This window comes from Brassica napus, chromosome C6 (genome assembly GCF_020379485.1).
Source record: "Brassica napus cultivar Da-Ae chromosome C6, Da-Ae, whole genome shotgun sequence".
NCBI lineage: Eukaryota > Viridiplantae > Streptophyta > Magnoliopsida > Brassicales > Brassicaceae > Brassica > Brassica napus.
Window position 1 is genome coordinate 25,983,089 of NC_063449.1, and position 72,089 is coordinate 26,055,177.

The following is a 72,089-nucleotide window of genomic DNA, read 5'->3' on the forward strand; positions in this document are numbered from 1 at the left end:
GGCTGAACCGCCGAGAGGCATGCTGATTCGTTAACACTGCTTTGTTCCTCCGCCCCACGGTGGACGCCAACTGTTTGAACCGAGTTTGGTCGAAACTAGTAAGAGAGAGACGAACTCGTCGGTGGGTTAGTTCAAAGGCGTTTTATTGATCGGAGGACAAGACGTGTTACAAAAGACGAAAGTTTAATCGGAAATTAGCCGGATCGAGGGGAGCGAGGGCCGGAAAATTACAAGATGGCAAGGATAAGAAGCGTGAAAACCCTAGATCTAACCGTCACGTAAGTATGTGGAAAAATGTTCGGATCCCCCCTTCGTTCCTCTCCGCTCCTCTTTTATAAGCTGGTCTCGGTCCCTCTCCAATTTGACCTAATGGGCATGTTTCCACCAGGCCGGTAGTCGGACCGAAATATCTCGCACAGTAGAGCTGAGTACATGGTTAATCTTTTTGACTAGGTTGGGGTGGTCCCAAGGACGGGCGGATCTTCGTCGGGGTTAGCTGGCAGAGCTGAGCTCCTGGGCCGGCTTACTGGGCCGATTCTCCATTTCCTCGGGCCTTATGAATGGGCATGATTTGGCCCATACACCGCTTACTTTCCGCGAGCTGATTTAACATTTTTTCCCGGCTTTCTATTCACAAGCACAATTTATGAAGTTAATGTGGTAAACTTCATAAATTGTTGATTGCGTTCCAAGGATCAACAAATTATCCTGACATTGCTTTAGATTGACCCTATCTCACTACAAGAAAACATATTTTTTACTATGGCAGTATTCGTTGTAAATTCGTCGTAAACCGGGTGTTACGACGAATTAACGTCGAAAGACGTTTCGTTGTTAAACGTCCGTCGTAACGGAGGTTTCGTCGTAAACGACTCGTTACGTTTACGACGAAATATATTCCTCGTAAAGCGCAGGGAAAGGATTCGTCGTAAAAGCCACGTAAATATTCGTCGTAAAGCCCACGTAATTATTTCGATGTAAAGCACACGTAAATACTTTCGTTGTAAATCACTCGTAAACATTTCGATGTAAAACCCTCGTAAATATTTTGATGTTAATCCCTCGTAAACATTCGATGTAAACTCCATGTAATGTTTACGAGGAGTTTACATCGTTTCTTATTATATTATTATTAATTAGTATATAATAGATTTTAATTTATATTTAATATTCAGAATTTAAAATAATTTAAATTTTAAAACGAAATATGAAATTGGAAAATATTTTAAAAAGTCATACAATAATATTTAAATTCATAATACAAACAGAAAAATAAAAAAAACTACATATTCTCGAAGTAGTTGGTGGGGTTGCTCGGCTGTTGACGGGTTGGATCGGACTCTTGGGGATCTCGTGGTGGCATTCCAAGAGCGGCTCGTCTCTCACTCAACATTCTCTGCATAACCGGGTTTCCCACGGCCATCACGTCTAGCAAATCCTCAAGAGAGTCTAAACGAACCTGCTGGCTATCCATTCGAGCCTTCATCTGAGCAGTCTCTTCATCCCGTCTCGAAGTGTATGACGAAGTTGCCCTTGCAACTTCGTTAACAGAGCCTATACCGACTATCCGTCCCTTCTTTTTAGGAGCCACCTATAAAATCAAAACATATATTAATATAGTTAATTATGTTAAAATATTTAAAATAATGTAAACAAAAATTTTAAGTTACCTCTTCGAAGATTCTGTCGACCTCTTCGGTGGACAATGTGACTGGTAATCCATCGGGAGACTCCTGGGTTAGTTGCGTCTCCCGTTCTTCAATCCGACCAGCCACTGTTCGGAAGAGTTTCTCAGATGCAGGATCCACAAAAACTCCGTCGGATGTGGCGTGAGTCATCTTGAATAGGTCAGACAGAGAAGGTAAGACTCCCGTCTTCTCGAACTACAAAAAAAAATTAAATTAAATATTATAAATTATATTAATTGAATATTTTAAAATATATATTTAAAACAAAACTTACAGCTTCTAGACGGACTCCTGCATGAGGTTTTTGTCCGGTTCTGTGAAGCATGGGCAAATGACCATCTTTATCCTTCGTCCTTCGAGAAGCCGAGCACGAATTGGCCTTTTTGATCGAAGAGGGGTGCTCCCAATAGGCGATGAGGCCATCCCACACATCCGTCGTGAGCTCAGTGGGCTTTCCCTCATACCCGTAGATCTCCCACTTGTCCTTCCAATCAGAGACTGTGTTGCAGAGGCGTATCTTTGCCTTTGCAACGAATTCCGCCTTCACCCTCTCGGTGATTCCCAAAGACCAATGCCACTTTTGCTGAAACATAAAAATTTTGAAAAAATTACAATTAATAATAAATATTAAAAATATATATATATATATATATATATATATTTAAAAGTGAAAATTTAATTAAATTTAAAAATCTTACCGCAAAACATTTAAACCACGTGATCTTAACGTGATTTGGTGTCTTGCTCCAGTTCGGGTATGCCCCGTCGTAGTAACCCTTAATCGTCGCCGAAACGCTCCGGCTAACACGGTTGTTAGCCCCAAACCTGAAAAAAAAACAATTTAACCGTTAGAAAATAAAAATTAATTAAATTTTAAAGTAATAAAAATTAATAACTTACCAATAAGTTCCTCGGGGTCTATCGGGGTCTAGAACATCCAAACCCTCCCGTCCAGGCTGGGCAAGCAAATCCTCCACCGTATATCTCGCGAAGGGAGCATATGAAGGCACACGCAAATCCGGATGAACTGCACCTTCTGGGACAGGCTCAGGTGCAGCCGCTGGAGGAGGAGGTGGAGGCATCTGCGGTGGAAGAGGAGGACTCGAAAAAACTCTCTGAGAAGTCTGAGAGTCTGGAACTGCATCGGAAGACGATGGACCGGAAGAAGATGTACCGGAACCATCGCCAAACAACTGGGCATAAGTAGGTGCTGCTGGTTTCCTTCTAGGAGCCATCTAAAAAAAATTTAAATAAATTTAATCAATTATGACGACATAATTAAAAAATTATTCCGTTACCTAACTAATCACCTAAACTATAGTATTCCGTCATCTAACTAATCACCTAAACTAATTATCTAAATAATCACCTAAACTAATTACCTAACTAATTAATAACCTAAACTAACTTAAAAAAAAAAAAAAGGAGGAAAGAGAATGTACCTTAGAGGGAGAGGAGAGGAGTTTGGGAGGAATGGACGAGGCAGCCTCGTCTCGGCGTCCCAATATATAGAAAAGGTTTCGTCGTAAACGCGACGTAATATTACGACGAAGTTACCAGGCCCGCGTTTTTTCATTTACGACGAAGTTACCAGGCCCGCGTTTTTCGATTTACGACGAAATTACGTCGAAACATCGGTTTACGACGAATTTACCAGGCCCACGTTTACGACGAAGTTACCAGGCCCGCGTTTTTCCATTTACGACGAAATTACGTGGAATAGATAACCATTTACGACGATTTTACAACGCTTAACCCTAAACACCGAGAATGAAATCCCTAAACCCCAAAGTCACATATCATCTAACATCATATCTCTCCTCTACTACTTTGTGCTCTTTCTCCAACTTAAACTCTAAAACCTAAAACTCCAAATAATTTTTTTAAAATTAACACAAATACATATTATATAAAACAACATTTGTTACACATACATTAGGATGGTAAAAAAACAATATTTCTTTAAACATACGTTACAATAGAGAAATACAACATCAGAGACATATATTACATCACTCTAAATCGTTTTCGTTCTCATCAATATTACATCACTCTAAATCGTTTTCGTTCTCATCACTATCATTACAATCATCATCGTCGCTTCTCTCGAACTCGTCTTCACGTGCTTCATCTGTCGCATCTTCGGGAATATCTTCATATTGAAAGTTTTGCGGGTCGATCAAAAGGATTTCATCAGTTGGTTGTTCTGGTACCTCAACTTCATTGATAGCGTCTTCTTCTTGCAAGGGCGGTTTTCTCCAGCGACAATGCGTCCACGAGGTGTAATTTTGATAGCAGCTAACCAGTTTATCCCGGAAGTTCGAAGCCGAGGATAAGGAAGGAAGCTAACTTGCTCGGCTTGTGAAGCTAAAATGAAAGGCTCAAATTTGTTGTATCTTCTCCCAAAATTGACATCCACAACACCAAATTTGTTATACCGAATCCCTCGGTTCACAACAGGATCGAACCATTCACATTTGAAGAGGACGCATTTTAGCTTCAATAACCCCGGAAATTCCACTTCAATAATCTCCTGCAAGATCCCGTAAAAGTCCGTTTCACCTTTCACACATATTCCGTAGTTACTCGTTGCCCGATGTCTCCCATACTCGTATGTGTGAAAGGTAAATCCTCGTGTGAAATACATAGGTGATGTGGTGACCTTTGCAACTGGACCTTGAACCAATTCGTGAAACCATACGGGATAATAAGGATCGTCATAATCAACCTGCAAAAAGCAGTTATTCTTAATTAATATTGAAGTATCAAAACACTTACTTAATTAATCAATGTATGAGATATATTACGTACCTGTGATTTTAACCACTTGACAAAGTGCTTATCTTTACGTGTGTCCACATCAGTTGCAGATATTCCTGGTATTGCTTCTTCAACTTGAGATACAAACATGCTGCAAATTAAACAAATAATCAAGTCATACATAATTAACTGCAATTCATATAATTAACATTCACAAAAATATTTACCTTTCAAAGTAACGGGTCACTGCATCCTCGCAGTTGAGCAGAATATAAGTGTGGGCACTATGTTTATCCTCTTCACATGACCACCATACTTCTTTCGTTTTACCACCAAACCGTGCAATTTCGCAGAAAATGTCAGGAACACCATCAATTGGATATGATGTCGGTACTCCACCATCATCATATCTTCTAGGAACTCTTTTCCTCGTACGAACAGTTGGAGAAAAGTAGTATGATGTGAAGTTAGATGTTTCGGCTGTCAAACTTCCCGCAACTATTGAACCTTCCACCTTTGCAAGATTTCTTGCTTTCCCCTTCAAATGTTTCATCTGTCGCTCATACGGATACATCCATCCGTTGTGAACAGGTCCACGAAGCAATGCTTCATACGGTAGGTGGACAACTAGATGCTCCATGACGTCAAAAAATGAAGGAGGAAATATCTTCTCCAGGTTGCACAATATGATCGGAATGTTATGATGAAGTTGTTCGATGACTTCTTCCTTGAACGTACGTGTGCTGAGATCTCTGAAAAAAGCGCCGATGGCTGTATATTGCAAAAGTAATCAAATTAATAACATTTCATAACATATGTATATATATTAACGTTTTATAATTACCTGCAAGTGCTTCATGGACATTTGCTGGAAGGAGCTCGGCAAAAGCAAATGGAAGTAGTCGTTGCATAAACACATGACAATCATGACTCTTCATTCCGGAGAACTTTTGACCTCGTTCAACACATCTTGACAGATTTGAAACATAACCATCAGGAAACTTAACTTCTGATGCAACCCAGTCAAACAAGGTTGTTTTGGCTTCTGATGACAACCGGAAGATGGGAACAGGAACGTTTCCATTGCTCTTGATATGTAACTCACTTCTTGAGCAAATATCAGGTAAGTCCATCCTTGACTTTTTGTTATCTTTTGTCTTCCCAGGGACGTTAAGTAATGTATTCATGATGTTCTCAAAAAAGTTCTTCTCAATTGTGAGACACACCATACCCATCAGGCATATTTCCAGGAACATGCCAATTTCCTCCAACTTTAACTGTTTCCTGAGCTCCGTAATAATCAATGTCTGCTTCGATCTGCTGGCCGGTGAGATATGGAGGAGGACCGTCTCTGACAATTTTTTTGTGCCGAAACAATGTCTTATTTCTTCTGTACGGATGGGCAAGTGGAAGAAAGCGACGATGACAGTCAAACCAACAACTCTTCCTACCATTCTTCAGTTGAAAAGCATCCGTCGATCCAAGACAATATGGACAAGATAATCTTCCATGTGTTGTCCAGCCAGACAACATCCCATAAGCAGGGAAATCACTTATCGTCCACAGCAGAACTGCTCGCATCGTAAAATTGTTTTTCAAGGAACAATCGTACGTCCTCACCCCTTCTGACCACAATTGCTTTAGCTCTTCTATCAACGGTTGAAGAAAAACATCAAGAGACCGTTTTGGATGCTTCGGCCCAGGGATTAATATGGTCAAAAATAGAAATTTTTGTTCCATGCACATATCCGGCGGTAAATTGTACGGCGTAAGAATGACTGGCCACAAATAATATTGTCTACCAGACATTCCAAATGGACTAAATCCATCGGTGCATAACCCAAGATAGACATTCCGAATATTTGTAGCAAAATCTGCGTGTACCTTGTTGAAATGTTTCCACGCTCTTGCGTCTGATGGATGTGCAACCTCACCATCTCTCTGGACATGTTCCGCATGCCACCTCATCAACGCAGCAGTCCTCTCAGATTGATATAATCTTTTCAATCTGTCTGTAATTGGTAGGTATCACATCCTTTGGTACGGTACCCTATTCCTCCCACGGCCTTGCGGTTTGAATCGAGGTTTTTTGCAGAATCGACACTCTTCTAACTTGTCATCTTCTTTCCAGTAGATCATGCAGTTGTCGATGCAAACATCAATCATCTCCGAAGGCAACCCAAGACTATAAACCAATTTCTGAATCTCATAATAAGATTCAGCAGACACGTTGTCTTCTGGCAAATACTCTTTAAACAACTCCGCCCATGCATCCATGCAATTCTCAGGTAAATTATGATTCTTTTTAATATTCATCATCCTAGCTGCTAGAAACAATTTAGAGAGACCTTCTCTACAACCAGTGTAGATTGGTTGATTTGCAGCATCTAGCATTTCATAAACCTTTTTGCATCCAAATTAGGTTCTTCTACATTTCCAGTTCCATCAGCAATTGTTGTAGTTGTTTCTAAAAATGCATCACTAATCATATCTTGAACCCTATCATGATCTACCATCTGCTCATGATCTTGATGATAATTATATTCATTATGCAAATGATTCGGTTCTTCACTATGATGACCATCCTCAAAATTATTATTACTACTACTAGCTTCATTTCCCCCATAACCCTCTCCATGTTGATACCAAATGTAGTATTGTGGTGTAAATCCTCTGTTTACTAAATGCTTCCATACAGTTTCACTACGTGCAAATTTTGAATTCTTGCATTTCCGACAGGGGCAGAACATCTTACCGCTTTCCTGTGTGATCGGTGTACAGCCCGCCTGGTGCATGAATGTCTCTAGCCCGCTCAGAAATGCGTTCGTCACCCTCCCGTCGGAATCTTTGTGCAAATACATCCAACTCCGTAACTCGTATATACTACCGCCACCAGCCATTTTTTTCTTAGATTTTTTTTTGAAATCTTTTTTTTTCTGATTTTTTTTCGGATTTTTTTTTTCTCCCGTTTGTGTGTTGTGAGGAAGAGAGTTGTGGGAAATGACATATATATAGAGAAATTTTCGAGTTGGGTAGTTGAAATATAACAACGATTTTACAAGGAATATTTTACATGGATTTTACATGGTTTTAACATATTATTTACAACGACTTTACGACGAAATTAGGTAAGTTAAAGCACATTGAATACACGTTTTCACCTAAATATAACGGTAACATGTTTCGTTGTAATGTCGATGTAATGATTACGACGTATTTCTCTTTCCACGTACATTCGTCGTAAACTTACATGGAGTTTACGACGAAATCTATTCGTCGTAAATTTACATTGCGTTTACGACGAAAGTTGGATTCCTCGTAATTGCGTTGTAAACATCATGTAAATTTACGACGAAATATTTTCGTCGTAAATGTTCGTTGTTATGGACACGTTTTCTTGTAGTGTCTACACAAGACTGGAATACCAAAAAAAAAGTATATAACCATTTCATGAAACACCAAAGGGTTAACACATTAGCACATGATTTTTTTTGTATAGCACATGAAATGCCTTTTATAACACATGAAATTCTAAAATATTCAATTCCAAACCCCAAAAGTTTGAAATATTAGTCTGCACGCGGTTGCACATGTAGCAGTCCTAGCATCAGCAATTTGTTGACTACTACATACCGGTTGTTTTGCTTAAGCAGAGTGTACTGAGATAATCGATCTTATAATAGAGAGAGAAGAAAACCATTGTCTTTCAAAAAGAAACCTATCATCAATCTTTGTCTTTTTACTTATATAATATCTTTTACCAGAATCAAATACAATAAATTAAACAGATACCTTAAAAATTTATGAACTGATTTTATATAGGAAATTAATAACTTAACAGTGTGAGAAAAATAACTTTACAGTAATTCTAAATTTCTTTTTTTTTGTAATTCTTTTATAGATATTTTTGAGTATGTATATCAAATTACACTACCTAAAATAAAATTTTAGGAATTCTCATCATTTATTTGGATAATAAATATCTTAAGTGAATACTTATGATTATAAAAGTTATAATACACAATTTAAATCAATAAATATAATATCTAAAAGAAGAAAAAAAATTAACAATAACACTTATATCATTAACATAAAATATTTAACCTAAAAATGTATGAAAGTGTATTAATAACCGTTGAGAGACATGTTATTATATATTATTAGATAAAACTTTGATACATGACATTTATTTTGGTTAAGATGTTTTTGATTTTATTTGATACATGGCAATAAAGAATGTTAATAGACAAATAATTAGAGATGAAATTTTTAGATAAGGACATAGTAAATTGAATCCTTTAACTTAAACACCAAGACTTTATAATTATGAAATATTTATCTGTAGAAAGTATTATTTTCAATGTATGTCCTGATTGGCCCACTTAGTTGTAGAAACTAGAAAGTATTATTATTTTTCAGAGTAAGTTAAGTCGTCTATAATTTTTACCAACCCGGCGAAACATTTTAAAATTGTGTAAAAATATAACATAACACATTAGTAAGCAGATTCTTACTGTTAGTTTAATTATTTTCACCTTAAACCCAGATAGCCCAGTACGTACTTCAGAAAGTCCAAATTGTTTGTTTTGCATTGTTTTGTATATCATAAATTTTATAATAAGTTTCATAATAGGCAGTGTTTATATATTGAGTCAATATGTCTTTTTATTTTTTTAATACATACGAATTGAAAATTATAATTTATTTTAATTTATTCACTCTGTGCAAGGCGCGGATCATAAAAATTAATAACTGGAGACACTTAGATTTAACAAAAATTATATATATAAATATAGTTCAATTTATAAACTGTCTAAAACCATAATGATTATTTGTGGAGTTGCATTTGTGACCACAAATGTATTTCTATTCTTAAAACCATAATGGAAATTGAAATTTTCATCTTTTTAAAAATATTGACATAATTTACCCGCATGAGCATGTTGCTTGGTTTGTCGTCTGTCATCGACATATTGATAATGACTTATATGGTTTGTTTTATGATTATAATTTTACGTTTTACATTTTCATTAAAAACGAAAATTCACAAAATAAAATAATACATAATAATTAAATATTTACTACATAATTATATTAAATTTCTTCAACCAATATATGAATATTCAAAAAATCTGAATTCTTATATTTTGGTTAAAATATTTTGTGCATTTTCATACATCACATTATATAGTGATACGAATTAGTAAAAAGTAAAAGTAAGAATTTAATTATTTTAAAAATATTTTATATCCATGTGTGAAATTTCAAAATATTTTGGTTAATTTCATTTATATATTTATGAGTCGATCATCACTTTAGTTTTTCTTAAAACTTTCCGAGACAAAAATAAAACAATTAACGAATTATATATATACACCTCTAGAATGATGAACTAAAATAAATATATTGAGCACAACTATCTGAATTTTAGCCTCATTAATTCAAAAAGAAATTGGATTTGGATTAAATTTTTAGCCTAATATATCCACAAAACCATAAAAGAAGTAACATGACCAATATAAATTAATATACCTAAAATCATAGGTCAAATTGAAATGAAAATATATTATTATCTGTAACAATATTTTATATATATATATATATATTGCAGAATGATTCAGAACTTATAAACTATTATCTGTAATAATATTATATTCATTTCTTATAAATATAAATTAGAGAACGAGTCAAACTTATAAGTAAATTAAAATTAAATATTAACCAGTTATTACATGAGTTAGTTCCTTTGAAAATTATAAATGTGCATGATATTCCAAAAGATTATCAGTAACATTCGTTTATGGTACTAGAGTAGATCACAATTTTAGTTGAAATATTCAATTTTTTTCCAAAATAATATATGCTAAACTATATATAGTTTGGAAAATATATTTACAAATCTAAGACACCAAACTATATGGAACAAACAAAATTAATCAAAATTTTACCTAATTTAGAATTAAAAATTTAGGATTTATTTCAAAAATAAATATAATTTAATATACCCAAATAATAACCAAACTGGCTATATATGTTATACCTAAAATTGAATATCTAATTAGAATGACAACATAATATTATTCAAAATAACTTTAATTTATACATAAATTATAACTTGATTTAAAAAAAATTTAAATAAATGAAAAATATAAATAAATTATTATAATTTCTTTACTTTGTATCCGTGCATATGCACGAGAAAATCACCTAGTAAATAAATTTATCAAAGTCTTTTTTTTTTAATTTGGTAAAAAAATGATTTCATCTATTTGTCGGGAATCCAAGCATCGTAAATTATTATTTTTAACGCGGATTGAATCTGAGCGGTAGATCAAATCCGAGCGGCGGATCAAATCCGAGAAAGGCTATTAACACTCCCTTTTATCACTGTGGCAATTCAACGTCAATCATTTACTTTTGCATAAGGTGTAACTTAGATTTATTAGTCTTCCAGCTTCTTGACGCGAGACTTCATTTGTTTCAACATCAATTTTGACCACGCAGTTATTTAAACATTGAAATTCATTTGTTTCAACATCAATTTTGATCGCGCAATTATTTAAACATTGAAATCCGAATCTTTGCCTAGACTTTTATGAACGCGTTTTTAACGTTAAAAGTTTTAAAACGATAGAGTATTTCAACGCAGATAAAAAAGCAGACCGTGACTTTGTTAGTGCGACTGCTCTTCTTTTTCCGCGTTAATAAAAAAAAGATATACTCTCACTGCCTGCACCATCAGTAAACAACTTCTTATCTTATCATACAATCTTATCATACAATCTTATCACATCGATCAACTATATAGAAATCAATTAGAGACGTGTCCAGTTTAGTCTAATCTATATGTTCGCCAATTTGTCAACACACACAAAAACTGAGACTAACTTAAATTTTGTGATTGGAGATTGTATTACTTACTTCGCATTCAAAAATATTTCACAATCTTTGATTTTTCAACAAAAATACATCGGAATCAACATATAATATAAGTTTTGCTTACGTACCCTCACAACCTTTGATTTTTCAACAAAAATATATAGGAATCAACATATAATATAAATTTTGTTTACGTACCCTCTCTAATAATATGTTTATGTCTCTAATGTCTATATATGTAGATGTCTACACAAAAGGATCAGAGACCACAAGCTGAAGCCAAAACCTAATTTAGGTGAACAAAAAAAGTATTACAAATATATATGTCAATAAATATAAAAGAGGCCAAACTACAAAGTTTTATAGTCATACGATGGAGGAGATATTGTCAAAAATCTTCAACGGAATCAATCTGGTTGAGGAGCTCAAATTCAACTTATCAGCACAAGAGTCGCCAGAATCTCTCTCGAGTTCTCTCGGTTCGATCTCCACTCTATTTAGAGACGCCAACGAGCGGCTGGGAATCCTACTTGAGAGGAAGAACGCTTTCGTACCAAATCAGCCTGAACCAAAACCAGTTCAAGTGTCTGGCTTGGACCAGATGATGATGCAGATTGAACCGGGTCTGAAGCAGGACCACAGAGTAAGGGAGAGAGTGATCAGATTAAGGCTTGGACCAGATGATTCCGGTCCTGGTTGCGCTTTCTCGACGCCAAGGCCTCGAAGAAGGTACGTAAAAGATTAAGGCTCCGAGTTCTTATGTCTTGTAGTGGAAGAAACATATAAAGACTTTGAATTATTACCCGGTATGCAGAGTTAATCTTGGACACAGCAAGTAGAATATTTGCCTTAGGCCCTTCAAAATTTTCGAGCTAGTATATATGAACATAGGTTTCTAAATTGTTTAAAAAAATATATTACTAAAATATTTTCTAAACTGTTTAAGACCTTCAAAATCTGAAAAGCGGCTTTGCCGGTACGCAGCAGAGCAGAAAATAACATATATACTTTTTCAAAAAAAACTTTGGTATGGTTGGAATACGATTAATAACATGTAGAATAAGTCTAGTTATATATATATATATATATATATATATATATATATATGCATATATAGTTGTGGACCAGTCGGGTTTCGGCTGTGGTTCAGTCAAGGTTCGGGGTTTATGGATTTCAGTCTCATTCGGATATTATACAGTTTTGCTTGGATTTGGTTTAGGATTTGTAACATTGCTAAAAACAGGTAGAACCCAATATAGTTTCGGGTTCAGATCTTAGTCGGGTTTTTGGTTCCAAACTATTGTTTTGCACTTAGTTAAACCCGAGAACAAAATAAAAATCTAATGAAACAAATATCATAAATAATAAATGAAAAATGAAAAATGTTCTCATCATGATTCTTTTTGGTTTTAGTGTTTTTGACAAGTGAAGTTATAGAGTAAAGACACTGAAATTAGAGAACATAACTCAGAACTATGTGAAATCACATCATATCCGATAATTCCAAAGCGAAAACATAAACTCGACTATAGAGAAGAAGGAGAACTAAATACCAAAATATATTAAACTAAGTATTTGAGTTAATTATTCATATAATAGATGCTTATTTTAGGTACACAATAAAATCTTTGAGTATTTTAGATATTTATTTAGGATTGAATTCGAGTTTGGTACGAGTATTTTGGAATTTTGAAAGTTTTAGATTTTCAGATATATATTGGGTTTGAGTCCAGTTAGGATAAAACCCATAACCCAAAATACCGTAAAATAAATCTCTTTCGATATTTATGTTAGATTCGGTTCAATTCAGATTCATTTTTATCAGGTTGATCGGGTCGGTTCAGATTTTTGGATTCAGTTTATTTGCCTACTCCCTAGTTGTGGACATGTAAATCCCACCCCTAGCTGTGGACATGTAAATATTGAGGTATGTATCATATACATATGTACAGGAAGAAGGATGGAGCCGTGGAAACGGTGTTGGTAGCGGCGGCGAGGATGGTGAACATGGGCACTCCGCCAGACGATAATTATGTTTGGCGTAAATATGGCCAAAAGGAAATTCTCGGTTCTAGATATCCTCGGTAATTATATTCATCAATTTTAAAAATGATTCCTTGTTTGCGTAATAGTATATTAGTTTATTTTATCATTTGGAAGTGGTTTTGTTAAGTCTTGAATCCATATTTACCCATTTAATCACGGTCCAAGATGGAGGGAAACAAGGATATGAGACTATTTTGATAGATAACTGATGGAGTGGAAGCAACAATAACCGGTTCGACCAAGGGGTTATGAAACCATGTTTGGGACCAGCCAGCTCAACCAAGGGATTCTAGGGAATTCTCGTTTGATACATATTTCTTGATTGATGAATCTAATCAAATCAATACAAGGGATAGTGAATATTATTCTCGCAAAAGCCAAAGATTTTTATTAATCAAATCAAAAACCGAATACAACTTTAGGCTTAGATACCTATTTATAATAAATTTTTTAATCAATGAAAATCATAATCTTAATTAAAATAGGAAAACTACTAAAATATATAAAATACAATAAGAAATAATTATCTATGTAAACTTTGCTCGAGAATGGAATTATCTATGCCAGCAGTGATCTTGGTTTATTACATGAGACTAAGAGTTATCTCTTTGAGAACTTTGAAATGAAAGATATGGGTGAGGCATCCTATGAGATAGGAATTGAGATATTCCGTGACAGATCACTAGGAATTTTGGGATTGTCTCAGAAAGCATATATTGATAAAGTTCTTGAGAGATTCGGCATGATGACATGTTCTTCTAGCATTGTTCCTATGCATAAAGGTGACACGCTTAATCTTAAGCAATGTCCGCAGAATGAAATGGAACATAATGAAATGCAAAAATACCCTTATGCATCTCTTGTGGGAAGTTTGATGTATGCACAGGTTTGTACCAGACCTGATATTAGCCACGCAGTTGGCATGCTGGGTAGATTTCAGAGTAACCCAGGACTCGCTCATTGGCAAGCTGCAAAGAAAGTTTTGAGATACTTAAAGGGAACAAGAAACTACATGTTGACATATCGAAAATCAACACATCCACAGATGGTTGGATTTTCGGACTCAGATTATGGTGGATGCAAAGACTCTAGACACTGTACTCTCGGCTATGTGTATCTCCTTGGTGGAGGTGCCATCTCATGGAAAAGCCAGAAGTCAGAGTTGATATACACATCCACTATGGAAGCTGGGTATGTTGCATGTTATGAAGCTTCTATTCAAGGAACATGGTTGCGGAATTGTGTGTCAGTGTTTAGGGCTTTGAGTTTTGTTGACAAGCCTCTCACTCTTTACTGTGACAATCAAGCTGCAATCTTCTTCGCTTAGCATGATAGGATATCTAAGGGAGCCAAGCATATGGGCCTCAAATATTTATCACTGAAGCAAGATGTCAAAAGAGAAAAGTTTGTCATTGAACATATAGGCACTGAACTTATGGTTGCAGACATATTTACAAAAGCTTTACCTCCAAAGACTTTCATGAAGCATGCTGAAAGTATGGGTCTTGAGGATAGCGCCTAATGTTGTGTGTTTACGATTAGCCTATGTATGACAATTATTTGAGCTCTTTTATGACTTTTACATCTTTTATATATTCTGTTTCCAATGTGCACACACATTATTGTTGGTTGGATTTATGATAACAGAATGAGTCTCTCGTTAAAGACATTAAAGGGACCATTACGATACTCCTACTTATGTTTATGGTCTAACTATGAAGGTGGTCAATGCGGTAGTACATGGAAGGGATCATGTTGCAGAATGATGTGCGACTGCCATGACTCTCATTGATTACTAGATTAGTCAAGACACTTATGATGACCAAATGAAAAAATAAAGTTATAGCATATTATGCCGGCCTTATGACTCCATAAAGAAAACATTAGTGGATCTCACTAACGACCAAGTGGGAGACTGTAAGAAATATTTCCTTTCCCTATTATATGGTCTTATAGTTATCCGTTTTCTATTGGAATATTGCAATTCCTTAATATTTATGGTGACCAATGAAATTGGATATAAAAGAATAATTCCTAATTTATCTCTAGCTTGATGGACGGTTGAGATTAATCTAAAGGAAACCCTAAAGAGGAATTAGGTCCTCTCTCCACCTATAAATAAATATCTTTAGACCATCATAAAGATATCCTAAAAGCAACAACTAACGTTATAGGCGAGGCGAGAGAAACCTAAGAGTTCCTAAGAAGAGATTGAGCTGTTCATCTTCCATTCAGGATTCAATCCATCCAGGAAGATCTCTCAGGCAAAATGAATCCAGGTACCTCTATAAACATTCATATGATTATATTATGTGATTAACCTAGATGTTTAAAGATCTTAGGGTTCATGTAAATTTAACTTACATGTGGTATCAGAGCATGGTTATAAACATCTGTTTAATCCATTAAGAATAATAGATCTATGAGCTAGATAAGTGAAACTGATAGATCTGATCATTGTGATTTCTAGATCTTATTAAGGGTTTAATTTTCGTATGTGTGCAAAGTTAGTGCGATCTGAGAAATATATTAAGTCTGTTTGATAAAATCGTGCGAACTCTGTGCATCTGAAATAATTATTTTCCTGTTTAAGAGAATCGTGCATAGTTTGTGCATCTAGGGATTATAATTATCTTTTTAAAAGAATCATGCATAGTTTGTGCATACCCGAATTATAATTTTCGCAATACAAAATCCGTGCAAAAACGGTGTTCTGCGAATTAGGGTTTTTTTTTTTTTTTTTTTTTTTGCAAACCTTTTTCCGTGCAAATTTCTGGATTATGTAAATTAGGGTTTCCAAAGACCTATCCTGTAAATAATGATTCGTGAAGTTTTTTGTGCAAAATTGATAATAATAATTGGTCTGTGTATAATTAGTACAACGTGTTTTGTATATACTGCAGAATCATTTTGCACAGAATTCGTACAAAACCGATTTTGCACATAAAGTTATAAACTTTTCTATTCATAATCCGTATAGAAATAATTTATAAACTAAAACACAATTAGTACAAAACATTATTTCACATAAAGTGTTTATTAGGGTTTAGATATCACCACAGTGACTTTACCTTAATAGTTGCAACTAAAAATCATTATTTAAGCCAAGTTTTTGATCTTCTTATGAATTATTTAGTTACCCACATGTAGACTATAATCATGAGAATTGATTAATTACTTAAGAGCGTATATATTGTGTAAACTAAAGACATCCACAGATGATTTGGTTTGAGTAATTCAATACATCACTCAATAATGGAATGATTGTTATCGTGAAAGCTAAGGATATCCACAGATAGTTTGAATAATTCGGTACATCATTCAATAAAGTTCCATGAATTTGTGACCTTATATGAGATTATGTGATTCCCACAGGAACATTATAATTTCTTGTCATATACATTCAATTTTTTCGTGTTGATTAAGTTATGAAGCCTAATTAATGCTTGTTCTATCTCTAAAATGCAGCAACTTCTTCCGCTAGTTTGTCATCTATGGTCTCTTTTGTCCCCATCCTCATTGGAACCAACTTCTCCGAATGGAAAGAGAAAGTTGAGTTCACATTAGGTGTACTAGATTTGGACTTGGCACTTCGTGAAGAAGAGCCTAGCCAACTCACTAATGATAGTACTAAGGAAGAAAAGGCTTTCCATAAAGCGTGGGAGAAAGCTAACAGATTGAGCATCATGTTCTTAAGGATGACAATAGCTAGCAACATCAAAACTTCCCTTCCAGTTGCAGAGAAAGTTAAGGCTTATCTAGCGGCTATAGAAGAACGGTTTAAGACTGCAGACAAATCCCTTGCTGGAAACTTATGGCAGATCTTACAACCATGAAACATGATGGCACAAGGTCTATGCATGAACATTGCATTGAAATGACCAATCTTGCGGCTAAGCTAAAGGGTTTAGGAATGAGTGTGGATGATTCATTTCTTGTCCAGTTTATCCTAAACTCTTTACCTCCTCAGTATGGACCATTCCAAATCAATTACAACGCCATTGTTGAAAAGTGGACGTCGATTGAATTGGCTAACAAACTGGTCCAAGAGGAATCAAGGCTTGGTCGTGAAGGTATTAAGGTTGCCCACTATGTCCAAGGAGCTGGACCTAAAGCTGGGAAAAGACATCAACCAAGTCATAAAAGAGCACCACCCAGGATGAATGATTCTAATCAAGTCAATGAGAAGAAGGCAAGAAAAGATGACCGATGCAACTTTTGCAAAAAGTCTGGACACTTTCAGAAAGATTCCCCTAAAAGGAAAGAATGGTTTGAAAAGAAAGGTAATCCTATGGGTTCAGTAAGCTTTTTTAAATCTAACTTTGCTCATGTTTCTTCTGATACTTGGTGGATTGATAGTGGTGCTAATGTACATGTAACTAATTCCTTGCAGGGATTCTTTACAACCCAGACCATAAATCCAAGTGAAAACTATATACTTATGGGGAATCGAGACAAAGCGCCAATTGAAGTTATTGGCACTTATCGTCTCATTTTAGATAGTGGATTTTGTTTGGATTTATTTCAGACTCTTTATGTTCCTTCTATTTCCCGTAATTTAGTTTCAGTAAGCAAACTTGATTTGGCTGGTTTTAAGTCTTCTCAAGGAGATGGTCGTTTCAATTTATTTCTGAATAAAATTGGTTCTGAAATATTAGTTAATGGTCTTTACAAATTAAATTTGTCTGATCAAAATTTTGAAACACATCTCACCCTGCAAGATAAACGTAAAACTAAAGCATGTGCGAATGATTCATATTTCTTGTGGCATAAAAGACTAGGACACATTTCTAGTGAAAGAATCAAAAGATTGGTAAAAGATGGAGTCGTACCGAATCTTGATTTTACCAACGGTAAAGAGTGTGTAGATTGCATTAAGGGTAAGCAAACTAAACACACTAAAAGAGGAGCCACAAGAAGTACACAGCTTCTTGAAATCATACATACAGATATTTGTGGACCTTTTGACGTTCCAACTTTTGGAGGTGAAAAGTACTTCATTACTTTTATCGATGATTATTCACATTATTGTTATCTCTATCTATTGCATGCAAAGTCTCAATCTGTGGATGTTGTGCAAGTATTCATTACTGAAGTTGAGAGACAATCAGATAGAAAGGTGAAAATCATTAGGTCAGATAGAGGTGGTGAATTTTATGGCAGATATGATGAAACATGACAACATCCTGGACCATTTGCCAAACTCCTCCAGAAATTAGGAATCGTTGCTCAATACACAACGCCTGGTTCTCCATGGCAGAATGGTGTAGCTGAAAGGCGTAATCGTACTTATATGGAAATGGTTAGATCCATGATGAGTCATGCTAATTTACCTATATCCTTGTGGATGGATGCATTACGAACTGCAGTCTATATCTTGAACCGAGTTCCTAGCAAGGCAGTTCCAAAGACTCCTTTTGAACTGTAGAAAGGCTGGAAACCTAGTCTGTCACACCTCCAAGTTTGGGGATGTCCAGCTGAAGCAAGAATATATAATCCACATGAAAAGAAATTAGATTTCAGAACAGTCAGTGGTTTCTTTATTGGTTACCCTGAGAAGTCTAAAGGATATAGATTTTACTGTCCAACCCATACTACGAGAATAGTAGAAACCGGTAATGCCAGATTTTATGAGAATGGTGAGATTAGTGGGAGTGATAAATTCAAGATGTGATCATTCAAGAAATTAGGGTAAATATCCCTTTACCCTTAGTTCCAAATGTTGGGAATCCTCCTGTTGTAGAACCGTTGCACAACGAGGAAAACCAGTTGAATGATCCACCAGGCCTTAATGAAAATATCGCCAATAATGAACATGAAGCACACGAGGAACCAACATTAAGAAGATCAACTCGTGAGAGAAGATCAGCTATTTCTGATGACTATGTGCTTTATCCAATAGAATCTGGAGAATGGGATTTAAAAGATCCGGTTTCTTATTCACAAGCCATGAAAGATGTTAATTATGATCAATGGATCGAGGCCAGTAAAGACGAAATAGACTCAATGGTTAAGAATGAAGTTTGGGATGTTGTTCCATTGCCTGAAGGACACAAAGCAATTGGGTGCAAATGGATCTATAAATCCAAGCTCGATTGTCATGGCAATGTTAAACGACGTAGATCCAGACTTGTAGCCAAAGGGTATAATCAGAAAGAAGGCACTGATTATGGTGAGAATTTTCACCCGTGTCTAGAAAAGACTCTCTTAGAATTATAATGGTATATGTAGCTGAATATGATCTTGAGTTACATCAAATGGATGTGAAAACCGTCTTTCTTAATGGAGACTTAGAAGAAGAAGTCTATATGCGTCAACCCGAAGGTTTCATAATCGAAGGTCATGAAGATATGGTCTGCAAATTGAAGAAATCAATATATGGACTTAAACAATCTTCGAGGCAATGGTACTTAAATTTTGATGAAACCATTACAAAATTTGGTTTAAAAAAAACATTGTGGATCCATGTATATACCTCAAGATCAGTGGGAGTAAGTTCATATTTTTGGTTCTGTATGTTGATGACATATTATTAGCCAGCAGTGATGTTGATTTATTACATGAGACTAAGAGTTATCTCTCTGAGAACTTTGAAATGAAAGATATGGGTGAGGCATCCTATGTGATAGGAATTGAGATATTCCGTGACAGATCACTAGGAATTTTGGGATTGTCTCAGAAAGCATATATTGATAAAGTTCTTGAGAGATTTGGCATGATGACATGTTCTTCTAGCATTGTTCCTATGCATAAAGGTGACACGCTTAATCTTAAGCAATGTCCGCATAATGAAATAGAACGTAATGAAATGCAAAAATACCCTTATGCATCTCTTGTGGGAAGTTTGATGTATGCACAGGTTTGTACCAGACTTGATATTAGCCACGCAGTTGGCATGCTGGGTAGATTTCAGAGTAACCCAGGACTCGCTCATTGGCAAGCTGAAAAGAAAGTTTTGAGATACTTAAAGGGAACAAGAAACTACATGTTGACATATCAAAAATCAACACATCCACAGATGGTTGGATTTTCAGACTCAGATTTTTGTGGATGCAAAGACTCTAGACACTGTACTCTCGGCTATGTGTATCTCCTTGGTGGAGGTGCCATCTCATGGAAAAGCCAAAAGTCGGAGTTGATAAACACATCCACTATGGAAGCTGAGTATGTTGCATGTTATGAAGCTTCTATTCAAGGAACATGGTTGCGGAATTTTGTGTCAGAGTTTGGGGCTTTGAGTTTTGTTGACAAGCCTCTCACTCTTTACTGTGACAATCAAGCTGCAATCTTCTTCGCTAAGCATGATAGGATATTTAAGGGAGCCAAGCATATGGACCTCAAATATCTATCACTGAAGCAAGATGTCAAAAGAGAAAAGTTTGTCATTGAACATATAGGCACTGAACTTATGGTTGCAGACATATTTACAAAAGATTTACCTCCAAAGACTTTCATGAGGCATGATGAAAGTATGGGTCTTGAGGATAGCGCCTAATGTTGTTTGTTTATGATTAGCCTATGTATGACAATTATTTGAGCTCTTTTATGACTTTTACATCTTTTATATATTCTGTTTCCAATGTGCACACACATTATTGTTGGTTGGATTTATGATAACAGAATGAGTCTCTCGTTAAAGACATTAAAGGGACCATTACTATACTCCTACATATGTTTATGGTCTAACTATGAAGGTGGTCAATGCGGTAGTACATGGAAGGGATCATGTTGCAGAATGATGTGTGACCGTCATGACTCTCATTGATTACTAGATTAGTCAAGATACTTATGATGACCAAATGAAAAAATAAAGTTATAGCATATTATGCCGGCCTTATGATTCCATAAAGAAAACATTAGTGGATCTCACTAACGACCAAGTGGGAGACTGTAAGGAATATTTTTTTTTCCTATTATATGGTCTTATAGTTATCCGTTTTCTATTGGAATATTGCTATTCCTTAATATTTTTGGTGACCAATGAAATTGGATATAAAGGAGTAATTCCTAATTTATCTCTAGCTTGATGGACGGTTGGGATTAATCTAAAGGAAACCCTAAAGAGGAATTAGGTCCTCTCTCCACCGATAAATACATATCTTTAGACCATCATAAAGATATCCTAAAAGCAACAACTAACGTTATAGGCGAGGCGAGAGAAACCTAAGAGTTCCTAAGAAGAGATTGAGCTGTTCATATTAGGTATTAAGGATCTTATTGATTTTAATACAGTCATGCTTGGAAAGCAACTATGGAGGCTGATTGAGAAGCCAAATACTCTTTTTTCAAGAGTCTTCAAAGGACGATATTACAGGAATACTTCACCCCTGGAACCGATTCGCTCTTATTCCCCGTCATATGGCTGGAGGAGTATTATTTCTGCTAGATCTCTGGTTTGTAAAGGACTAATTAAAAGGGTGGGAACAGGTTCGTCTATCTCTGTATGGAATGATCCTTGGATTCCAGCCACTCGCCCGAGACCAGCAAACAAAAATCTTCACAACATTTATCCGGACCTCACAATGGATTCCCTCATTAATTCGGAATCTCGTTCATGGAATTTACAGGCAATCAGGACTCTAGTGGATCGTAAGGATGCAAAAATTATTGAAAGTATTCCATTAAGTAGGAATCATATTGAGGATAGGAATGGATGGCATTTTACTAACAATGGGAAATATTCGGTCCAATCAGGTTATCAGGTGCAACGAGTCTATCCTGATAGGAAAAAACCACCAGATTTTTATGGCCCCACAGTGGATTTACTAAAAGCTTTCTGTTGGAAAGTGCGGTGTCCCCCGAAGATAAAACATTTCTTATGGCAACTTCTTTCAGGATGTATATCGGTAATGAAAAATCTAAAGGCAAGAGGGATACAAGGAGATATATGTTGTGCTCGATGCGGAGATCCGGAAGAATCAATAAACCATGTATTTTTTTTAATGTCCCCCAGCACGTCAAGTGTGGGCATTATCCAAGATTCTGTCACCTCCTAATATCTTTCCCATCAGCTCATTATTTGCTAATATGGATCATCTTTTTTGGAGAGTTCAGCCAAAGATGATCAATTTGCATGGATTTTATGGTATATTTGGAAAGCTCGGAATAACAAAGTTTTTAGCAATATGGATATTGGTCCGAGGGAAACACTTAAATTAGCTGAATTGGAATCATCACTTTTGACAGAAGCACAAGTGGGAAATGACCCAACGAGAGGGCTTTCGGTACAAACCAGTCCTCCCCTAGCGACACCAGGTCGATGGTACTTCCTAGATGGCTCATGGAAAGATAAGGACTTATTTTCAGGGAAAGGCTGATATAGTACTTTACCGGGGTTTGATGGTCTATTAGGGGCAAGAAATATAAGGACATGTCTTTCACCCCTTCATTCGGAGGTAGAAGCATTGATTTGGACAATGGAATGTATGAAGAATTTAAGACAATTTCAGGTAACATTTGCAACAGATTATTCTCAATTGGTGAAAATGGTTTCGGAACCAGAAGAATGATCAGCATATGAAAGCTATCTGGAAGATATCAAGCTTTTAAAAGAAAGTTTCCTCAACGCAGACATCGTTCATGTAACTCGGACGGCGAACCTTCGGGCGGATAGCTTAGCACGTAGTGCTAGGAAACAACCGTCCTTTGTCGTTCACATGGATGCAGAATTACCGATCTGGTTTACAGAATCAACATGAATGAATCTGTAAATACTTTGCTGTTAAAAAAAAGAAGTGAATAATAAATATATTTGGATAATTTTCAAATATCTTGCTGCATCATTAACTAACAGAATAGTACAATTTGTAGTTAGTGAACGGACATTTCAATTGTTTTTGATTTTATATGCTGAACCAAAATTTAACCAAAATTCCAGGTCGTACTATAGGTGCAACCACCAGAAAGTATACAAGTGTCCGGCTAAGAAACAAGTGCAACGACTCGACGAAGATCCTTACATGCTCCGTGTCACTTACCGTAGTTCACACACGTGTCAATTCTCTACTACATCCTCATTCTCATCAACAGCCACCACCCCAGTTAATTACGGTCCGAACGTGCATAACATGGCAGACCTTATGTTCGAAAACACGGACTCTGTTATTCCTTTCTGCGAACCCAACTTTAACAACGACAGTTTAGTCCCTGGAGCAGCCAGCTATGAGGATTCGTGGAAATCAACATGGCAGAGCTACGACATGTCCTGACTATGTAGTTTCTCAGCCAGCCAGAAGTTCAAAGTTAATTTATAATTTGAGATGGTTTAAAGTTTATTTCTTAATTTCAATTATGTTTTGCGAGTAATTAGGCTTATGCATTTTATAAATTAGCTACCGAGTAATCATCTTATGCATGTTCAATTGATTGAATAATAAAATAAGATAAAAGAAAAACGAACCATATGTATAGAAAAATCTTTAACTTGTTCTAACATAGTGCTTTTAACTTGTCGTCCAGTTTTCTGTCGAGATAGCTATGGTTATCTTCAGATCATCATGTCCTCACCATATCAATCATAGATGGCAGGACCAATAATTTCTTTGTAAATAATTACTTCACTTTCCACGAACAAATTCTCCATCCAGAATCGAGTTTTGATTAAGAAACCAAAACACTTAGCTCTGATACCAACTGGTGCAGATGCGGAAACCGTAACCAGATAGGGTGTGATATCGATTGTTTAGTCTAAGAATACCCAAAAGAAAACACACTCTTAAGATCGTTGAGAACTCGCAAGTTCTACCGAAAAGAAGAAGAAGGAAATCAATCTCTTTAATAATAATTCAATAATAATCTACGTACAAAGATCCCATGACTCTTCTTATATAGAGTTTAAGAAGATAAAACCAAATCCTAATTGATAAAGACTAATAATCTCAATATATAGTTATCTAATAAATAAATAAAAGAACTAAAGACCTATAATCTACGCTGCATCAGTTTGCTTGTGTTCCGGAGCCGTTGCATGTCGCCTCCGTAGAAGCCGAGTGGAGCCACTTTCGAGTGAGGTTTCGTGTGAGCACCCTAAGCTATTCCCTTGAGGTCTTTGTTTATCAAGGATTCAAGTAGCGATTTAAGTGGGACAAAATGTTGTCTTTTGTTCTGTGTTTCTATTAGCTCCAAGTTCACCAGTCATGGCATATTTTGAGTTAATTTCTAATGTTTTCTAGGGACTTCTAAAAACATTTTTGCAGTATCTAGAAGCAAAATGGCTTTCTAAGCAGAAACTGATTCAGTTCATATTGTAACCATACCTTCATTTCATGGAATGATATTTACAATTTAGCAGAAAATATAATGCTTTTAGTGTCTCGTGTTTCACATGATATGAACATGTATCAAATGTTCTACAAAACACATGTATCATTAATTAACTCGTCCGACCAAATTTGATGGCATCCTAGCGTGGGAAATATCGCCTTAACTCATTAATATAAGCAAGTGATAATTAAGAAATTAAGATATTAAACATTTTCATGTTTTGCAAAGAAGAATACATTTTGATGTCCTTAACAAGTTCTTACAGTTGAAAAGACGCTATTAAGAAAAGAGCAAACGATCGATTACGAAGAAACTACCTTTTTTTTGTTTTTGCAATTGAACTATACTTTGTTTTTTTCCCTTAGTATTAACCTCATGTTATAGCTACTTTCATTTCCTACTAATCTTTAGCTCCTCAACTTATTTCCTCTTTGTTCTACAGTCACATCTTCATTTACAATAGGTAAACTATAGATAAAAGTAAACATGCATTTCTCCAGTTTACTGGGTTTTTAACAATCAAACATCATAATTGAAGCAGTAAATCTCATAAATTTACATAAGTATACACGTGTGTATATATATATATTTATCATAACAAGCAAATATATTAATTGATGCACTAATTAGAGGGTAATATTGGTAGACTGATATCGAGAGCCAAAAACAGATTATCCAACAACAAAGCATGTTAGCCCTCACCAAACTGCTACACACTGCAAACAATTGTTTTATTTTATAGCTTCATTCATAAAATAATGTCGTAAGATACTTAGACATTTTCATGTTAAAAACAAAAAAAAAATTCAATATACTTTTCAACATTTTTTTTTCATTTGAGAAGACACTATCTATTAATAATAGCAATCTCAATTAATTTCAAAGCTTGTAAATTCCTATTTAGTTGAAAGGTTGTGTTTTCATCCTTAAAGTTGCATTTTTTTTAACAACAATCAACAATCTATCTATATATAATAGCAAACCCACAATTTGTGTCCGGTGACATCAGCATTTTTTTATAGGAAAAAAAAATTATAATCTAGCGGTGGAGTTTACCCTAAAAATATAATCCAATGGATATAATTTTGTATCAGATGAAGGGTATGACATCATCGAGTCATTTTAGCAAACAACGTCTTCTTCATATCTCTTCAGAGGCGTCCCCTAAATTGCAAAAATTATCTTCACTTAACAGTTGTATCTTTTCACTCTCAGGGTTTCACTGGAACGTCATCATCTTCCTTTAGGAGTTATTTGTTTTTTTTAATTTTATATATTGAAGAGATTGTATAGTTTTTCAAACTTGTTTCAAGTTTTCGATGGTTCTCTCTTCTGCTTCTTATCTCCATCCGTCTCCTTTTACATTCAAACCCGTTAGTTTAATTTTACGGCAGCAGATCTTTATGTCTATAGCCCTCTCTGTTTTAGAGATATTTTCAGATTCAGATTAAGGTATTGCTATTTCTCTGTAGTTTGCTTATTATTAAATTTATTGTTCGAGTTTCTTCAATTACCAATATTTTTGCTTTGATACCCTCTGGTTCATTGTTTGATTAGTTTCTGAAGATGTCTTTGGTATCTTCTCAGAATCTTAATTTTTGCACCTATATATAATAGATGGATGGAGTGTATATTCTGGTGTTTTAAAATCTTTCTGATACGTGAGGAGGTATTTCTTCAAGAGAACCAGAGGACATACAAGTGAAAATTACTAATCAAACAAGGAATCAGAGGAGGTATGTCTTCAAGAGAACATTTTTTTGGTATTTTATGATTGTTAGTATCTCCACTCAAACATTGTTCCTTAATTTTAAATATTGATCGTGTGAAAATACAAACAATCAGAAAATATATCAGCCGCATCTCCAGAGTGCGCTACCGCCGACTACGGCTCCTCTCTCTGATAGGCTGTGTCTCCTGTTCACTCCTCTTTGCTGCTGCTTCTTAGATGTCCACACGATCAGTATTTTTGCTTAGATGTCCTATGGTTCATTGTTTGTTTATCATTTCCCTTAATCATTGTTCTCCCATCCAATTTTATTGTCCTACATCTTTTTGCGTCACTTACTGTGGTTTTTTTTTTGTTATGGAAACAAGTGACTCTCTCTCCAAATTTTTTCCTGTCTGTTTTCACCACTACCAACTGTCACACTCTCTGAACTTTTCCCTTGTCTTCACCACACCGTAGTCTTGATTTTTCTCTCGCCATCTCTTCTTTTATACGGTCTCCCAACCCACTAATATCCTAATTTACCATGTGGAGTTATTTAATATGAGAAAACATTTTTTCTTAAGAACTTATTGATCTTCTTTAGTACCGTTTCGCCAAATCAAAAAGGTAATTTTCTTGACCGAATCATCGTTGAAACACAAACAAAAGTAATATTTACAACTCCTAAACTTGTTTCATTTAACAAGAGATTCAAAGAGAAGGGTTAAGATTTTCTGTCCATATGAAGCTGATTGTACTAAGTTTGTTTTGGTCGTCGTCCACGTTAAATGGAACAGATGTGATTTAACTGGTTGCATAGAGTGTAGATATGTTTAGTCTAACGAGAGTATAAGATGTTTTCTTCTCACCGAACAATTAGGGTTTATTTCGCGCTTTGGGACCAGATTCAGTCAGGTAAGTGCCTCCTTCCTTTCGTATCATCTGTACATGCGAGAATATTGGTCTTAGTGATAATAATTAGGTAGGAGAATTTACTTCTGGTGTATCGAGAGCCTCTTAAATTTTCGGCAAAAGCTGTCTTTAGTCCAAATCATTTTCTTTTGTTATTTTGTTGGTAATCTTAAGCTCAGGGGGAAGTATGGGTTGACTTTTGAAGTTTCGAAGAAACATGTTCACAATTTATGTTTGAATGCCAAGTCTACAGAGATGTGTGTTGAAAAACACAAATTATCAATAATTAATACGAGTGTCTTTCCTTTAATATTTCTTTCTTGATGTAAAACATCTACGTTTATTTCAATCTGTATAACATCTATGTTTATTGCAATCTGTATAACATCTCATTCAAAGTTCATATTTTGAATCTACTCAAATTGATTTTTTTTATAAAATTTTATATCAAGCAAACAAAATATGCCAAGAAAAAAAATCAATATATTATTTTTGATGAAATTTCAAATTTATTGATCTATAAAAAAAAATGTTATTTACAAACGCACAATGCTTTTAAATAAAAGAATAGCCTTAGTGTGGTATGGACACTAAAGTGTGACTTGGAACCATCCTCTTATTAACCCCTCCAGTTTGTGGCCCGGTTTGTATCTGAGTGAACATATCCGATTTCTGACTGCTTTATCTATGCGTCGTTGCAATTGATCAATAGAGGTCCAATTCTGTTGATGACGCCTTGCATTTCTCTCCCGCCATATGTGATACACTATAGTTTGGAACAGCATCTTTGCAAAAATGTAGTCGAGACTCTTCCCTCCCATTTGCTGCAATCGTGTTTGAGTATGGACATGCGAAGAAGAGATGGTCTCTTGTTTCATCTCTCTCCTCATAAAGCTCACAACCCTGCATTATACCCCAATCTCTCATACGATCTTCTGTTGACAGCCTGTTCCGGACAGCTAACCAGGTGATAAAGAAGTATCGAGGGACCCCTTGTGCGAACCAGACCATTCTGCTCCACTCCACTTTAGTTCGCTTAACTCTGAGTTGATCCCAAGTCCTAACAGCTGAGAAAGTAGGTCTGTAGTCATCATCCCCATGTTTCCACATTATAATATTTCTTCCTTTATTAGGTGAAGGGGGTGCAATTGCCAAGATACTATCGTAAAGATCATGGAATCTCCGGCTTCTCCTTCCTCTAATGTTCCACTCATTACCTGTCACTGCATCACAAACCTTGGCATGTTTCAGTACACCCAGATAAGTGGTGCCAGCTGCTCCTGTGACATCAATAAGTCTCCCCTTAACCAGCCAATCATCAAACCAGAAATGACTTGTCTTGCCATCTTTAATGTCAATTCTAAGAAACTCACAAGCCACATCTCTTAACTTCAAAAATCAATATATTTAAAAGAAATGAAAAATTGTAATTCAAAATTGCAGAAAATATTTTTTTTGGAAGCTTAAGTGAAAAAGCGAAACCATTTAAATGAATAATTGTAATATATATATACGAAAATTTGCGAAAGTTCAAGTCAACCATTGCATTCGTTATTAACTAATGTAACAGTTGTTGATCAATTTTTCACCATTTGATAACAGCCATTGCAGCATGATTAAACATTTGCGCTCTTGTGTTATTTGTAATTTCAAACCGGTTTGTAAATATTGCTGAACCACACGTATTGTAAAAATATTTCCCAGTTTAATTATCTATTATCTCCCAGCTTGAAGGTATAGGAAAATAATAGGTTGTTATCTAACAAATACAGTTCATATTATCTCCCAGCTTTTTTTTTTGATAAACTCTATCGGTTGATCCGGTCGGCCTCGGGAGGAACGCACTTAGTGCTACAGAGTGGACTGACTACCACACTGCCTGATCCGAGTTTGGAATACCTTCCGACTAATGCCAGAGGATGAACCGATCATCTGTTACGATTTACCATGTAAACCACTTGGGCCAAAGCCCAAGCCTAGACTAACCATGTTAATTTCAATTTACTTAAGGTTTTAATTGGTAACAATCGGAGCCTATCTATGGGAAAAAAAGAAAGGATACTGTTTGAGCAGCTTTGACTTGAGTTAAAATCAGTGAGTCTTCCACTTAGATCTTACCAAATTTTAATAAGACTAATGCAATAAAAGATGATATGTCTTCTCAGCATGCTTCTTATACAGCACAAATCTTTGTTCAATCCCGCATTTTTACACTGGACGATCAACGTTGATGAGCAGAAAATCATATCGCTAACACCATATCACATCATGAACAAATCACGTGTGGTTATATTTTCAATAGATAGGAGATTGTTTTGGTGGGGAAATTGTGTTTTTCAAATACGCAAACAAAAAATAAAAGAAAAAGAAATATAAATGTGATTAAAAACCATCTTCGACAGTTTATTATAGAAATATTTAAAAGTTAATTGATAATATCTCATAATTTATTGAACTTCACCATAAATATAATGTGAGTATGCCGTATAAAATGATTTTAAAATGGTGTAGTAATTTTTTTAATTTATCTTCCTTATACAGTTTATTTTACTTTTGTTTGAATTTCTAAGATAGTTTATCAAACAATTGTAAAATTTGAAACTTAATAAGGTAAATATTTTTAAAATTTTATATTACAATATAATTTAGTAACTAAATGTTGTGAAGTTAATGAAACATAAGATTTTAAAATATAAAATTTTAGCTATTGTATAAAAATGAAACCTATCTCTAAACTGAAAAAATACATTTAGAATTCATATTAGAAATAGACGAGATTGGTTCTTAGGAAAATTTAATTTAATTTTCTAGGTTGATACTCCCTCCGTTTTGTTTTACATCACGTTTTGGAATAATTTTTTTGTTTCTATATATTTGACGTTCTCAGAAAATAATGTAAATTATAGTGACAAAAGACTGTTTTGCCCTGTATTTATCATATCTCATGTGTTTACGATACAAGGTATTCAATTAATATATTCAATTAATAAATGATATAAAAGATAATGGACTGAGTGTCTTAATCGGTGTGCAAATCTATATAACGTCAAATAAAGAAAAACAGAGGGAGTATTACATATGTGAATTGTTTATGTAGGGTTCATATCAAAAATAAAAGCATATGTTCATTGAAATAATTTAATCTCTTACAATGATTATTCTTTTTTTTTTAATTATGCTGTTCTTTTTTCTGGTCATCTATAAAAATAAAATAAAAATAATAATAATAATTTAAAATATCTTATCTTTGGAGAACTCTATGCAACATATATTTAGTATTATAATATTTTATACTCCTATCATTTTTTGCCTAATCATAATTTTATTCATTTTCGTATTTTTGGATTAGAATACGAGGGAATCTCACTTTTAATGTCTCATCATTCTCTATAAATTTATTTAGTTAAGTGTTTTAGATTATTTTATTTTAAATATGAATTACTTACGATTTACGAAAGAATTGAGATTAAAAAATTAAGGCTTCTATTCATCTAAGCACATCTCTTAAAATAGCCTCTTCATTCCCTTAATTACTTTTAACACAACTTGTTCTTCTAAAGTTGTCATTTGTCAATTATATATTGGTAAAACTATCAAATTGTATAAAACTCTATACTATTTGTAAGACACTTTGTTTTTTTTTTTTTTTGAACGACTGGCACTCTTCCGTTTCTTTAACATAATATACTAACATTAGTCGTCTGCTATTTGATCTTCAGCAACTCTTATATTTTTATAGATGTAAAAGATATACATTGTAATAATATTCCGGTGGAAACAAGGTCAATACTGATTTTTTATAGTTGTAAATAGATTTGTTTACAAATTGTTATTTTGGTTTTTGTTATTTTGCATTTCTTATTTTGAGTATTTAATTTTGTCAATATTTGTTCATAAATTTTTAGTTGATCTGTATTTTAAAATAAAAATGTAATGTAAAATTAAAATAAGTAAAAATTTAAATAATTCATATTAATTTCGTATATGTATATTATATTTCAGATAAAAATATATAGTTAATAAATGTGGGAAATAAATGAAAAAATAATATTTTTTAGAAAGTAAAAATAAATAATTCTCTCAAATAACTTTTTAAGTTCTTGTCACAAAAATATCCCTCAAAAAATAAAATGACCAAAATAGTCTTTTTTATTTTGAAAATTTAAATATTTATTTTTTATTTTTAAAAATTTGAATTCATCTCCTAAACTCCACTCCTTAACTTTAAACCCTAAGTCTTAGATTAATTAACTCTAAGGATATAAATGCATATTTAGCATTTAATAAAACCTATTTTGGTTATTTTCCTTCTTAAAGAGTTATTTTTGTGAAAATAAACTAAAAATGTTATCTAAAAGAATTTTTCTTATATATATTTTATCAAAATAAATAATTTAAATTTTTAATAAAAATATTAATAGCCCGCGCGGATGCGCGGGTTTGTTTCCTAGTACTATTAAAAGGGAAGAAGTCCTAAAAAATCTAATTAAACAAAGTTTGTTGGACCTATTCAATAGAAACTTAATATGTCTTATTTTATACTTACATTAATTAATCAAAACTATCAGTATTATTAATAGGGAACAACCCAAACTGCCTATCATCATTATATCACCGATATATTTGCATCTAACATAGTCTTTTACACATTAATATTTTGAATGCATTATTATTCACTTCATTAGCGAGGAAAAAGTCAAAAAATAAATAAAATAATAAGCAATGCACATATTTTCGACCTTATATAAATAATCATACATAAAAAAATCAAAATGCTACTGGTCGTGATTAAATTAGTGGGTATGTGTTGACAAAAAAAATAAAAATTAGTGGGTATGTTATCCATGTATTTTTTTTAAAATCTATGTATGAACTTACAAAATATGTTCAACGTATTATGTATATTTTCAATACAAACCAAATCCCTATAAAATGAACCATATAATATATACTTATTTGACTCTCACCATTTTCATGTATTTTCTTGAATCTATGTATTTGTTCAAATACATATTTTCTAGAGATCTATACCCTAAACTATATTTCCATAAACTTCTAAACCATATATCCTAAACTTTATTTCATATATTTCTAAACTATGATCTCATTTCATATACATTTACTTTATATGACAAATCAAATAGTTTATTTAGTTTTATGTATTATTATAAAACATGAGAAGTTAATCAACTTTTTAAAAAGTGTTATCAGGTTTTTCCGGGTTTTTATAAGGACAAATCAAATAGTTTATTTAGTTTTATCCATTACAAAAGAATACGCGAAGTTTAATATTTTTTTAAAAAAAGTGTTATCAGGTTTTTATGGGTTTTACCGGAGGGTAATGGGTGTCGGTTCATATGTTAATTAACATTTTTTTTTATTTATCCGATTTTTAATTAACATGTTTTCATTAAATCTGAATTTCGTGGAAACATATCAGTTGGTAGAACCTTTGATAGAATGCTACATGAAAAACATAAGTCAGTCCAGATTATATACGTCAAGGGTTTATCGGTTCAACTGTGGGTCTAGATCAGATATAAAACACTCGATATATTTCAATTTGTCTGTACATCACATGTGTACCCCCAATAAAAGGAGTTAAATAATTTGTAAAAACATAATGCTTTTTTCGTACCATTTAAATATAGATGCACTATCAGTCCCCACCATTCGGTTTCGGTTTGGGTATTTTGGTTCTAGAAATTTAGGAGCCATTCATGTATTTACAAAATTTGGTTTGGTTTAATTCAGTTGGGTTATTGAGGTTTTGGTTCGGTTTGCTAGTAAACTTAGGAAAAGACTAATATCCCAAAAAAATGTGGATCTAATTCAGTTCTGCTTCGATTTTGTTTTTTCAGGTAATTTGAGATTTATAGATAAAATATTGGATCATTTGGGATTTTCAGTTTAAATATCAGATAATTCATTTTTTCGAATAATTCAATTTTTCGTGTAATTTGGTTTATAAATAGTTGTTTTAGGATATTTGGTTATTTAGACACTACATAACATTATTAGTTTTAGGTATATAATTTGTATTTAAAAATTCATGTACCTATTTGGTTTTCGCTTCAGTTTTAGATTTTTGTCTCCATAGATATAGGATATGATCACTTATATATGAAATGCATTTCAATTTTGATCCGTGTATTTGAGTTTGATATGGTTTGGTTCACGGTTTTATATAAATGTCCCTAGATCTATACACTACTTTATATAGAAATTAATTTAAAATATTTTTTTAATTTTGAAAATAAACCCGTCAAAGTCTAGTGTATTATTACTTTAATTAGTTTACGGTCAATACAAATATCTCACCAACCAAACCGGTGGCAAAGAGTTAAAAATTACAATAGATTGATCTTCCATTGAATGCTTAGACAGAGAATCAGCCGCCATGTTCCTTTCTCTGTTCACACATCCCAAAGAACATTCAGGTAGCAAATAAATCCAGGAACATATATTATGTAAGATATTGCCCAATTGTAAGTGATCAACCACGATATTATTAAGAGAAAATTACTAGAAAAGTTGGTTTATTATTAGAGTGTTATACATTTTTTAAAAATTACTAAAATATTTGGATACCCCAAGTAAATAACAATAAGGGCCTTTGGTTAGTTTTTTTTTTAATTGAAATTATTTTTAATCATTAAATCTACATCACTAATTAAGTATCCACATCAGCAATAGAGAACAATCAACCATTTCTTTAATTACATAACGTTGAAAAAAAAAACACAACAACACAGCACAACTTCGTCGAAGAACTAAAGGAACCTTAACCGCCTATTCCCAGAACTCATCATCGACATCGTGTTTACTCCCTCTTCCCCGAACTAACTCTATGTCTTGTCTTCTCCGATATCGTATTCCCCGAAATCGTCGTCTCCAATAGTTTCTACGAAATATTTTATGCTGCAATCGCCCGAAATCATCTTCTCTGCTGCGTTTTTCGAGTTTGTGGCTGAGTTTTAATTTATGTTGTGGCTTAGTTACTTTTCTTTTACGGCTGGTTTATATATGCATTGGTGGCTGAGTTACTTCCCACCAATCTCCGAAAACCTAACTATAAGAAGTGTGCATTCCGAGGAGAAAAGACAAATACACTCCTAAAAACACCCAGATCGGCAATTGTGGGATGTATTTAATTAAGTTTGTTTGTGATTTCATACCAATATTTGGATAATCTAATATTTTTTTTTTCAGATCTGAGTGAAAAAGAAAATTGAACAAAAAAAAATGAAGGATACGAAAAAAAGTGACGGATTCAGCAGAGACGACACATAGGAGTTCATTGAATCTTGGATACATGGACGAGTTATCACCGGAATGGTGCAAAAAACCTCTATTTTTGGTTTTCTATGTAAGAAACATAACTCACCCATGTATTTTGTGTTTGATTTATGCTATGTTTACACTACTCAGCCGTGTCGTTTATATATCTCAGCCGTGCCGTTTACATAACTCAGCTATACCTCAAACATACCCTAAAATCAGAAAATGTTTAGATAACTTAGCCGTATCGTTTAGATAACTCAGCCGTATCGTTTATATAAATCAGCAATACCTCAAACATACCCTAAAATCAGAAAACTGAATTCAAGTATTTTAAGAAGTTATATTGAAGATCATCTTATCATTATATAAATCAACTGAATGTGTATAGTTTCTTGAAGTTGATACTGTAACTTGATCTTGAGATATATGTTCTCTTACAATCACTTATACAATTCTTACTTAACAGATTCTAACATTAATATTTTCTTAAATCTAAACCTCAAATCCTAAACTATAGAATTATAAAGTTATAAAAATTATAAAGTTTATATTTAAACATTAAATCCAATATATTTTTATTATTTCAAGTTTAAGGTTTAGGTTTATAGTTTAGAGTTAAACTCAAATTTTAATCATTTTAAAAAAAAATCTTTTATTTAAAATTCCATTTTAAATTTTGATTTAAACCCGTAACTATATTCTTTAAATTTAAGCAATTTTAAAAACAAATTGAAAAGAACTAAAATTGAAATTTATATTGTTTTTCTCATGACCTTTGATTGATTTTAGTCTAAGGGTTTAATATTTTCAATATAAAATTATAATATTTTATAATATTTTAAAATTTAAACTACAAATATTAAATATAAAATTATAAAGTTAAATATTTTCAAAACATTATCTCAAACCATATCTATTTTGAACCTTTAGCCCTAAACCCTAAACCACATGCTTTGACCTATACCATAAAACTTCAAACTTTAAACAAAATTTAATTAATCATATACCATAAATTCTAACTACAAATGTTAAAACTCTAATATTTTTGTTATTTAAAAATATAATCTTAAATGTTAAATCGAAACCCAAAACACTATATACCAAACCCTAAACTCACTCAACTATATACCCAAAACTTAAAACTTCATATTTAAACCACACGTCAAAAAATCAACATAATAAAATCCAAGTTTTAAAATTTAAAACTTTTTCAAAAATACAGTTTAATATAAAATATAATTTTAACCATAAAAATTAAAAGATTAACCATTGATTGTTTTAATCTAAGGGCTACAAATCCATCTTGGAGTTATCTTCTAACTTCTTTCTCATTGGTTAGTTTTTTTAGTACAAGGATTACAATTCTTGACCATTGATTAGTTTTGATCTAATGATCTAAAATATTTTTTTCCTTCACTTTCTCTCTTCTACTTGACGTCTCCTTCTCCTCTTTTCTTTCCTTCGGGAGTTCTTCACAGTCCCAGATCTTCTTCATCTCTCTCACTTTATGTCTTGTAAACAAGAGAGATTCATACATCATCATTCATTTCTTATGCCTTAGTATATTTGGTTTGTAAATCTTAGAAGTGAGAGAATAAGAAACGTCAAAGAAGAAAAGAAGATTGCTGGAGAAGAAGAAAAAAGTTCGAAGACGTCGCCGTCGTCACGGATATTGAGCTCGTCATCGTCGCCATATATACTCGCCGACGTCATCCTTGTTGCTGTTTCTCAGATCCATCTTCGCCGGTCTCCCTCTTCACCATAGTCGCCACCATACATGACACTGGAAGAGAGAAAGCTTCTTCTCTAACCGACCATGTTCGAAGACGACAACCACTGCTATAGATCTGTCTCAGATTTTTGAGTTGTTAGATCTATGTTATTTATGCGACTAATTTTTCTCTTGAATGGTATAAGCCAGCCGTAACGTTCCTATAATTCAGCCGTCGAATGTAATTTGTTTCGCGGCGTTTCGTATTTTGGGCGGGAACAAACTCATTCTTTCAACTCTGAACACAATACTAAAACTTTAATCTTTTCTTAAATTTGTACCTGAATCCCTAAACTATAGAACTATAAGGTTATAAAAATTATAAACTCAGCCGTAACGTATGCATAAGTCAGCTGTAATTTGATTATAACTCAGCCGTAACGTATGCATAACTCAGCCGTAAAGTATGCATAACTTAGTCGTAATGTATCTGAATAGTATAAGCCAGCCGTAACATTCATATAACTCAGCCATCGAGTGTAATTTGTTTCACGACGTTTCATATTTGGGCGGAAACAAAAAGTTTTGGGCGGGAACAAAATCATTCCTTCAACTCTGAACACAATATAAAACTTTAATTTTTTCTTAAATTTGAACCTCAAACCCTAAACTATAGAACAATAAAGTTATAAAATTATAAAGTTTATCTTTTGAACACAATATTAAAACTTTATTCTTTTCGTAAATTTGAACTTCAAACCCAAAACTATAGAACTATAAAGTTATAAAAAATTATAAACTCAGCTGTAACGTATGCATAACTCAACCGTAACGTATGCATAATTCAGTCATAACGTATGTGTTGGAGACTCACTGTATGAACTAAAGTTATCATATTCAGATGACGCACCATCTGAGTCATCAAACATATAAAATCAGCTTTCAAATTCATCATCTTCTTCGTCTTCTCTCATTTTCTTACTTTTTTGTTCAACTCTCTCCTTTTCTTACAATTTACAGGATTTAGCTTCTTCATCTCTCTCTTTGAGTCTTTCTTCTTCTGCAAGACGACGAATCCAATGAGAGAGGGAGCATTCTTGTAGGATGTCAGACACATTCTTACAGGATGTCGGACCGCCATACATGACACTGGAGGAGAGGAAGCTTCTCTTTAACCGATCATCATCGAAAACGATGACGACTGCAGTAGATCTGTCTCAGATTTACAATTTTTTTTAAAATCTATGTTTACAGACCTAGTTGCGGAAACAATAATTACCAGATCCATAAGATCTCAGAGAAAGATGAAGAAGATAGATAAAAAAAGATGAAGAGTAAAGATAACATAGACCCTTATTTTACTGTTGTAACATTAGACTAGTGATGACATGGCAAATCCGAGTTGATGACATGGAAAATCGGTTAGTCATCCTCCAAACGAATATATAACTCAACCTAAATAAATCAGCCCTCATGTACAATGTAAGTCAGCCGAAACGTGGATACTATTTCAGTAATTAGTCTTTTGCTAATAAATCAGCCGTAATTAGGATGCAAAATCATAAGTCAGCCGTATCGTCAAATAAATCAGCCATCAAATGAATGATATTCTAGTAATTAATCTTTCGCTAATAAGTCAGCCGTAAATAAGCTGAGTTTACTGTTAATCCATCCAATTATGCCTGATTAAATATAACTCAGTCGTAACAACATCCCCTAAGTTGATCGTAAATTCAATAACTCAGCCAGTCGATGTTCATTAACTCAGCCGGGGAAACATAACTCAACCATGTCTTAACTATAACTCCGCCGAATTTTCCAGAAATCAAATCGCCGATGTATAAGTCAGCCGTAATGCGTGTACGTAAGTCAGTCGTTATCTCATAAATCAGCCGTAACGAACAGCTGGCTTATGTTCTTAAGTCAGTTGTTTTCTCTTAAGTCAGCCGCATTGTTTAATTCAGCCGCAACATAGCAATAACTCAGCCGTAACGACGTATATAGCGCTTTACGGCTGACTTAATGAAAACACAGAACCGAATTCCTACGTGGCGCCGGGTTTTTGCTTATGTGGCACTAAAAAGTAATGGCATTCTTGTAAATATGTTTTTTCTCATAACATAAAAACGGGCACGCTTGGTATAAAAAATGGCAGTAATAAAAAAAGATTTGTATGGTTCTAGTCAATTGTCCTAAAATATGTAATATTTGAGTAAACTTCCCATATTATTAATGATAAGCTCCAATTCCTTATTATATCCTTCAAATCATACCCTTTTTCATCCTCTGATCCATACCTGTTGAAGCACATATAAGAAAGCCAACGACTCACCTTGTAAAGGAGAACTAACAATTTTCAGTTTGACAGTTCCAGAGCATATATGAGTCCCATGATGATCTCTAACAATCCAGCCGATTCCAGCATACACACTCCCTTCCTGATAACTGCAATCAAAATTACACGTAAGCCAGCCCAGAGGTGGTGGCTCCCAGTTAGAACATCGTGGGGTTCTTACTACCATCGACTGTGGAGACACAAACTGATTATTCCATTTCCCATTTGCCTCTATGTCCCTTTGAGCATCTTCTATAGGATGAACATTTCACTTTGCATCCTTAAAGTTGCATTATTTGAAAGGAAGTTGTCAATTTATATTTGTGTGTTTCCAAATTGGCAATTTAAAAAGTATTAGCTTTAAGAGTTGTGTTTTTTCATCAAAAATAATATATTAGTTTTCATGGTTAAATATCAGTTAAAAACTGCATAAATTTTTAAGGATTCTCAAAATTGCTGAGGATAAATATTTTTATCCTAAAATATGCGTAACTTTTTAATGAGTTATCTTTTAGTTCATTTCCTATCTATTTTATATACAGTTAAAAAATATTAAAATTATCTATAAATATTTAGATATTTTAGTTTTTGGATAATTTTAATATTTTATAATATATATCTATGAACTATGCAACTATTGGTGATTGTAGTCTTTAAATATGAACTATTACAACTATGATCAACCATTGTAACTATTCATAATGGTATGGTGATGAACCATTGCAATATTTGGTGTTAACAATTACAATTCTTACTAACCATTGCAATTCTTAGTTATTAATCATTGCAACCTTTAAATTTTTATATAAAGAGTTGTGGAGTTGTGTGTATTGGCAAAATCATAACTAAAAACAAATAAGAAATAGCGATAAAAAAAAAAAGAGATCCACTTTTTCAATTGATCATCAAAGATTTGAAAGAAACAAATTACACACAAATTTTTTTATTTGTTATTCATGTATCTCCTAATTAATATTAAGTTAATGTTTCAAAACATAACCATCTTTATATCTTGTTAATATTTCATAACACAAATTACCTATTCTTAAAATGCAGCAGAAACATTTTAAATTTAACATGTTTTCTATATATAGCATTTGAAATTAATAAAACACTATAAATTTACATGTTCCTTAACCGTATGGAACACTTGACCACATAACAAACTAGGGGTGGGCGTTCGGGTACCCATTCGGGTTCGGTTCGAATCTAATCGGGTTTCAGGTTTTTGGGTTTAAAGATTTCAGCCCCATTCAAGTATTTCTAAATTTCGGTTCGGGTTCGGTTTGGATCTTTGCGGGTTCGTTTCGGGTTCGGATAACCCATTTAAATTGTTTTTAAAATTTTAATATTCATTATATGGTTAAAATTTCTCAAAATCTATAAATCAAAATAATATATTACATAAAAAATTGTATAATATATGTCAAAATACCTAAAATTAACATATAAATTGGTTTGATTTAAATATTTGGATAGAAAATCAATAGATATTTCAAGCATTTTGGTGTTTTGAATATATTTTAACTATTTTAGATATTTACTTTTGACTATTTATGTATATTTTTTAGTATTTTAGACAACTTTAAAGTATCTTATATATTTTGGATGTTTTTAATATATATTAAATCTAAAAATAAGTAATATATTTAAGTATCTAAATCTATTTTGGTTACATTCGGGTACCCGAGATACTTCGATTCGGGTCGGGTTCGGTTTCGGTTCTTTAGATACCAAAATTTTGAACCAGTTCGGATATTTAATCAATTTCGGTTCGAGTTTGATACTACTTTTTCAGATCGGGTTCGGTTCGGTTTTTCGGATCTGGGTTTTTTACCCAGTCCTATAACAAACAAACACTAACCCTTAATTATTCTTTTTAACATCTTAACGACAACCCATTTTTATCGTTTTTGTAACCGTACGATGACATCAGATATCATATACATATATAAGAGAAATTATTTATGGTGAATAACTCAAACTTTTGTAATTACTAGACTAACTCACTAGACTAACTCACGGTACTAATGAAAGTACTGAAAAGGCATCCTTCCTTTTCATATTTACATCTTTTAAAATTTATATTGTTAAAGCAAAATAGGATTTTGCCATTGATTTTATCATATTTATAAGAGATTGCCACTGTCTTTTCTTGCTATTTTTTTTTTTAAAAAACGCCGATATTAACTACAACCAATCATTAGTCATATATTTTACAACCAATAAAATTACAGCAATATTTAATATACTTTCCAAACCAATTACATTTAACAATTCTAACTAATTACATTAAAGATACAGTGAAACTTTTATAAATTAATAATGTTGGGACTACACCAAAACTATAATTTTTTTTATTAATTTATAGAGAAATTAATTTATCGATATACTAATTGAACCAAAAACTTAATTTGGGACTATAAAATTATATTATTTTATAGAGATTTTTAGTGTATATTAATTTATAGAGTATTAATTTAAAGAGGTTATACCGTAATATGTATAACTAAATTGCAAAATATTCTTGGGACCCACAGCCCAATTATTCAAGTTCTTAATCATTAATTATCATTTTTTAAAACTTTGATCCAACTTAATTATTTACTATCTCAAAATATTATTCAGAATTAATACACTTCCACCAATTCATCAATTTTTTAGATATCATCCCAGATTGAAATAGAGATGTAGCTTATTCCAATTGTTTTGGGTTTAGGTAATTAAAATCGTGTATATTTTAAGGTCCGCTATAGGAGATCCAATATCAATTCAAATGTTAATATAAAAGCAGCCCAGTTATAATTTAAATCTTAATAATAATATAAATTATCATTTTATATTAAATGTGTTTAAATAAAAACATAAAATAATAATATAAAATAGTTTAGTATTTGTTTTAGAAAAAAAAAAGTTCCAGGAATTATAATAAATACTGTTTATTTTGTATTGGCCAGAAATATCCAATAACAAAATAGTGAATACATAGTTAATATTTCTACTCATTAATATATATTTACTTTTAAAATTAACTATTGGATAGTAAAAAAATAAGCTCATTTTTAAAAATGCATGTAAATAAGAATAAAAAATTAATATGAAACGTTAAAATTCAAAAACGCTTAGTTACATAGTTCAAACCTCAAATGTTTAAGGATCAATTTTATTTATATTGGACATTTTATCAAAAAAATTGTATTCAAAAGTTATCTCGCACTTTGTCTTTTATGGCAGCTGTTTGTGGAAGCTGTTCAATTTTATTTCTTTACAATGACAATTAATTTGGGGGCGGGGGTGATATTTATAAAATCGTAAATTATTTATTAAGTAAAACATAATTTGAAAAAAATATATTAACTCTCTTCACTTACAAGTTATTAAAAAAATTGAATTAACAAAACGGGTTAAAAATCAGTTATCTTTCTCCATTATTAAATCTTTTAAAGCAAAAACCTATACATGTTAGTGTAAAATAAATGAATATTTTTTTGTTAATTGAAAATTTAATTCCGCGCTTTTAAAGCGTGGATCAAAACCTAATAACTATTTAGATAATCAAATGTTTTCTCTCTCTTAAACCCTCCATCTTCTCTCTTTCTTTACACAAAACTTGAAATCATCTCCGGTGAGCAATCGCCACCGGTCACCATCTCTCTTTTTGTTTTTTGATGTGTCATATTATCGATCACTAGATCGAATTACCATCCGTTTCGGATAAACCTTTCGCGTAGGCGACTTTTTACCTTCCTTTGTGGATAAACATTTCGCGTGGGCTAGCTTTTGGTTGTGCTTGTAGCGTTTCTTTCTCTAGTGTATTACTTGTTTTAGATTTTGGTTTTCTGCCTTCTTCGTATTGTCTATGTATTTCTGTCAAAAATTAAAAATTGGTATACAATTTAACATTTTACCAAAAAAAACTTTTCGGGTAGGCGATTTTGTTTGTCTTTCGCTGGGTCAACATGAAAACGGAGCATCTCAGATGAAAAGGACGATGGTGATGTTGGAATTGCTCGATTGATTTAAGGGAGATCCAGTAGAAACTGGCATCTTCTATGAAGGTGGTCCAGTAAAAAATCTCCTTATTAAATCGATTAGAGTTTGCCATATTGATTTTTCCAGTGGCTGTAAGAGATTCAAGCTTCTAGTAACGGTTGAAGGTGAAAGCTAAATATAAAGAGTACAAAATCAAGGTGAATCGAGGATTGAAGGTGGGAAGATGAAGCTGTTCATCAGCGGTGGTAAGAGAAGTTACCGGTGGTGAAGGGAAGGGAAGGATCTAGATTTGCATATCCATTAATGCCTCGTGGTTGAAATTATTTTGTTACTCTACACGTATATTCCACTTTGTAATATATTAATATGTGTAAAGATAAAATTCTTGTACTCTTTATATTTAATAAAAGGAGAATTAGGTTATATAACCATCAAACAAATTATAATTCATTGTATGACAAAAAGACCTAGCTTGCAAATATGTATTGTGCGTTTTGTATAATAATGCCATTATACTCTTGTATACAACTGGTGAAACCTGCACAAAGAAAAAAAAATTAATTAATAATTTGTAACTATAAAAAGTAAAACGTGGTATTTCATTACTCACACATATTTTTGAATTGAATTTCTTCTCACCAAAAGAACAATCAATTGTTCTAAAGAAGAGACAACGATGAAGTCATAGACGGTGAACATACACAACAACTCTTTCATTTCATTTCTTTTTTTCTTAAATCAATTGATTCTCACAATCATGCTTTTGTTTTCATACTCTGTTTTTGTTTCTGTTTTTGTTTATCAGATCCAGTGGTGAAGAACAGACAACGATGAAAGCGTAGACGGTGAGCACACAACAACTCTTTCATTTTATTTTCCTTTTTTTCTTAAATCAATTGATTCTCACAATCATGCTTTTGTTTCCATACTCTGTTTTCGTTTCTGTTTTTGTTTTACAGACCCAGTGGTGAAGAAAAACGACGGCGAGTCGGTAAAAGCATCGTCGTGTCGGGAAAAAGAGAGGAGATGAAGACGATCTCTATATGGTGGTGAAGAATAATGATGGTGAACGAAATGAATGTGTATCAGCCTGTCTAAAAAATAAGAATTGAAGAAGATGAACTCGCCGTCTATATTGTATTCGGTAAAATGAATAGTATAGTATATATTCTTAAATATAGCTACCTATGTACGGTTACCATTCTATTTGAGACATATTTTTATACTACTCCCTAAAATGTAATAATATGTCATGTTTTTAAATTTGATAGGTCTCTTCTTTTTCATTTTGTGTGATTGATTGTAATATGAAATTCTTTTTTTGAGTGTTGGACAAATTTGATTATTTGAAACATTCGTTTACTATACTACTTAGAATATATGGAATATAAGATATGCAACATGCTAACCAAGTAAATGTGCTTTCAAGTGTTTAATATTGGAAAACAATTTATAGATTGTATTTGGGTTTATAGGTTCCTGCCTAGGGTTTAGATTTACTAAGTAAATGTTTGGGTATAGTAAACCATATTATATACATTCTATCTGGGTTTATACTTCCTTGATTAGGGTTTAGCTTAATCTTTTTATTTAGGTTTAGGGTTTAGTAATTAAGATTTAGAGTTTAGAGTTTAGTATTTAGTAGTTGGTAGTTGGGGTTGAGATCAGCATTAACTTCTTACATGCAATCATAAACATTTCGTAATTTCATCAGTTTGTACTATTCTATTTATTGATTAGTAATTAGTTGATTGGGTTTAATGATTAGGTGATTGGGTTTAGTTTATATACGATTGGGATTGACATTGAAGCAAACATTACCACCTTCCATGAAGGCATAGTCATATCAACATTTGAGAAATATGGTATTTTGTTCCATTCTATTTGGGTTTATGGTTTATACTTGGGTTTAGGGTTTAATGATTAAGATTTAGGGTTTAGAATTTGGAAGGTAGGATTGAGGTTTGAGTTTAATGACCTTATCATTATCGTTCCATTTCTCGATTAATAAAGAGTGTTCTATTTTGTTTCCCAATATGTATTATACTATGTATTTTGTTCCATTCTATTTGGGTTTAGGGTTCAGTAATTAGGATTTAGAGTTTAGTATTTGAAAAATATAAGTTGAGGTTTGGGTTTAGTGATAGCAGTTTAGGGTTTAGTATTCAAAAGTTAGGTTTATAATTAGGATTTAGAAGTTGTGTTTTGGGTTAGAGCCCTACACTATTTAAAAGTTAGGTCTCGATTTAGTTTAATGTTATACTATTTTCATATTTTGATAATTGAGTTTAGGGCTGATAATTAAGGTTTATATTTGGGTTTAGTATTTTAAAGTTTGGTTTGTGTTTAGTATTTAAAAGTTGTATATTGGGTTAATATGAAATGCATTCTTTATTGAAAAGTCTTATATTTTATCTATTCATTTTAGTGTCATTCAATCACCTAATTATAGTTTATATTTGGATTACGATTTATGATTCAGTATTTAGGAGTTCAGATAGTATTTAGTATTTAAGGATTATGGATGTGGTTTTAGTCCTTCTGTACTACTTCGTGTGATATGGAATATAACATTCAGTACATACATATGTGGTCAATAAATATATAACGTGGATGTCTGTTTTTTCTCCACTTCTGACCATATATTATTTGCTATAATACTAGCCATATTTTTCTTTATCTATGTCATCTCACCTTCTTCTTTTTCACCTGCTACTTGTACGAGAAATGGTTTAACCGGATCAAAAGAGACACAACTGTTAGTTGCTTAATTATGTCAAAATCAATGACCTACACTTAATTATCTTCCCAACTATTTCTCAAATTCACCCTTAATAAAATCAGAAGTTGACAAAAAAAAACTATTTAGATATTTTTTTTAGGGCAATTCTTCTAAATAGACAGTTTTCGAGTTTTGGTCACAAAAATAGACCACAAGGAGGAAAATGACCAAAATGTTTTATTAAGGAGGTAAATATACATTTATACCCCTCGAGTTAACTAATCCAAATCTTATGGTTTATAGTTAAGAAGTATTTGGGATTGAGCTTTAAAATTTATAAAATAAAAAATAAATATTAAAAATTTTAAAATAAAAATTTTAAAAATAGCTTCAAACAGTATTTTCGAATTACAAAAAGAAAATTTGAAAAAAAAATTCAAAAAAAAGAAATTCAAAAAAACAATTATAAAAAAGTTCGAATTTGAAAACATATAATCTAAAATTATAAAAAAAAAATTCTTTTTTTTAATATTTTTTTTAATTTTTTAATTTTTATTTTATATCTAGGGTATTAGTGTCATTTTACCTATTAAATAAAATATTTTAGTCATTTTCCTCCTATGGGTATTTCTCTTTTTTTTTTTCCCCAAAACAATTCCCCTTTCTCTAGTTATCTCTCTCCGAGGAAAGAAAGACGAAGGAGGGTTCTCTTCACTTCAGTCTCCGGCGAGTTCTCCTCCGTCACAGGCTCCTTCCCTTTCGTCATCTCCGCCCCAACTCGCCGTCGTCTGTCATACGAAAAGAACCCTAAATCCGATTTCACTTTTGTCAAATCTGCCTTTCAATATAAGAAAATTGAACTTGTAAGTTCTAATCATGCAACTCTAAATTTTTGTTTCATGTTCTTATCATTTATTGTTTGATTGAGTGTTAGACTTCAAAAACACTAAATCCCAATTTTCTCATCCATTTTCCTGTAGTATTTGAGTCATATTCTGTTTTTCTCAATGTTTGATTTAGAGAACTTACTTTTTCAGCTATCTTTTCGGATACTTGAGCTCAGTGGTATATCGCTTTTCAGGTAATTGATTGAGTTTTGTTATTAGGTGTTACTTAACTGATGAAATTTATTTGCTTTTGTTTTGTGAATTACATGGATGTTTCAGACAGAACATAACTAATGTTATACTATCTATGCTTCCATAGGAGAGGAGGCTTTGATTTACTCACTCAGTGAGTTTGGTGTGTTAGTTTGTTTTTGTTACGTGAATTACAGGGATGTTATAGACAAACCAATGCCTCGAGGGGAGATTGTGGTAGGTGGTAACAGTGTAACATCAGATTACTTCAACAATCAAGCAAAAACCGATGAGGTTTACATGGTAGTAAAGCATGCTATAGCGCATAGGGAATTGTTCTTCTTTCCGTATAGATTTAACATGAAAATTTCAGGTTGATGAGAAGGGCACAAGGTGGTTTTACACTGGAGACATAGGGAGAGTCCACCCTGATGGATGTCTGGTGTGTAAGGCTCTCCTTTGGTTTCAGTTTCTGTTCTCTAGTGTTGAAGATGATAGAGTCAGTTTGCTTCCACCCAAGAAATTCAAGACGAAATATGAAGGATAGAAAATCACATTTGGATTTATGAGGCCAATATTAAGACACATGGTATCAAATTCTCAATTTCTCTCGTGTGGGTGAAACAGACTCAAGACTAGACAAGAGCAAGAGACTGAAACAGGCTCAAGACGGGACATGAGCAAGAGTGTGTTGAGATGGGGATTGAATTTCTTCTCTATTGTAGTTGCAGGGCTTGTAACACTCAAAGCTTTAGCATCCTGAAATGAACAAAGGAAATCAGATACCTTATTGTTCCCTAAAATTTTATGGGAATTGTAAACAGTTTAAATTGTTGATCTCATCATCTTATTTTGAGCATACAGCTGGTATAATAGATCACATGTTCATCTTTTATTTTGTTGGCACTAACGAAGAAAACAAATGCAATCCTTTTTTTGGCTGGGATGCGATGCATTGTGATTTCCATAATTGCGAGTGGAAGAGATAGTAAGAGAAAAACTGGTTCATTATTTGTAGTTTTTAAGTTAGGATAAAGAAGACTGATGTTTTTAATCTCTTCCCACTTGTAATAATAATTTTGATTTGTAAGGATGGATGGCAACCCAGTGAAAATGTTTTTAACTAGGATAAAGAAGACTGATATTTTACCAAAAATCTAATTCTGATCTTAATTAACCTAAAAATAAATCAGCTTCGAAATTAATATAAACCATGTCGAAATTGAAAATTAAATTAAGTTTGGTTTATATAAACCTAGATTTCCTTCAACAAACTTGTCGCAACATAAATTAAAAAACTTGCCACCACATAAAGTAAAAAGTCTACCAACAATTTTAATTCGAATATATAACTCTACCATAAGAAAATAAGTCAAACATAAGAAAATAATTCGGTACATAAGAAAATAAGTCGACCACAAAAATCTACCATTTATAACAAATTTGCTACTTTATTCGACAGACATATCTTTAAAAATATGTTTTCTATTCAAGTAGGACAATTAACTCTACCGTGGAAACAAATTTTGCATTTCTAAGAAAGTCTGACACCACTTTAACGGCATATTTCTTTTTCTATACAGATTTTATAAATATGCTTATTACTTGATAGATTTATTTTTTCGAATATAAATCTGCCAATGATCAAATGTTATGGGCACTTTAGTAATGATTTTTTTTGTTATAATTATGGACAAAGATAACTTCAATCAGAAAAATATTCTAATAATTTTTAAAAAATACTCCCTCCGTTCCCGTAAGTAAGATTTTCTAGAGTATTCACGCTTATTAAGAATTTAATAAATGTTAATAATTTAATTTATTTGTTACTTTATTATACATTTTCCAATAACTTTTCCCCAATGAAATTTAATCAATTCAAATATTCTTAATTAATGTTTTTCAAAAGTATAAAAAAATACCTTAACAATATAGAAAATCTATCTTTGTGAAACGAGAAAAAGTTCTAAAAAATCTTACTTTCGGGAACAGAGGTAATATGAATCGTTCTAATAATAACACAATTAATTTGTGTCATTTTAGTAAACTTTACGATACATAACATACAATACGTCTATGCTAATGCTTCACGGAATCTTAAGCAAAACACAACACTTAGTTTCCTTATAGTGTTCTATCCAATCCGAAGCATAGACGTATTGTATGTTACGTATATGATATCTGATGTCCATTTACAACTATTCACAAATCAAAACGGCGTCAACCGGTTGACCGTTAACTGCACACACCGATATTAAACGTTTCTTAAACCTCGTGCCTCTTAATAGTATTTTTATTGACACCAACATGTGAAACGGTAATGTGCTATGTTTTCTTGTTATAGTTTTCTATACACTATCAAGGCATTGTAAATCATTACGAGAGTGACGTACCTAAAAACGAAAATGACAGTGACGTACTTGATCGGATGATACCTTATCATTAAATGTTTTTCTTTACTATTATGTACTTTAATGCCAAATTACTTAAATTGTGATTTAACAAATCTCATGAACATTTTTAAAACGGATGAAACTGAATATGTTCATGAACGAATGAGAATCTATTCAATACTGATTTAACTAAATCTTGATTGGCTTTGATACAAAAAAAACTATTTATCGTATTATATTTAATTTTTATCATATGCTAATTTAAGTAAAGAAAAAGCGAGGTATGTGTGTCTTAAATACCGATTCTTACCACCAGAGATGAAAAAATAAAATATAATAATAAAATTGATAAAAAATGTTTAAAGTTTTTTTATTTTTATCTTAAAAGTTGCATTGGTTTTTAAGCGGTTGTCAAAATGTCTAAGTATGTGTCTTTTTAATTATATATCTTTTCATTTAAGAGTTGCATAAATTTTTAAAGAATTATCTTGTCGTAAAAGATGTATTTTTATTCTAAAAATTGCAATAAATTTTTAATAGGTTATTAAGAATGTCTAAAAAACATATCTATTCATTTTGAAAACGACATATGTTCTAATGAGTTCTTCTCTTTCTTTTTCCTATATATTTTATGTACATTTTAAAGAATCTTAAAATTGTCTTAAAAAGATTATGGTAATTCGGTTTGTTGGGTACTTTGACTATTTTATAATATTATATATAAAAAATATATAGTTTTAAACTATATTTTCTGGTTTATAATCATGTTTTAGTGCAGTTTTTTTTTGTTCAATTCAATTTCGTTTTGTTCATATTTCAGATAAACTTTCCGGGTCTATTTAGATAATTTTCTTTATTAATAGATAAGTATTAAGAAAATATAAACCAGAAAATATTCTTACATATGCACATTTTAATTTATGAATGGGTCTGATATATGTGTTATTTATTAAATAAATCTCTAATTACACTTAAATAAGAAATGATTATTGGAGATTTAAGTGAATCTTTGATACCGTTTAACTTAACTATTACAATTTTCTGGCTCGATAAACAATTCCAACTGATAAAATGAAACATTGCAGTTTTTGTTAATTGACTTTTACAATTTTTGGTGATGAACAATTGCAACTTTTGGTGTTAACCATTATAACTCTTGGTTAACCTTTCGAATATGTGAAATGATGTGTCTTTTCATCCTAAATATTGCATGAAATTTTAAGAGATTGTTAAAATATATAAGGAAGTGTATTTTTATAAAGTGTGTCTTTTCATGTTAAAATTACAATGAATTTTAAAAGATTGTAAGAATGCGTACGAATTTTTCTTTTATCATAATTTTTTTTTATAGATTTTTTAATAGTTAACTTTTGTCTAAAGATGTGTTTTCTATTTTATAAAAAACATATATTTTTAAAGGATTTTCAAAATGTCTGAGGATATATATTTTTATCCTAAAGTTTGCATAAGTTTTTAGTGAGTTATTCTTAGGTCATTTTTATCCATTTTATATAAACTTTAAGAATATTAACATTGTCTACACTTATCTGCGTATATGATTTTCAGTAACTTAATTATTTTTATGATATTATATATTTATAGATCATTACGACTATTAGTGATGGCAAACTTTGCATGGTGATAAACTATTACAACTGTGGTAAACCATTAAAATTATTGGTAGTAGACTTTGATGATTAAACATTGTATCTTTGGTATTAAATATTATTATAATTCTTGACTAACTATTGTAATGTTTGGTTGTTGACCACTTCAATCTTTAACTCCCTATAAGAAGTCGTAATATTGACAAATCATAATTAAAACTAAATAAAAATTTGAAATAAAAAGAGATGAATTTTAATTGATTATCAAATATCTTGAAGAAAAATATAATTAAAACAAAATTTTTTAGTTATTATTCATGTATATTAGCCATTAATAGAATGAAAATTTGATATTTTATCATGTATTATTGCTATTAATAATTTTTTGAAAATTTTAAATAACTTAGCTAAACGGATAATAAAACATAAATCTTATTTTGTATTGACATATTTCAAATTATATTACCACCAAAAATACAAAAATATAGATTTTTAGTATTTTCAATAAAAGAATATAGTTGGGTGCAAGATAATTTTGTAATACAATATTTTCTTAAAAACAATTGTAAACAGTATTTTTAAAAGGTTATTTTATAAAATAAAGCATAATTATTTTTATAAAATGAGTTTATGTACGATATCGCACATGTTCCTTACCTAGTTAAGATAAGAACAAGTTAAATACAAAATTAACATGCAACTCTTTGTTGTTTTCCTTATTATTATTAATATTTAGAAGAAAAACATCTCATTTTATATCTATATTCATTACATACTTCTTTAATCTCAAAGCAGATCATCATTCTTTTCCTCTTGTCTACAATGATATCTTCCATTTAGTCATGAGTGTAGTTAAACGAATAGCTATATATATATATATATATATATATATATATTTTATTTTTTTCATGTTTCCCGGTTTACTTTACCAATCAAACATCACAACTCCAGCAGCCAAGCTATATATATCTATATAAGTAAGATTCCATGATGATTTACATATATATATATTTGTCAGGGCCATGCAATACTTCGTTTGAAAAAGCCAACGGCATCATGCCACCAAGCTATTTCCAATTTACGGGACTTTTTAATTATTTGAAGCTATATATATATTAAATAAATAAAAATTGCTATATTATAGAAATAAAACCACATAATTACATATATAATTATATATATATATATATATATGTGGAAAACTCAGTTAAAATACAGGTTTTATAGTGTTTGAACATTTCTTTCAAAAATCTACACTAATAATACTAAAATAAACAAAATATAAAAAATATTTAAAACAAAATGGGAATTCCGTTAAAACCAAAACAAAATGGCAATTAAATAACTTAATTTATTATTTGCCTTAGGGCAACCTTACCGGTTAAATCTTTAAAATGAGTTTGTTAGCCACAAAATAATATTATTTTGTTATGTTTTATTAAATATTTTAATTTTGTTTATTTATTCAAAGGCAAAACCAGTAACAATTTCACATTTGGCCAGTAGAGGTTCTAAAAGTATCGATTATTTAGAATTTTTATTCGTCTGTCTTTTTTTTTCCATATGAAGAATTTCATTGATAACATAGAAAGATACATGGTGAAACACTAAATCCGGCAGAACACATACGGATCTCCGGAAACGAAATCACAACAGTGGGAAACTTAAGCTCAAAAGGATAGGACACGAGCAGCTAAACAATCAAATAAACCATAACTACACCTTGCTAAGAGAATCCCAGAAACAAGCTAACAAGAGATAATAGAACAAGAATTTAATTGACTACGACTAGCCGGTCTTCTTGCTACGAACAGAGAGCAAGAGAGCACGCACCACAGAGGACTTCAAGAAGAATAGCAGCACCCTCATCTGAACCACTCGTTCACGATGACTACACACAAACCACTTTGCGAAACCAAAATAACACCCAAAGAGAAGCAACACCCGATACAAATTAAACCCCCTACTCAACATACCCTTCATCTGGACACTTCAAAGCCTTAACCTCTTTAGCTTCAACACACAGAAGCCACAGAGGATAAACAAATACCAAAGTGCGACCAGTAAAATAACCTTATTCAAGGGACAGAGAAGGACCCTTACCAACAGGGAGATGGAGAGGTGTCCTGAAACCAGCTTCTCCTCGACCACAATACCAACCAACTGCTCATCCCACGTCACGCCGCTGCTTCACCGTAGCTGAATCAAAGATCAACTAAGAAAAACTCTACACTCCAAGCACAATTAATCGGATTCAAACGCAGGCAAGATGATCAAAACAGAAACTGACGAAGAGGGACATAGGGCTAAAACCCAGCAGAATCCACCATGATAAATCAACAACGAACTCCAACCCGCCAGTTCAGAACCACCAGAATGACGATTCACGAACTCTTCGACCCGGAACCTCTCCTTTGTTCAGATCCGAAGCTACCCAGAAAACTGACCACACAAACTACAATAGAAGAAGAAAACACTCGGACTGGACCGACGGTGACGCTAACGGAGACGCCACGCGCCGGCCAGAGGAGGAGCAAAGCCGGCGGCTGTAAGTTCAGGCAGATGTGGTCGAGAAAATATTAGGTTTTTTTGGATTGCTTTTATATCCGTCCATCTCTCTCCATCTTTCTCTATTTATGATTTTTTTTCTAAAAATCCCCGATGGAGTAGCTCTTAGGCTTCTATAAAACTAGGCATGACACTAATACTTGTATATATATTTACTTATCATAATAATCAAACATTTTATTGATGCACTAATTAAAGGGTAACATTGGTAGAATGTAGCGACTAACATCTCTGTACTGAGTACACTCGGCCATGTTCAAAAAGCCGGTAGGCAGAAGTCGGGCAGTTGGCACCTAGCTAGCAATTTACTTAACATCAGAGAATAAACAGTGATTAATCGGAGAGTAATTTTTTGTGTTGCACGGAAGCTTCATCGGACGTCCGCTTCCCATTTCGGAACCGGAATCGAAATTGGAACTTTGTGGAAGCTTACGGAATCTCGCTTCCAAAATGCTTCTAAAATATTCTCACGATTCCGTTTTTGAATCACGCTCCCATTCTTAAAAAAAACCACAATGTCTTATATCAATAAAAATATAAAATTATAATTTTAAATTTATATAAAATCCAGATTTTAATAGTATTGAATAGAGAGAATAGAAATATACAAATATTAAAATTAATACTGTAAATTATTTTTATGCATTGAGGTTTTTATTAAATATAACTCATATATTCAAATATCTTATGTCAATTAATTATAAAGTATTAAATACACTTAATATAATAATTTATTTAAAATTTAATATATGTTATTTTCACACTTTTAATATGAAATCATTTCAAAAATTATTATAAATGAATAAATGCTTTTTTATAAATTTAAATCATATAATTTTTAGTTCTAGATTTTTTTTTTAATTTTTTTATATATATACATATGGATACGCTTCCAACACGTACCCGTTTCTTTCTTTTTTAAAATCTCGCTTTTGCGCTTCCATTCTCTTCCGATTCCACGTACCCGCTTCCGTTTCCATTTAACATAGGTAATTTTAAAATATCTGGCTGTTATATATTCTCATCTAATTTTGGTAACTAAATTATATTAATTTTAAAACTCGGTTAACGTAGCGCATTTTGAAACATGTAATTTCTGAATTATACAACGATTTTGTAATTGAGCGAAAGGGACTACGAGTAGAAACTAGTTTAGTAGATGGGAATCCCTGTTCTAAAACTCAGCGGCGTAGGCGATTTAGCGGCCGAGAAATCGCTGAGTAACCGTGGCGAACTGAAGTTAAGTGTTCAAAAAATCGGATTTAAAAGAAAAAACTAAAAATTTCACTCATTTGGACTTGTAAATCGAATCATCTACCTAAGATCTATAAAGTTTAAGCAAAAATAACAAGAAAAACAAAGAAAAATGCTTTAGAAGTCATGAAAATCAGACTGCCTTCGCGTAATAAAGTTGCAGGGAAACAAAAACCTAAGAGCATGATTATTGGGAGATTCTTAGGGTGGAGTTCTTAGCGGAATATAAGAACCAATCTCTTAACTTTTAACTAAAAAAGCTAAGAACCGGTTCTTAAATAAGAGTTTTAAGAGCATGTTTATTGTAGGTCTCTTAGGTTGGGTCTCTTAGCGTAATATAATATACAGTCTCTTAGTTTTTAACTTAAAAAGCAAAGAGATCCACTACAAGAAAAATGGCTTTCCTTAGCGGCCGAAAAACGCTATCTAAAGATTTTATAGCGGTTTTACAAGTGTTGTATCATCGCCCGTCATAATAGATCAGTCACTTTAGATAGCGGTTTTTGGCACTGCTATGTTATTGTGATAAACTATAACGTTTTTTTATGTGCAATTAAAAATTCTTAAATAGCGTTTTCTTTTTGTTATTGTTCAAATTAAAATTAATTTATTTAAATAGTTATTTATTTTAAAATTATTTATTTTAAATTTATTTATTTTCCGTTAATTATCTCAAAATAAAACATAATAAGTTGTTTTTATTAAACAATAAAAATTACATTCGATATAAAATAATAATTGGTTTACACTAAACCAAATTTTGTAAAAATTAAACCTAATCTTAATTAGACCTAATTCAAGACCTAATCTTCTTGGGCCTGCCTCCTCACCAGCTTCTCTGTCGCCTCCTCGCCGCAAGCCCCATGACCACCACCTCTTATATCTTCTCCATCACCTCGTAGCCGCAAACCCAATGACCACCACTGCGTAGATGTCCCCCCCCCCCTCTTGCTTCTCGGAATCCGCTCAACCTGACGGAGCAGACAAGATTCGGTGAAAACTAACAGTCTCTATGCGTCGGGTGGGCCTTGAGCGATGGTTCCCTACGAAAGATCCAGTGTCTTGGTGTCTCGTCGGTCGATGGTGGTTGCCTCCGTTCGAGGACGATGGGGTTCTAGGGTTTGTCTCCGACGGCGTTGATTCTTCTCATGAACCGGAGCTGTGGAAGGTGTTCTTCCTCAGACTTTGAGCGGCGACTCTGCAAAGCGAGATACAGAGGTTAGGGTTTCGGGAACCGACGTTCTTTCGATTTCTGGTGATTTGAGGCCGCGGGACTATCCGGTGGTGGCAAAATCTCTGAGGATTCTCTTGACAGAGCTTGGCTGGTCTTGGACGCCCCATTTCGGTGAAGTCACGAATGCGATTTGCAGGTGACTGGTGGTGGTGAGAGAAGACGGTGGCGAATGGGAGAGATGGTGGACATTACGCCATGGATGAACGCGATGTGCAGAGAGAAAAGAAAGATGTATTTTATTTTGTTTAGATGAAGTGAGATTGTGATAAAAAAAAAGAAGAAAGAAAAAAGATGAAGTGAGATAGAGAGAAAAGCGTACAGAGTAAGATAGATGAGAAATAATACATTGATTCTTACCCATTGATTTATGTAATCCAGTGGCCAAAAATAGTGATCCAGGATTTCAAAGAATCAACCAATACAAAAGGAGCACCAAGATAATAAGTTTTGGCCTTTAGATCATAAACTAATCAATGGCCCAAGAAAAACAACACAACCTTTATTTTATCTATAGTTGTTTTAGAAATTGTTTGAACTTAAAAAATTAGATAACATATTTAACTTGTTTCAAATATAAACTTGCGAATTTGAATTTTGTGGTTATATTGAAGAGAAAAACTGATTTGTTAGTTTTGTGTTTATGTTAAAACAAATAGAATTTGAATTTTAAGGTTTTAAGGTTTTAAGTGTATTGGGTTTTTTTAGGGTTTAAGAGTTTAAAGTCTGAGTTGAATTCTGTGAATACACATATAATAAATGTATTTTGGTTTTAACGTGTATGTTTTTAGGATTGAAAATTTAAAACTATTAGATATGAAGTTTACGATTTTAGATTTAAAGATTATGTATGATATAGAGTTTGGATTTAGTGAATATAGGGTTTGGTGTTTAATTTGAAAAAGTTTAAGTTTATAATTTTATATTTAAGATTTGGAGTTTAAGTTATAAAACATTATAAAGACTATTAGTGTATTAGAATTTAAGATTTGTGTTTAGAGTATAGGGTTTAAAAACTTGTTTAGGGTTTAGGGATTTAAAAAGTTAAACATAGCGTTTTTAATTATGTGCTATTAAAAATATGCTATCATAGCGTTTCAAAATATACAAACGCTATATAAAATTATGAGGTATGTCAACCATAACAGAAAAGTAAAAAACGCTATCCTCTACTGCTATCAAAACCCTTTTTCTTGTAGTGAGACGTCTCTTAAATAAGAGATATAAGAGACGTCTTTTAGCTTTTTTAGTTAAAAGCTAAGAGACCGTATCTTATATTACGGTAAAGGACCCAACCTAAGAAACCTGCAATAAACATGCTATAAGAGCCGGTTCTTAATTTTTTTAGTAAAAGTTAAGAGACGAGTTCTTATATTCCGCTAAGAACCCCACTCTAAGAACTCCCCCACCCCCCCAATAATCATGCTTTAAGGAAGAAGACTAAATAGAAATGACAATTCTACCCCTCATTTAAAGAAAAACTTTAAAACTGTTAAAACGTGCAGCATGCGAGCTTCGAAGCCGGGTTGGGAATATAAGAGAATAGACTTTATACTTAATCCAACAAGAGTATCATTACAATATTCTAACATATGTACAATAGGCTCATTTAAGAAGATAACATTATATATGTATGTTCCATTCTACTAGCCTGATGATTAATTCTCTAAATAAGATGACAAAATATAGATTTTCCATTCTATAATAATGTAAAATCAAGCTAGATTCGAACATCGTTTGAAATAAGAGAGCTGCTCATTGTGGCTAAACCGAAAACTGCTGGCAACTCCACAGATCCGCGGAATCCAAACCATTGATAGATGTACTAGTTTCCCCACAACCGTAAACAGCCTCATGATGATGATGGTGTTCCTCTGCAAAGACCAACATTTCCTGCCACACCAATTGCAAGTCACTCTCCGTTGACGAACCATGATGGTGATTTTCTTCCTCTTCCTTCATCGAGATCATCAAACTAGGACTCTGGATCTCTTCAGAATCCGTGATGATCTCATCATGATGAATACAAGGCTTGATTTTGGGTGTTACTTCGTTGGTATTACACGTGTGGTTTCCGATGTATGTGATGCTGAACATCCTGGGTTCAGACTCTAGCTTCTGCACTTGCTTTGTTGCCTTGCACCCTTGAGTGTATTTGTGTGTGCACCTAAAGTAACTTCTGCAAAACATTAATGAACAAAAGAAAAATTTAGACCAGATGTATATTCCACAATCAATTAAATCCAGACAACATAGATGGTAGATATAAATGCGGTCGATGTATAATAATGCTCCACCAACATGAATATTATACATACGTCTTTTTATATTGGTGATGAATATAAGTGTAAAAATAACCTTGGGAATTTGGCATTAAGAATCTGTTTTTGTCCATATTTCCTCCAAGAAAATGTGTCCTCAAGTACGGTAGACTCTACAGTCCACGTCTCTGATTTCTTCCTGCTCAAAATGTTGGTGAACTTATAAATAAAACATTTGGCGTTTTATGTAATTATTAGTCTTGGAACCAAAGCTAAATATCTTGTTTGTTTGTGGACCAAGCACATTACTAGATCTTAAATGATCGCCTTCTTTATTAGTATCCAAATCAATTGATTTATATTGTATGACCATTATAAACAAAATAGAATGACAAAGGATATTATATTAAACTCCATATCACTATGGTAAATAAGTACAAAAAAAAAAGATATACTACCTTATAACCTAGTGGTATTTACTAATACCACAACCCTGTCATAATAAACTTGGATTCAAAACTCTTGCGTGTGTGAATTGTAGTCCGGTAATTGGAGAAATAATATGTAAAGGGATAGAGCTAATTCACTTGTCACTGATTGATTTAAGTCAGAGGCTGTGGAAACTTAACACGGTAACAAAAACTAAGCGTGAGAAGGTGAAACTTACTTTCTCTTGTAGCATCCTCTTTTACCCTTAACTGGTCCCAATCTTTTCTGACTATCGCCAGAATCCTCAAGCTTGCCGTCGTTGTCGCAGGAAGCATTTTGAGAGCCTTCGGCGGCTGTGACGAGATAAGAGGGGGAGATGGGTTCGAAGGAATCAAGAGCAGAGATTGTGTCACTGATAGACCCCAATATTTTCTCCACGAGATCCTTCGCTGGACCCAAATCCGACCCGTCTTGAGAGAGGAGTTGCTGAACCTTAGTGGTCATCTCGTGGCATTGAAGAAGTTGGTCCCTAACTTTTAGCTTTATTGCTTTGTTATTACTAGCAATATCCATTTTGTTGAATCTGAGGGAGTTTTTGGTGGTTTTTAATGTTTTCCTCTCTTGGTGTGGGCTATATGATTAAAAGGGAGGAGAAGTGTGTGTGTAAATATAATGGAGAAAAGAAACTTGTAATGATGAGATCTTTTCTTTTGTTGGATTGCTTTGATTTTTTTGGAGAGAGAGGAAGATGTGAGGAAATGAGAAGGAAGAGAGAGATGGACAAAGACAAGAGAATGCGATGAAACTTATCCCTTTTTCATTTGCTTAGGGGAGCTTCATGACGTTGCATGAGTGACTTGGTGATGATGTCACTCTCACCTTAATGAGAAGGGAAAACAAGTTTTGCTTACTTAGGGTTATTCAATTATTTCTATAAGCCTTGGATCAAAATTCTTATTCTCATTGATTTCATATGGTTTTCGAAATAGAATCCAACTCTTATTTGATCTAGTAAGATAATGATTACATTACTTGAATATATTTACAACAATAAGTTTTTCTTGGGGTCACATTTTGAATAGTACTTTTATATATGGCAATTACTAGTATTCCATAATTTTATATATCTAAAAGCGTTTGTTTATTGGCCCAGCTCATCTAAGCATGAAAGAATCATATGAATAGTTTATTTTTTATCTCTTGCTATAACTCATTCGCTTTCCAATTAGACTAACCTATCAGCTCAATTCAATAATATAAAATAGGAGTATCAAAGCTAAACTTTTCTACACTATTTTTCTTTTCTAGAAGCTATTTTATATTGGTCTTGATTATAATAGAATTTATAATGACACGAACACTTTCGGTGAAAGGTTTTTCCTTTTGCTCAGAATCACTGTTTGATCCAATTTCTCGGAAAAGTTTTAGTTAGGCATAATATTCTCTTAATATAGAATATAAGTTAGTTTCGTGAAAAGGCAACTATTTATCATGAATTTTTATACTTATTTTTTGTGTGGTAGAAGTGGTAGACTCAGTGGTCGGTCCCTCACTATCTCAGTGCATCATCACACACGTTCTCTTCGCTTAGAGATGTCTAATTGTCTTGTGACCGGCCCCTCCCTCCTTGAATCAAATTTTAATTAGAGATTGGTGATAGTTATGTAAGATAAAATATATTTGACTGATAGAAAAATGATAAAATAGTAAATCTAGACTACAATTTGTAAGTGTTAATCAATTTTGAGTTATATCATCTTTAATGTATTACTCCAGTATTATTTAAAAATAAAATAATTATATAGTGAAATTGAATTTCCCTCAAATCCTATTTCATTTTGAAATAATAAATAGAGAATGAGTAAAATAAACTATTACACCATTTAAGGAATAGTTTCATTTTCTATTATTTAGTAGAGAATAGAGTAAAGTTAAAAAAAAAAAACTTTTTACTTCAAACTCTATTTTAAAATAAAAATAGAATATGGTTGAAAATGATTTTTAGGCAGATGTATGACTTAATTTAGTTGCATTATAATTCAGATGAATTGTGAAAACTCACAATGAATTTACTATTTTTTTTTTAGATTGAGATAAAACATTATGTAGGGGGTTTTACTAGACTCGTCACTACAAGAAAACAGAAGGATTCTGATGGCCGAAATCGTCAGAAATTCGTCGGAATAGACCGATTCTGACGAATTTCTGACGAACCAATTCGTAGGTATCTTTTTGTCGGAAAAAAAGTATTCGTCGGAATTTCGTCAGACCTTCCGACGACTTTCTGACGAATACCGAGAAACGTCATTCTGACGAACTTCCGACGATATTCCGATGCGGACACACGAGACCAAAGTTCATCGGAAAAACTATATACCGACGGAGAACGTTCCTCGGACTATTCCGACGAACGTAGTCCTCGGAAAATACCGACGGACTATGGTTCGTCAAAAGATACCGACGGACAATGGTTCGTCGGAATTTTTCGAGGAATCCTCTCCGTCGGTATTTTCCGACGAACCATAGTCCGTCGGTATATTCCGACGCCCACAATTCGTCGGAATATATCAATTTTTAAAACAAATTAATTTTGCATTTTTATATATATTTTTTATATTAAAAATTAATAAATAAATAAATAAAATCTGAAATTTAAAACTAATAATATTATAGAATTTAAATTCATACAAACCGAAATAGAAAAAACATTCAGAAAGTTTAAAATTCATACAAACCGAAATAGAAAAAAAACATTCAGAAAGTTTTAAAAAGCAGAAAAAAACTAAGAACTCGAAGACATCAAACAATCTAGCTTATGCATTATCTCGGTGTTGAACTTCTTCTGGGATGCCAGCTCATCAAGGATAGTGGCATTCTCCGAACGGATAGTAGCATTCTCAGAAAGGATAGTGGTGTTCTGCTCCTCCAATGCCCCCAATCCGTTCATCTTTGTCATGTAGCTCCTCGAGAATCATGGGATCGGCATACGGAGCTTGCGAAGAAGATGTCGGATACGAAGAAGCACGGCGAGCCAATCCAACTAAACGGCCTCCTTTCCTTTTAGGAACCGCCTACAAAAATATTCAAAGTTAGTAAATAGGGACAAGTTAGTAATCGACATTATAAAAAATATATATTAATAAAAAAAATTACCTTTTCAACCATCTCATTTATTTGCAATAGAGACAAGTTGGTTGAAGCTCCCGTAGAATCGCCGTCATCAGAGAGAGGCTGAGATTGAGATGCTATTTCAGCTTCCACCAAATCAACGACACCTTTGATCACGAGGTCCTGAATTTGACCCGTCTTCTTGTTAGTGTGAGCCACCTTAATGAGTTGGAGACGATCAACAAGATTACCGTCATTTGCTTCGATCTAAAAAACCGCCATTATTAGCCAAGGAATATATAAAATATTTATTTAAAAAATATAAAGATAAATAATAATAAAAAACTTACAAGTTCATCCTCCTTAGTAGACATAGAGCAAGCCCCGAGGTTGTGCACATACATACCTTTCCCGCCACGATCGCTCTTCCGGTTCTTGGAGTTCCTAGAAGACGTCTCTGCAGTTTCTTCCTTCTCCCAATGAGCTATCAACTGCTCCCACACCGTCCCGTTGATGAACTGTGGCCTCTTATTCTTCTGCCAAACTGTCTTCCACGCGTTCATCTGCTTCGTATAAGAGTCCATGGCCTTTTCGTTGAATTTCTTACGGACTGTTTCTGTGAGATCGGAGTGCCAGTTGAACTCTTGCTACAAAACAAACATAATTTAATAAGTAAATATATTTAAAAAAATGTAAATACTTTAAAAAATGAAGAGTTAGTACCGCAAACTGACGAAACCATAACTCTCGTTCGTCGGAAGAGATCACATTCCACTTTGAATATCCAAAACGGAGCATGGAGTACATCATCTGGTTGATGCTCCTGCTAATGCTATTTCTCGACTTGGTGAACCTTTAAAAAAAATACAAGTTAGCAAGTTAATTAATGGAAAAAAACATAATGCTACAAATAAAAAAAATACTAACCAAGTGTTATGTCCTCATCGTGGGTTGGGTTGGAGAACCGGGAGATGCTCTCGACCTGGTTGTTGAACCAATAGTTCAACTGGCATGACCCCCGGATCCTGTTGATAATCCAAGATAAACATTTCTTCTCTCTTCCGCAAATTCTGGATATGTTGACTGTAAATGTTTCCAAGCCTTCGCATCTGAAGGATGTCTAATCTCACCATTTGTGGAATGCTCTGCATGCCATCTCATTGCTTTTGCTGTGCGCTCACACTGATACAACCTCTTCAATCTTTCCGTCAAAAGAAAATACCACATTCTTTTGAACGGGATCGGAACTCTTCCCCTCGTCTCCTGATAATGAGGTTTCCCACAAAATTTGCATACATTCCGTGTCTCATCCGCTCTCCAGTAGATCATGCAGTTGTCAATACATACATCTATCACTTCGTACGGTAGTTGAAGACCGGCAACAAGTTTCTGAACCTCGTAGTATGAACCCGGTGCAAGGTTATCCTCAGGTAGAATACCTTTGACAAAATCAGTAATCGCATCCATACATTCTTCAGCCAAATTATAGTCTGTCTTAATACCCATTAATCTAGTTGCAGATGATAAGGCTGAATGACCATCTCTACAGTTTTGATACAAAGGTTGTTTTCCTGCATCCAACATGTCAAAAAATCTCCTAGATTCGGGATTTGGTTATTCCCCTCTATAATGATCATGTACCATATGCTCAGTACCTACACCATAATCTATATCCGTTCTAGATTCTTCTAACCTAATATCAAGCTGAAGTTCACTAACTGGCTGAGGTTCGCTAGTACTACCATATTCATAACCAGTTTCCCCATGAAGGTACCAAACTTTATAATTACGTGAAAACCCTTTCATATACAAATGAGTCCAAACATCAAATTCTTTTATAACCTTATTATTATTGCAAGTAGAGCAGGGACATCTTAACATACCACTTTTTGCATCCGGTTGCTGTTGAACAAGCCTCATGAATTCTCCAATCCATTGAACGTATTCTTTCGTAAGCAAATTGGTGTTGGGATCCAAATGAGGTTTATCCATCCACGAACGATAATAAACTTCTGAAGACATGATTTTCACGGAATTGTTATGACTAAAGAAAATGAAGAGAGAATGAAGTGTGAATGAGTTGAATGAGGAGGGGTTGTATTTATAGGAAATTGCTTACGGCCATCCGACGACTTTCCGACGAAATTCCGACGGATGTAAAGCAGTCCGTCGGAATACCGTCGGTATTTTCCAATCTCAAACGGCTATACAATGGTCATATATATTTGTCGGCAACGGTCACATGGTTCGTCGGAAATTCGTCGGAAATTCCGACGGAATACCGACGACGGTAACGGTTATATCTGTTAATCGGAATGTCGTCGGAAGTTCGTCGGTATATTCCGACGAATTTCCGACAACTACAACGGTTACATGTTTTATCGGAATGTCATCGAAAATTCGTCGAAAAATTCCGACAAGCCATGTTTCGTCGGAAATGGCCGACGGAATTCCGACGACTTCAAATTTTTGGTTTTTGTCAAGAATTGGTCGGAAATCCGTCACAAACGTCCGACGACATTGAAGTCCGTCGGAACTTCCGTCGGAATTCGGCGTGTTTTCTTGTAGTACGTGGACAAGTAATGCAAATAATCAAATTATTGTATATAATCTCTGAAACTATACTATTAGAATTATGTAAACATGAACTTTCCTTTTCTTGTTGACACCTTTCTATACCTCCAGTCGACAACATTCCTATACTTGCTTAATATTTTTTTGAAAATGTATATCCACTAAGATTTAATGTCACATGACAGGAAGTTGCTACGCCAAGTTGATAGTACGAATATCCAAAAAGGGGTTGATGGGGTTTCAGATATTTTTTTTGTTTCATTATGATTCTACCACTTTTTATAAACCTATTTGTGATGAAAGTTTCATGTTACCGCTACTATATAGTTTCTATTAATCAAAGTTTTAGTTGATAAAAATTGTGTGCCTGATTTTTACATGTTTTCGTCATTCCATTATAATTAAAGTTTTTTTTATTGTCGATTATATACACACTGATCGGCTTCAAAAACTTTACACACGTTAGATACGTCAATTGATTTGATGATCTCCGAAAAATTCAACTCTTGAGTTGATATAAGAATTCTTTTCGTAACGATAAGAAAATGTAAATAAGTAAATTTTTTACCACCGAATTTAAAAAAAACAATAGATTTTGAGATTTTCTCTTTGTGAGGTCTTATAGTACACTAGTTGAAGTATGAACTACAAAAATATGGTTATTGGTCCACCAATCCAGAATACAAATTAATTAAATTGTAACTAACTATTGACTAATGGCTCAAGTAATAATGTAAAAATAGCGTTAAAAGGTCAAAATATTATGCTAAATTACTAATTAAGATATGATTTTAGTTTTTTTTGTTATTTTGGTGGATAGCTACCATATATATAGATATAGTACACTAGATCTTCAGACGCCAATAACTCCTCTCCACATTTGTGAGCAGATTCATAAATGAGATTCGTCATAAATACTCGAAAGTGTAGTTGTTGCGTCTCAACTATTTTCAATAATGCAAAAAGTTGGTTTTCTAGCCGAAGTTAAATGTAAAGTAAAACAGTTGGAAAATTTATTATTTGAAACTTACTATATAATGTCGTTGTAATTATTTTTTGACATGATTACTAAATTTATTAGGCCAGCATTTTTGTTCAAAGTTATTCTTAACCTCTAGATTCATCGGCCGGTAAGATTTCATTATTTCAAATTCGATATATTTAAAAAAAAGAAACAAAATATTATAGAGTTATATTATGTTTTTAAAATATAAAAGTAAAAAAAATAGCACTTACAGAAAAAAGAATTAAAAAAAAAAAATTTAACGTCGTCAGCAAAACACTAAACCCTAAATCCTAATCCCCAAACCCTAAATCATAAACCTTAAACTCTTGGGTAAACCTAAACCCTTGGGTAAATCCTAAACCCTTGGGTAAACTCTAAACCATGGGGTAAACCTTAAACTCTCGGATAAATCCTAAACTCTAAATAAAAACACTAAACCCTAAAACTTTAAACCTTAAATTCTAAACCCTAAACACTTGAGTGTTTTAGTGTTTAGTGATTTTGATTTAGAGTTTAAGATTTATCCTAGAGTTTAAGATTTATCCTAGAGTTTAGAGTTTATCCAAGGGTTTAGGATTTAGAGATTATGATTTAGGGTTTAATATTTTGCTGACGACGTTAAAAATATTTTTTTTTGTAATTACTACTATTTTTTATTTATTTATTTTTACCTTTTAATTTTTTAAATAATAATATAATTTGACAATATTTTGTTTTCTTTTTTTAAAGATATCGAATATGAAATAACACAATCCTATTGGTTGGTGAACCTAAGGGGTGGTGAATCCAGGAATAAGTCTTTTGTTTATCTCTATCGAACCAGAATTGGTCCCTGGTCTCTGATGTACGTCGACCAATAGAAAGGATCAAATAAATAATATCTATCTAATTTGATTACAATATTGTTAATTAGAGTTAAGCAGAAAAAAAGAAGAAAATATTGTTCATTAGAGTCACGGGAACAATTGAAAAAGTTATACTATTGTTATTTCAAAGGGATGATGCGACAAAAGGTCAATGGGAGAAGAGGTGTTGACAATGGAATAAATAATAAAAGAATGATTAAACATTAAACATATAACATACGTTTGCACTTAATCTAATCTGAATATTAGCTGTCTTCTTATAAATAGTTAATTCATAGTATCCTCCATTAAGGAATTGCTAATTATCGATTGAAAAACTACGGAGTGGTTACCTATATTTTGTGTGTTTTTGAAGGTGGCCTATCTTTCTTTAGAAAAGGTGCATTCCATTTTCATTATTTATTGAATATCACCCTGTCCAAGTATGAGCTCTATCAAAAATTTCATCAAAATCCAGTTAGTTTTCCTACTCAATCGATTTTTGCAAATATAGATCATTTTTTGTTTTCAAAGGTTCACCACAAGTGGATTATTATCAATTTGCATGAATTTTATAGTACATTTGGAAAAGACGAAACAACATGGTTTTCAACAACGTAGATACTAACCCTAGAAATACTCTCCAATTAGCAGAAACTAAATCAATAGTTTGGGTTGAGGCATATACATCACTAACACAATGGGTCATCCAAACTAGAGAGGTGGAGTCGGCAACATTACCTCACATACCGAAATGATGGTGTTTTACGGATGCATCATGGAAGGATCATGCCAATTACTAGACAAGGTTGGTATAGTACAATGGAAAGATTTGATGGGCTGATGGGGAAAGGAACACGAGCGCCAGCCTTTCACCCGTTCATTCGGAATTAGAAGTCATCATCTATGAAATGGAAAGCATGAGGAAATTATGACAATTTCACGTAACGTTTGCAACAAATTATTCTCAATTGGTAAAAAATGGTTTGGGAATCAGAAGAATGACATGCCTTTGCAACTTATTTGGATGATATTCAGCTATTGAAGAAGATTTTCAATCAGTCAGAGTTCATATATGTACCCCGAACGCAGATTTCAAAGACATACAGTCTACCACGCAGTGCTCGTAAACAACTTTCTTTTGTCAGTTCATACACAATTACTAGTTTGGTTCGCAAAGTCTTAACTAAGTTTGTCCATTGATAACAAAAAAAGAAACAAAATTTGTTGTTCTTTTTAGCAGGGCTAGACATAATACCCATTAATTTTGATCTGATTTGTTATTCGTTTCGATTTGATTCGAAAAATCCGGATATCCGTAAAACTTCAAATCAAGCAAATAGCAAAGTGTGAAATCTGTAATTAAAAGAAGCAAATTACAAATATTATTTAAGAAAGTCGGATTCCAAATATTTATAGATATTTAATGCAATTTTATATACATTCATTATATATATAAATGTTTTATGAAATAATTTGGTTAATTTTTTTTTATTTTAAGTTGTTTTTTCAAACGTTTGTTTTCGGTTGCTGTATATCCAATTTAATTTTTATGCTGAGTGAAGTAATAACATATGAGTTTTCTTATTAGGCTTGTTAATATTGACTTTTTGTTTTGTTTTTCCTTTACATTTTCTATTAAAGATGTTAGTTTTTAATATAATATTATTATTTTAATTGATATTACGACGGTTTATTTATTTAATTTTAATGTTATAAATACTTAAATATAATTGACGGATTAAATCAAAAATCCATGTATGTTTAAAAGAAATATGGATATCCGGACTTCCGGATATTTAAAACAACTACAGATATCTAGAATTTTCAGATCAAAACGAATTACAAATATAAATATTTGTTTGTGATGGAGAGGATCACGGATACTGCGAATTTTCAGGATATTTGATTTGTACAGTGGCCTAGGTTTTGGAGTGTTAGTATTGTTGTGGTTTAACCTTGCTGTTTAGAGTGTTACTGATGTGTCCTTGGGTAGCGCACCGGGCAAAACAGACATGCGCGGCTTGATCATGGAAAGCAGTAAAGATATATGTTCATTGTTTGACTCATATCTTCCAAACTACGAGGCTTCTACGCATGAAATCACTTGGAGAATATTCTCAACTCAATTACGGAGCTCTTCGAAGAAGAATCAGATCAAACGGAGTTCATATGTGACAGTTATGCCATTGACAAATTAGGTGATATTCAGTTCTCGCGAATTTAGACCATCCGAGAAGTTGGAAATGGCTAACCTTCTTTCTGATGAACCAACGACCAATTCAATAATGCCAAAGGTGATTATTCATGTTCTAAATGTCCAAAAAAGTCTTGGGCTTGATGGTTTACAAAAAAGAATAAAAACAGATTTGTTTGGGCCAAATGAAGAAACCGATAAAAAATGTCAGAGGAAAAAAGATGGATTTCGACCAGGCCTTAAAGAGACATGTCTCGGCCCATATCAGGAGCATATTCTTCACTTTTCAAAGTCCTGGTCGTGGCTATATCAAGAGGCGGTCCAAGTTTCAGTCAAAGACTTTATTTAGTCAAGTCTTTGTTTCTATTTTCAATGTCTTGTTTTTAACACATTCTTCTTTGGATTTCTACAACTTGTAATCCTATAAATATGGCCTATGAGCCACGAAATAAAACATCCATTTTTTTCATTTTATTTGAGTTTATCTCTTTGTCTTTGTAGAACACTTTTCGTTTCTTGGTGAGGTTATCTCCGAGTAAACAAATCTCTATTTCGTTGGACTAGTGCGTCATATCAAGCAACATATAGAAACCCTTGTTTTGTTGGACTTGTGCGTCATATCAAGTAACAACTGAAGTCTGGTAGTATCAAGAGACTTTTCGCACTTCTTGTGTCACCGTTCAATCTACCAGTTCTCCTTTTTGGCGAGTTCATATCCCTTTAGTCCGATTGAGTGACCATTCCCTATTTTAGGGCGTATCAGTTAGTATTGTTATATTTTAGCGTCGTTGTTTAGTTTATGTGTGTTCCAAGTTAGTTTAGTTTAGTATTGTTTAGTTTCATTATGCATCTTTGCCAGTAGTTTTCACTGTGATGTCTGTAAAAAATTGAAAAGTTGGTATAATTTATGTGTGTTCCAAGTTAATTATATACATTAATTCCAACGCCTCTGCATGATAAATTTACAAAGTAACATTTTGTAAACGTAAATTGTTATGACGCAAGAAAGTACGACCTTTCTATTTTAAAATAAATGTTATTGAAAAAGAGATTGTTGTAAATGTTTCTCATTAATTCTCATGAAATGTACTCGGTATACACACACAAAACACGCATGGTTAAGTAAAACAAAATAAAACTATGGGTATGAATGGTGACCAGGGAATGATGGAGAATAATGCATTCCCTAACGTTCCTATAAAAAATCACCATTCGCAAGGAATAATAATTCTTTCTCATTCCCTCTCGTTCCTGTTTTTGTAGAGAATTAAAGGATAAAATTATTCCTTGTTAAATTTGAGAAGGAACAACCATTCCTTTTCATTCCTGCTATTTTTTTTTCCGTATATTCTTTTTCTGTTTGTTCCTCTTGTTTCCCGAATGGTCACCAGTCAGACCCTATGATTAACCAATAGTTAATCATCGAAAACTGTTTAGACCATCTCCAATGTATTTCTCTATTTTTACCTCTAAAATAGAGTATCTCTAAAATAGAGATGAGTTTCACTCCAATGTATTTCTCTATTTTTACCTCTATAAAGGAATATTCTCAAAAAATTCTATTTTAATTTTACAAAAGATACATTTCGTTTATAAAAGTTGATAACTAACCCTATTTATTTTTAACTTTTAAAATATTTTCATAAACTTATGAATTTTTTTAAACTAAAGTTTTGTTAAAAGACTATTATGTAAATAAAAATGTTATTATATTCTTACAAAAACTGTATTTCTCTATAAATATAATTACTTTGGTTACAACTATAAAAATTTGAAAGTTAAATGACTATTTTGAAAATAAAAAAATATGACTCTATAATAGAGGAATGATAGCAATCTCTATTTTAGAGGTGGAAATAGAGATGAGATAGAACACTTTTACCTCTATTATAACATATAGGGGTGAAAATAACTAGGAGTTGGACATGCTCTTAGTCAATACTGTTCAACAATCTCATACTCTGGAACGGTGCCGCGGTGCGTAGAATCAAATATGTGCAGTTTATTGTGATGTGTAACTAGAATTACTATGACGAAAGGGGTGAGTAGTGGGTATCGTATGCTGGGACCAATATTTGTATAAACGCACAAATTTCTTTTTTCACCAATATGAGTTTGTGGTGCGATCAAAAGGGAAATATAAAACAAGGAAAACAAGAGGAAGCTTCATATATCATGTCTACAATGAGAAAGTTCTCATTGGAATAAGAATATTTCTCTTTGTTCAGGCCGGGGAACATGATAAAAAGTGAGGAAAAGACTGAATAAGGAAATTCAATGGAAATATATTGATTGCTTGTTAATACTTTTAAAAATTCACAACCTTAAGTCATAATTTCCATGACTCTAGCTCTTTCCTCAAAAACAGACAATCTTCTTAGGTTCATGTCTCTCCCAAATCCTAAAAGTCAAATTCATTACATATATATCTGCGTTCTAACTGTTTTGAAGTTGAAAAATCTATTAATAAACGTGTTTTTTTGTAGATTTGTAAGTTCGTTATGAAACCCAAAGGAAACTACGAAATTTCACTTCCAGTTTTAAACAGATTCAAAACAAGATAAATTTATCTCATAAGAGCTTTTATTGAGAAAAGACTAAAGAATGATACAAGACAGAAATCGAAATAAGTTCAAAAAAAAAAAAGACAGAAATTGAAATAGTTTATGAGAGCTTTATTGTAATGCAAGAACCAAAAGAAGAAGCTTTATATTTTATTTTATTTTCATAAACAAAGTATTTTCCAATATATCATAAGAGAGGAAAGTTCCCTCAAAACTTCATGCCAAATAATCTTCACATATTATCGTTATAAGTATATGCATATTAATCAAATTTTGCTATAAACCCCAATTTGATTGTCTTCTCTAATAACATAATCTTAGACTTTTTTATGTGGATTAATCAGTACCGGCCCTGAAATGAAAAAGACCACAAGCAATTTTTAAAAAATTCATCACTTTTATAAATTTTGTAGATAATTTTTTTTTGAAAAACTGATTTATGCAAATATTTTTTGTGGGCTGGAAGCGGCTGCTTGTAATGCTTCCTTTCAGGGCCGCCACTGGGCTTAATAATAGTTTCATTCAAATGCTTAGCAAATATTGTTGGTCTCATAAAGACCAAAAGAGAATTTTAGGAGTCTTTCGAGTCACGCAGAAACAAGTACGACCATATATGTACGTGAGCATGGTCCTAATTTCTGAACATCAATTAGTTATTAGTGCACATAACGAATTACTGCTGGGCATGCATTAGGGAACGTTGAAGATATTCTAAATACTCCCAAACTAGACTTGTATTAAAAATAAACTAGACTTGTAAAGTAGGCATTGTTGCAATTAGGGAAGTTGAAGATACTCCCAAACTAGACTTTGTAATCATAGATTATTGTACAGTTTGAAGGTAAATTAGACAGCGGGAAACACAATGGGTTTTGGATTTTTGTTTGATGATCAAATCCTAAACCCTACAAATGAGTAGTAGTTGGCCTCTTGCACCCCGTGAAGATGTAACGTCTCATATGATATTGTTTGGACTAATCATGTTTGTTTAAACGATAAGAATGATCTTTGCTTGGTTTGTATATTTGCGTAGATTTTTTAAGAGACTTCCCTGAATTTTCCAATTAAACTTTGGCAAAATACATGAGATTAGAATTAAAAAAATTGGATTATCCTTGAGAAACAAGGTGGCCGGGGAAAAAAATGTTTAAACTGTCTAAAAACGGCACGTTGTTCAGTTGTTTATATGTACGATGGCACAAAGTGCAAAAGACAAATGACAAACGAATCGTCAAAATTTGATTATAGCAAGGCAGGAGAAAATGCAACGATGCTCAAACTCTCAAGAACCAGGTATCTGCGTGGAATGACTATGGAATGACTCTTTTGGATGGGATTATGAACACATATGTCTTTGGGCGTATTCAAAGTTGCAAACTTTTGTAAGTAACATTTTTGGAATTAAGTAAGAAAATAAGCATTACTGTACATCGAGTAATTGGGAATCACATTGTGTTTTGAACTGGTTAGTCCTAAAACTCAGGTTCTTCTTTAATTTTCTAACACGTAGTTCTTTATGGATACATCCGTTTTGATTGGAGAAGGAAGACATTTCTCGAGAAACTAGAAGTAGAGGACAAGTAAGTAACTGACATGTCACGGTTGTAAATACTTGCTTAAAGATTGAAACTTTACTCTCTTTTTTTTCCCAGAGTAATATAATAAGTTAG

General features: G+C 32.8%; 3 protein-coding genes and 2 long non-coding RNA genes across 6 annotated transcripts; 3 read left to right on the forward strand and 2 right to left on the reverse strand.

Moving 5' to 3' along the window:
* Positions 1 to 7,786: 7,786 nt before the first annotated feature.
* Positions 7,787 to 25,514, forward strand: LOC125588907 (WRKY transcription factor 55-like). 2 transcript variants are annotated; one of them, XM_048760851.1, is made up of 3 exons: positions 10,489 to 12,056; positions 13,280 to 13,411; positions 23,251 to 25,514. In XM_048760851.1, the coding sequence occupies exons 1-3, from the start codon at positions 11,701 to 11,703 to the stop codon at positions 23,579 to 23,581; spliced, it is 819 nt and encodes a 272-aa protein (XP_048616808.1). In that variant the 5' UTR covers positions 10,489 to 11,700; the 3' UTR covers positions 23,582 to 25,514. The 2 variants fall into 2 exon arrangements, 1 of the variants encoding a protein (XP_048616808.1); XR_007325102.1 differs by lacking the exon at positions 23,251 to 25,514 and having other exon boundaries at positions 7,787 to 12,056; positions 13,138 to 16,065.
* A 197-nt stretch (positions 25,515 to 25,711) lies between these two features.
* On the forward strand, positions 25,712 to 28,945 carry LOC111206252. The gene is made up of 3 exons (XR_002658402.2): positions 25,712 to 26,087; positions 26,253 to 26,371; positions 26,493 to 28,945. It is a non-coding gene; the product is annotated as an uncharacterized LOC111206252 (long non-coding RNA).
* A 16,942-nt stretch (positions 28,946 to 45,887) lies between these two features.
* LOC125588908 lies at positions 45,888 to 47,241 on the forward strand. The gene is made up of 4 exons (XM_048760852.1): positions 45,888 to 46,166; positions 46,341 to 46,384; positions 46,580 to 46,685; positions 46,756 to 47,241. The coding sequence occupies exons 1-4, from the start codon at positions 45,924 to 45,926 to the stop codon at positions 46,927 to 46,929; spliced, it is 567 nt and encodes a 188-aa protein (XP_048616809.1). The 5' UTR covers positions 45,888 to 45,923; the 3' UTR covers positions 46,930 to 47,241.
* A 4,650-nt stretch (positions 47,242 to 51,891) lies between these two features.
* On the reverse strand, positions 51,892 to 53,168 carry LOC125588909. Its single transcript, XR_007325103.1, has 2 exons — positions 52,486 to 53,168; positions 51,892 to 52,395 (listed from the first exon to the last, which is right to left on the reverse strand). It is a non-coding gene; the product is annotated as an uncharacterized LOC125588909 (long non-coding RNA).
* Positions 53,169 to 56,970: 3,802 nt separating this feature from the next.
* LOC106406682 (probable WRKY transcription factor 70) lies at positions 56,971 to 58,895 on the reverse strand. The gene is made up of 3 exons (XM_013847385.3): positions 58,364 to 58,895; positions 57,794 to 57,895; positions 56,971 to 57,614 (listed from the first exon to the last, which is right to left on the reverse strand). Exons 1-3 carry the CDS (start codon positions 58,696 to 58,698, stop codon positions 57,200 to 57,202), a joined length of 852 nt encoding a protein of 283 aa, XP_013702839.2. The 5' UTR covers positions 58,699 to 58,895; the 3' UTR covers positions 56,971 to 57,199.
* Positions 58,896 to 72,089: the final 13,194 nt, after the last annotated feature.

What these genes read in the sequence shown, in the direction of transcription:
- LOC125588907 (XM_048760851.1), top strand. Translation starts at nt 11,701, where the DNA reads ATGGAGGAGATATTGTCAAAAATCTTCAACGGAATCAATCTGGTTGAG. An exon ending in ACGCCAAGGCCTCGAAGAAG is followed by an intron (nt 12,057 to 13,279) that starts GTACGTAAAAGA and finishes ACATATGTACAG; the next exon opens with GAAGAAGGATGGAGCCGTGG. An exon ending in CTCGGTTCTAGATATCCTCG is followed by an intron (nt 13,412 to 23,250) that starts GTAATTATATTC and finishes CCAAAATTCCAG; the next exon opens with GTCGTACTATAGGTGCAACC.
- LOC125588908 (XM_048760852.1), top strand. Translation starts at nt 45,924, where the DNA reads ATGGGTATTTCTCTTTTTTTTTTTCCCCAAAACAATTCCCCTTTCTCT. An exon ending in AATATAAGAAAATTGAACTT is followed by an intron (nt 46,167 to 46,340) that starts GTAAGTTCTAAT and finishes TTACTTTTTCAG; the next exon opens with CTATCTTTTCGGATACTTGA. An exon ending in AAACCGATGAGGTTTACATG is followed by an intron (nt 46,686 to 46,755) that starts GTAGTAAAGCAT and finishes TGAAAATTTCAG; the next exon opens with GTTGATGAGAAGGGCACAAG.
- LOC106406682 (XM_013847385.3), bottom strand. Translation starts at nt 58,698, where the DNA reads ATGGATATTGCTAGTAATAACAAAGCAATAAAGCTAAAAGTTAGGGAC. An exon ending in AGAGGATGCTACAAGAGAAA is followed by an intron (nt 57,896 to 58,363) that starts GTAAGTTTCACC and finishes CATTTTGAGCAG; the next exon opens with GAAGAAATCAGAGACGTGGA. An exon ending in CTTAATGCCAAATTCCCAAG is followed by an intron (nt 57,615 to 57,793) that starts GTTATTTTTACA and finishes AATGTTTTGCAG; the next exon opens with AAGTTACTTTAGGTGCACAC.